Source organism: Crinia signifera, chromosome 1 (assembly GCF_055691185.1).
Source record: "Crinia signifera chromosome 1, ASM5569118v1, whole genome shotgun sequence".
NCBI lineage: Eukaryota > Metazoa > Chordata > Amphibia > Anura > Myobatrachidae > Crinia > Crinia signifera.
In genome coordinates, this window is record NC_139217.1 from 174,501,522 (window position 1) to 174,573,610 (window position 72,089).

Below are 72,089 nucleotides of genomic sequence, written 5' to 3' on the forward strand. Positions count from 1 at the left end.
GACAGGTGTAAAACCCCACCCAAATCTAATTATCTCTGCACAAGTAACACCTGCCTCACCTGCAGTGCACATGGTTTTGTCCATCTAAGAAATATTTTGTCAGAAAGAGTGAACTAGAAAAAGAGCCTCAGTTCCTGCTGGAGCCTACTGAAAAATAGCCCTGAGTATAGGATTTGTGTTTTCCTGTAATAATAGATAACTTTTTAAACCATGTTGAGGGTTTCTTTCTCATCTGAGCTTCTCATGGTCTTGTTTCTGCTAGAAGTACCGGTACTCCTTCACCTCTGTCCCCAACACCTTCTCCTGCCAGCTCTGGGGGATCTCAGCCAGGATCCATTGCCAGCAACAGCGGGAGCCAGAGCTCTTCAGTTACCATCCCCCAGATGATACATCACATAGCATCCTCTTATGTCAATATAACCTCCTACTTCCTCTATGCATATGACATATGGGAACAAGCTGACTTACTGGCAAAGAAAAATAAAGGTATGACATACTTTCCATGTAACGTCTATATCTGCAGCCATTGATGATGACTACCATGTATGGCTGCGTGTGTGTAGCACAAAATTTGTACCACATACACAGCAATTCATGGTAATCATCATCATCATCCATGGCTGCCAGGCTGTGTGTGGTATAGTCATTGATAATGTGACGTCCAGTCAATAATTCGAGTCAGTATTTCAAGATGGGAGTGGTTTAAAATCCCGGCGGTCAGAATTCCGGTGGTCAAAATCCCGACGCCTGAATACTACCGTCGAAATCCTGACAAGGGGGGGACGTGGACACCCACAGAGGGACAAAGTGTTGGGATTCCAACCGCCGGGATTTCAACTGCATCCCTTCAAGATGATATAGTGACAGTCTGTGCACATTTTATTCCCTAGACTAGAGATGGGTATACCATGGCAGGAGCCTATAACCAGGCAAAGAAACTCAGCGCCAGTACAGACTGCGTTCTGCGGAAATAGAGCAGTAACTAGTTGACTCTACTGAAGAAGTGGGCGCACTTGGAGGGTGGGTCTGGGGCATCTTGCAGGGAAGCGTGTCATACACAAGGGCCTGACACACTGCACTGTAACACAGTACTGTAAGACACACAGCCGGGTGTGCATATAGAATCTATATGTAGATTCTATATCCAATGAAAAGAAATTCCTGGTTGTAATGGACGGTCGCGCTGCCTAGACACAGCTGGGCATGTGTATAGATTCATATGCATGCCCGGCTGTGTCTCTGCATCGTGACCGTCTATAACCCCAGGAATTTAATTTTTTACACCATTTGGGGTAATTTACCCCTGTTCCCTGACCACTGGTCTATATACTGTGTGCACCTACTAGAAATATCCTGCATTTTAAAGTGATCACTGGATATCTCTCGTTTAATATATCTAAAATTAAATTTTCCTTTCCCAAGTAAGAATAAAATAGTAAATGCAAACACTTCTACAGCAGTTGTCGCATGTGAATTCTGTACTATAAGTGTACAGTATTCACATGCGACAACTGCTGTAGAAATGTCACATATTAACCTACCAAACAGTTTGTATTTGCTTAAGGGTAGATCTACTCTTGCTTTAAACCAAGTAGCAAATCCTACCATAGTAAAGCTGGGGACTCTTCTAGTTTATCATTGCCTACATAAATATTTACTTTCTCACAGATCTATATAATATATACTCAGACAATGTGTGCATTGGTTTTATATGTACATATTTTATGGTCCCATGTTCTCACGCTGTCTTCTCTCTGCTTCAGATTTCTTTGCAGACCTCAGTGCAATGATTTGCCCCCTGGCTTTGAACAGCACTATGACGGAACTGGTACACTACACCAGGCAAGGTTTACAGTGGCTGAGACTGGAATCAAGTATGACTTAAATTGTGCTGGAGGGCACTTGCCCTCTGAACTCTTTTGCACTTTGAATGCCTGGCAATTTGTAACATGAATTCTAGGAATGAAAGTAAAGGCTCCTGGGATCTGGTATGACTGGAGCGTGCTGGAGATTTCCAAACAGGCATCAGCCTCCACGTGGAGGAGGAGGATTTGGAGAGAGCGATGACTTTCTAAGCTTCTCATGGGAATAAAAAAAAACAGTGCAATGTAGTGTTGAAGTGAGAAGGACTGACACATCAGTGGTCTTTAAACATTTCTTAACAAAACCAGCATGAGAGCAGTGTCTTCTGAGAGGTTATCTACCTGAACCTATCACATTATGGCTTACAGTATGTTATCAGCAGGCCACTACAGAACAACTGGAAATAAACTAGGCTTACTAGACCAGCTGGCTGTGTCCTGTACACACATCTATATAGTTGGAAGAAAAAGTGATTGCCCCGCCCACCTCCGCCTCCTTTGCAATGCTGATTTGCATAGTATATTTTGCTATAAATCTGGGATTTACGTATGACAGGGCAACTCTAAATACAGGACTTTGTGCCTTAATCGATATACTAAGTGTCCTACTGATTCTGTCAGGTCTTATTCTTGAAAATAAAACAAAATACAAAAAAAAATATAAAACTCCTGAGCACAAATCAGCAACATGTTCCCCTTTCTGGTCATAGTGTTCTCTAAGGAATTAGGAACAAAGATGACTTCTGCCTTAATATGAAAGAGATGGTAAACAACATTTTGGGATTGATTGAATACTGCCATCAGTTCTGATGTATAAACTCCTGCAATTACTGCCACGCTTTTACGTCCGAAAAGAAACCTTGATCCTAATTGTGTGATTTAATATTTGTAACATTGCCAAATGAATGATGCATCAACCAAAATGGCCGCCCTTCCATGTTACCACTAGAGCTTATATACAGCAAGGCTCTGATTGGGCCTGTCAGCTTCCCATATAATGCAATAGGATTTTCAGTTGGTCATCAGAATGATAGGTCACAAGTTCTTGCTGCTAAACATTAAAATCCATAGCTACAGTACACAAAGGTAATCTACCTTTATGGCTCCATCCTTTTCTCTTGCTGACCCATAATGGGCAATCTCTAGCTGTGGTCATATGTATTATACAACGATAGCACTTAATAACATGATAACACAAACTCCCCCAGGTGATTGCACTGGGATATGAAAGAAGTAAATGTACTGGCGATTCCTCTCTGGCTTGTGTAGTGTCATAAATAACATAACACAATCTAGCTGTGTAGCATATGTGACTAGTCTATACACGTGGGCTAATGACCTGTGCTCAGATGGAAACCTCACTGTGTCTTTTTAGGCTGAATTTGTTTAGTTTCTAAATTCACTGGAAAATCACACACAGTAGGTTATCATTTGGTAGTGAACATAATAGATGTCATTTGGTGTAGTTGTGTTAAGTGAATACAATCCTACTTTCCAAAGACAGCGAACAGGCGGAATTTGGAAAAGACTATGGATTTATTTTAGACTAGTGGTATGGAAACTAATTGGAAATGAGATAGTTATATACTGCTGCCACATCATTCTGAATGCGGGTGTTTCATTGTAGAGCTTTATTTGCTATGGGGGTCTGCTGTGGGCTGGTGCCTTCTGGTGACTCATTTATGGTTTAATAGTTTTTCTTTTTAATATGTTTATCTAAGACTCGGTACTGTGCTAGATTCCATAAATATACAATTATATTATTTTCCTCTTTTATATTTTCTTTTTCCAAAACAATTACTACTTTCTGTCACCAGCAGGAATTCTACCATGGCTGGTACAGGCTATTATAGATGATGTGTGATAGTAACCTACAGCTATATCTGACATTCAAGTGGTGCCCAATCCACATCCCATTCATAGCTATTTATATATTCCTTTACAAAAGCTACTGTACGATCTAGTCCCACAGTAGGTTTGGCTCATCAGAGAAATTGTATGATTTGCAGTGGCCATTAATAGATGTTCTATACCAAGCATGGCCAACCTTGGCCCTCCAGCTGCTGTTGTGAAACTACACATCCCAGCATGCCTTGCCATATTTTTAGCATTCCCTAATACCAAAAGTGTGGCAAGGCATGATGGGACTTGTAGTTTCACCCCAGATGGAGGGCCAAGGTTGAACATGACTGTTCTGTACGATCACTGCAATATATTTGGGCCTCTATTTGGTTTGGAAATGTCATATATACCTTCATGGAATGTGTAGCATTTACACGGTTCAGCGTTTCATCAGCAGCATCATTCAGAAGTAACTTCTTATGTAGAAGTGATGGTTATAAGCAAGATTACAGTGGAACACACACAATTCTCGAGTGATTTATGAGTGCTTGTCGCGATGAAACTGCAAGTCAGCAAGGCCACTCAAGTCTTCTGCTCCAGTTTCATATTGTAGAATAATTACTTTGAACCATTCCCAACTACAGTCAAGTTTCTCAGGACAAACACTAATTAGGTATTGAATACATAAAGACAGCCAAGGGCATTTCATAGATGTGGTTAAGTACATTCTAAAGAAATAGAGAGAACATTTAGTACTGCGACAACAGTCTTAATGTTTTGTTTTTAGAAGAGTTTTTTGTGTTAAGCAGTTGATTGGTTTTTAGTTGGAGTACATTTTTTTCACAGTATTTTGCAGAAATCTGTCCTTGGGTAAAGTACTGAGGCTGATATATAACATAGGATGTAAGTGATTTAAGACAATGATAGTTGACACTAAAGCAATTCAGAACCCTTTTACCATTAGACAAAGCTGTAAGCATGAGGCTCACAGTAAGAACCGGCATGACCCCAATAATATATTGTGTGTCCTTTGTTAGGTTTGAGCTTAGCTATTGATTTTTTCTTTTATTTGTGCCCAGGATGTGTTTGCTGGTGAAATGTAAATATGGTTGCCTATCGGTGCTGTTATGCAAGTGGCCACTGATTTTAAGTTTGATACAGCAGCAAGTATCATTTCTTATTGTTCTGAGTGTTAAGAGCTGTCATTTTATGCTACTACAGTAATCATACTTGATTAGCATAAATCTATACTTGTACATATTTACCGTTCTAAGTGCCATGTGATTTGCCCATTAGTACTCAATACAGGTCTAGAGCCGCCACAGTACCGTCACATAATGTGCTATTGTGCTGCTCATTTTGTTACAAATGAACTATAGTAGTTCTAAATGAAATATGTTTCCAGTATTGGAAATACAATAGTTAACTATAAAACTATGCAGATTATTGCCATTGCTTAAAAGATTTATCAGTTTTTAGTTTATGCCACAAATACATTGTTAAACTGTATTCGCAATCCCCTGGATACAGTTTCTCAGTGACGTCTATTTGGATATATTCATATTTACTTTTAGGGGGTAACAGGCTGGCCGACTGTTTACAATTAAAGCAAAGGGCTTGGGAAAATATTCTCACTCAGTTACACATGTTACATGCACTCTTAACAATACAATGTATTGTACTATAACATTATAGGAAATTGGTTTTGCTGCATTCTAAAATATAAATGAATACAGAAAACATGTTGGCACAATCATGGGCAAACTATCTGCATCAAATGTATAGTTGTGCCTTGAAAAAGTTTATTTTTCTTCCATCGGAAACAATAGATTTCCTTTTTAAGATTTTCCTTTTTACACATACCCATCGGTTTAATCTTTCCATTTTCTTAATACATCTATTGTTGAGATCAGGTCACTGACTAAAACAAGGGTTCCACCATTACTGTGTGATGCATCATTTGAAAATTATCAGCCCATCTATGACCTTTGCAACCTGCAGGTGGCGTTATTCTGCTGCCAAGATGCTTTGTGGCAGTGACATCTGTAGACTAAAAAAAGGTACTACATGCTATTAATAATGTTACCAACCAGAATATTATATAATAAGCATTACTTTTTGAAAAACTCTGTCAAAACACCACGACTACTGTAGAGCATTACTCCGAGCATCATAGCAAATCTTTTCTCCGATTGTGGGTGTAAGCTGATTCATTTATTTTGTTTTTATTTGTTACTGTATGTAATCCATTTAATTTCTTCACCGTTCATTTCTCCAAAGCTTTTGCTGACCTACAATTCCAATGATGTGGAGGCAGCAGATTATTATGGGACAGATTATAAGACAAGTGATATTCCTGTTATCACTTGTTACAAATGGTGGTCCAACCAATACACTGCTAACTCATATTTTTCAAACACATGAAAGGAACTGATTGGCTGGAGCACCGTTTAACATTCATAATGAGTGATAACCAGTATATCACATGTTCAATCAAAATACAGAATATTGCATATTAAATCTGCCCTAAACATCCATCACTTGCACTATTTTCCAGTTCATCAGTCAAATCTAACTTGATGGCATCTATTCAATGATTGATCTCCTAAAGTAAAACAGCCCACTCACTCCTTTATGTCTGAATAATTTGTGTATTAATATGTGCAATGGGAAGATGTGCAAATGAAACATTAATGGAGGTAATTGGTGTATTTTTAACTACTTCTGGAATAAGTCTGCATTCTGGGGCTTCTGTGAATACTATAGCTGCCTTGTACAGTTCTTTCGGGCAAGAGACTTAAAAGATCTGTGATTTTGTTTATTATGTTATGTTATCTTTTATTTAAAGAAGAAAGTCTATGCGAAATCTCTTTCCAAAGAAGCTGTGCCACTCCTATTTTGTTAATTACGCTGTTGACTATGAGAATAATTTGCTGTAAAGAACAGATTAACTTGAAATGATTTATTCTTTCTTTTTGGCAAAATATGTCTGGAATTAAGCTGTAAATAAAATATCAAATACATTTTTATGAATGGTTTCTTTCTTTCTTTTCCAAATTAACTGAAATTGATTGAGATGTTGAAACACAGCAGTGAATGTGTTAAACAATGTATTGAGCATAGGGATCTGCAATTCTAATGTTATACTCTTATTGGGAATTCTGCTCCTTCCACTATGTAGATGGCATCTTGATTGCCTTCAGTCCCTTTCAGACCACATGCAACAGTCCTTAAATGTAAAACATCATGGACAGGCAGGATAGTCCCAGATACATACTAATCTCAAAACGGTATTTAATACCAGCAGATATTTCCGAACCTTGGAAATAACTGCTATTTTTACATAGAATAGATTGAATTAGCATTCCATATATTCATTTTTCTATAGAATTTTACGATTTTTGGAAAAAAATTAAAAGTCGGAAAACATGTGGATCGGTTAATCCAGGTCTTTTTCTATGGAAACTGATGCTATTTTGCAAATTTAGCTATCTATTCTGCAAATGCAGATTCAGCTTTTGAAAGAGCCGAATCTACAGCGGCGAGTCCCTGATGAAAACGTGCAGGATTGAATAGGTCCTGGCCAATACATTGGAAATATTGGCCAGAATCGAATACCCACCTCAACAGGAAAAAAGGGAGAAGAAACTAGTGAAAGAGGAAGAGCAACAAAAAGCTGCAATATACATCAAGCAGCCCAGACTGTACAAACTTAAAATGTTAAAAGATAACAAAACCACAAATATGCATTGGTTTATATATGCAAAACTAATGATGATGTGATGTGTTACAAGCTAAGGCGTATTCTCCAATACAGTCAAACTTCCTGTGAACTTAATACCATTGGAGGATGTACAATCATTTTATAAATCTCATTAAAGAGCAATGGAGTATGCTGCACTGTATAACGAATGGATAATAAATACTCTATACCTGCCACCCATGGGAGGTTTTGATTTGACCCATGTTTGTCACTTACTCAGTATTGTGTAACCAGCACTATAGGGTCCACTGCACTCAAACACGTAAGCCCCGTACACACGGGGGGAGATATATTGCTCAGCAATATATTGCTAGCAATATATTACTGAGCAATATATTGCCCAGTGTCTCCTTTTCATCAGCGACAAGAGATGGTCACTGATGAAAAGGAACCGCTGCTAGCGGTGCCGCAGAGGTAATTAGCTGGTCGCAGGAGCAAGCTCCTGCGACCAGCGATTGGAAAGGGGCTGAAAACGGGAGCGCACACCCGGCGATTTATCGCCGAGGCACACTCCCAATCACTGGCAATATGGTCGTCAGCGACCATATTTCCAGCGATTTCAACCCCCATCGCCCCCGTGTGTACACAGCATTAGGAGTGTTCAGACTGGATTACTTGAATGTTTACTTCGAATTTCATTACTATTCCCCCAATTTTTGAGGCAACAATTTTTCTTCTACTTCTATAATACATTTTGTATTTTATTTTGCACATAGTAATTTATTCACTTTTAACTTCTGGGAATAATTAACCTGAGATTATAATTGCTTTTACTTTTGCAAGGTTCTTTACAAAGTTAAAGTGTCAGCATTACTGGAGTCTTCAGACCTGCTCAGAACCTTTCTTATGTTTTTGCTTTTTGCAAAATAGGAGAAATACTATTTTTTACTCAATGTTTTTCCTGGTGCTACAAAAAGGGTTTGATGTAATTCACACCAAAATGAAACTTTTTTATAATTTATTTATTTTTTTAAAGTACAATACGTAAAGGATGGAAAAAATAAAGATCTTTATACACTATAATGAAAAAATGTACAGTCATTTAATGAAACCTTCCTGGGGAGGGAATGTAGTTCATAAATCTCTGAAAATAAAGGTGGGGCAAGGTCACCAATTATGTGAAGACTGAGCACAGGGAACAAGGACACTTTTTACTGGGTACGTAGATTCAGAGGGGCCCCTGCCACTATGGGTCCACTAATACAGATGGTTCGCCCTCTCCAAGCCAATTTGATTCTGACTGTATACCCCACATTATTCTATTCCCACTTACATTACACAGGGGGACATGTGGGAAACAACCAAAAACAGGGTGTTTTAAAGCATATACTCAAACTAGCTCACATCTGCTGCCAGGACTACTGGATTGTACATGGCCGGTGGTCTACAAGCAAAACGGGGCCCTGGATGGCTTTGATTCAATAAGCAGCGGTAAATGCTATGCGCCAATAGTAAATGTTATCAACAAATGTTCTCATTTATAATTACTTAAAGAAACTTGGGGGTGATTTATCAACGCTTGGAGAGTGAATAAGTTCCACCAATCAGCTCCTAAGGTTATTTTTCCAATATGGCTGTAAAATAAGTTAGGAATGAATTGATTGGTACTTTTTCTCCTGATTTTGCAGCAGGTTTAAAAATCTTTTGAGAAGACCAGTCGACAAAGATTGAAATTTGGGGTGTGAGCATACACCCTCTACCAATGTCTGACCAACTGGTAGATTGGATTGGATAAGAATGGGAAAAGTGTGTAGCGGTACTGGGGGTCATAGGTACATACATAAAACACATCTGCAGTTTTCATATCCTTTTCCGGTCTATTTATAAAACCTTCTCCTATACTCTTACAAACTTTTTTTTAGTGATTAGTCATGAATATTAAATATGTTTGATGCTAGAATTGATTTAAGTACATTTTAAATCCATCCCCTTCTATGTTCTCATCTGCATCCACACACTGCTGTATTCCTATTTTCTATTGGGTGGTCAAAGCCATGCTGTAGCTTAATTAGTCGGCTGTTTCAACAGCACCATTGTTTGCTTATTTATCTCTATACAGGCAAAACAGGTACCCTGTAGTACAGATTTGACTTTAGGGCAGTGGTTCCCAAAATGTGTGCCGCGGTACGCTGGGGTGGCTTGGGGGACTTTCAGGGGTGCTCTGGATTAGTTTTTCATGACCAATGTAATAGGCAAATTGTGGAAAAAACAGGGGTGTATTATGTACATTTATCAATGAGAAACGTTTGGCTTAGGGGTGTAGTGGAAAAAAATTCTGGTACTTAGATGCCAGGATTCAAAAACATTTAAGAATCACTGCTTTAGGGAAAATAAATCACATGGTGTTAGGTCAGGCAAGTATGGAGGGTGATCTAGCCCTGCAATCTCCCAGCCAAGAGCAGATTTACCAAAAAATAAATAAACAGTTTTTACTACAACTCTGCAGGTAAGAATTAGATGGAAAAAAAACCAAACATCATTTTAGTAGAAATGTTGGGTCACAGTTGCACCTTGTGGCCCCTAGTCTGTCAAAATAACTGGTATGGGTCATTGAGTTGAGATGCATTGCGGTCAACACATGAAATAGGTCGACAAGGTTGGAAAGTTGACACAAGCATTGTGACAGTCAAAAGATTTTTCACTGTTTTTTCTTGTCCTGAATGTCAACATGGTCACCATCAAAGTGTGCTGCATCTCCTCACATGATAGTGGATGGTAGGCATGAAATACCGCCCGATTGCACATGGCTCAATTAAACATGAAAAACTAAAAACAAAATGTCGACCTGTTAACTGCGCCATTGTCTATCTAATGCTTATGTCAACCTATTTCAAGTGTTAACCTAAGACATGTTAACCCAACGCATGTCGACCTATCATGTGTTGACCCAACGACCTTATCCCAAAATAAAACCCTTGATGTCAAAGAGAACAATTTAACATGGTTTTGTATATGCTTTGACGGCTTTCTTTATTCTTGGTGATGTTGGCATTTTCTCAGATCTCTCAATAATACTGGAAGATAGATGTTTCATTAAAGAGAATAACTATCTAAAAAAATGTGGATCCACTTGACTTTGTTCCAAAACGTCTGTACAAATTTGCTTTGGATTTTCTTTCTACTAGGCCGTTAGAAGCCTTGGAACCATTTTAGTGAAAATGCCGCACCTTTCTTGGTTTACCATTTCTGCTATCATTCTGATGTTTTGTTGCTGATCAATTTGAACAATTTTCAGATTTTTTTTCTCCCCCTATCCACATTTGTTTTAGATTTGCAAGGCGTTCAGCTTTGACATCCTCACGACCGTCACTATCATTTTGTCAACCCTATCATGAGATCAACAACAGCATGAGGTCAACGGTCAAAAAGGTTGACGTGAGTTTAAAAAAATATATTGTCCCGAATGTTGACATGGACATTGTACCTGTGCACCACATCTGCTTGCCCTGCTTCAGGCACGGTGCCTCGCTACACTCTATTCTATTCTCCCTCCATGCCCTAGTGGATGGTAGGGCATAAAATAGCACCTGTCATCCCATGCTGGCTCGAAAAAATAAAGTTAACCTTTAACCATGTCAACCTAATTGCTGTCAATCTAGTGACCATATACTGACACTCAACACACACATGTAATACAATCCCTATAAGATTGGGATAGCACAGGGAGAGACTTGTGGGTGTTTGGTTCAATTGAACAAAAACTTTAAATTAACATTTTGCTCTACTTTTTGAGCGAAGCATTTTTACAACACCTGGGAAAAGCACAACTTCAAAGGGGGTGTACACATGGGGAGATTTTGACTAGTCAAAATCTCCTAGAAGGTTAGCCAAAATCTCAGTTTCTCTCTTATGGAGCCCACACACGCACCGATCCCGGCAAACATTGTGGGCTTAACTAGCACACATAGCATCGCATCGTATGCCTTGTGCATGCGATGCTATGCTAGAAAAAGCCAGTACTTTTTGTACTGTACGATGAGGTGCCGGGGGAGCGCGCACCCCATCGCCGGCAACGGTGCGTGTGTGGGCTCCATAACATAGTCAATATTGTCTCGCAAGTTGTTTAGTATAGATAGCAATTATAGTCTATAACAGGCATTCCCAACCATGGTCCTCAAGGCACACCAACAGTGCAGGTTTTAGTGATGTCCAGGCTTCAGCACAGATGGTTTAATCCCAATCACTCAGGTACGAATTAAGTCACCTGAGCTCAAGCCTGGATATCAGGTTAAAAAAAAAAAAAAAAAAAAAGTTAAAAACCCCATGTCGACCTAGACATTGTTGAACTAATGCCCTTTCGACCTATAACCATATCGACCTAGTCCTAGACCCATGTCGACCATCATGCTGTAGACCAAATGATCCCAACCCTATGAAAGGGGTACAAGTCAAAATCTCCAGTGCATTTAGTCAAAATTGCTTAGTCAAATATTGGCCCTTAGCCAATATCTCAAGATGGTCCTTCAACTATTGCGAAAATAAAGGTCAATTGTCATTTGCTCCCAAAAATTTCCAGATTTTCATTTCAACCAGCCAGATTGGAAAGAGAATTTGTGTGTATGGACCTTAATGCACCTTCACTCACTTTTAACCCAGACAGATTAGGTTTATTTTGCACAAGTACAGTCTCGTTAATAGCCACACCTAGTTTTTCTACATTCCTTAAAACCTTTTAACCTACCCATTGAAGTCCTGCACCCGTGCGACTTTCGTTGTGCAGAAAACTCATTAAGAGTTTCAGATTCCTCCCCCAATCTTTTTCTGTATACTGAATGCTGGCTATTGCTGCATTACAAGAGATTTTGCTTTATTCATAAAAGCTATAACTGGAGATGTGTGAGAGATCTGTGATCTTATTATGCTTTCAAAATTAATGTTTCTTGGCATATGAATGCACATTCTTCCCCCACGGTCCTAAATTGCTATTAGAAAAAGGTACAAGTTAAGGTATGTGGATAAACCTGGGCATTTGGGGATGTACATTTAGTAATATTCAATTATCCCTAATCAGTGGAAATGTCTCATCTCAACTTATCTAGCAAAATCCATAAAAACAACCCTATTTTTCAGTCATTTTTTTTTAAGCAAAACCACATGTTTTTCTAAATATATGTTTTCAGGCTTCTAAAATAGATACACATAGCGAGTGGCAAGTGCTCAATTAGTTTAGTAATACCATTCAGGTGCATTTGAGGAGGGGTAATACTGAGTAAGTAACCATACATGGTTTCCCCTACCTCACTGAATGGTATTAGTAACCAGTCTAGAACACTACATAAATAATAGAATTCAGAGATATTGGTTACATATATTTGCGCAAATTTATGTGTAAGCCCCCAAGCCATTGTAACCTGAAAAAACATCAACATAACATTGGGAAAATGTGCATAAAACTTTTTTTGCACCCTTTTAATTTTCATCCCTATTTGAATACTGGCCTAATGGGGCCGGCAAACACACGTAGTGATGTGTGTATATTGAGCATTCTGAGTAACGCTAAATTGCTCAGCACACAGCGCTGCACAGCTTTTTATAGCCTCACGTGGATAGTGATAGGAAAAATAAAAATTAAAAAAAAAACGTGTGCCAGATTGGCTATTTTACCATCTCACAGAACAGATTTCTGGACTCTTGCTGCTTAACAACAAAGTCCTTCCCTGCCTAAATCCTGGGTAAGGGGAGTCTGGTAACCACCCCCTACCACCACATTTTGAGATCCAGATTTCCCTAGAGTGCTTTCTCCAGTCAAGAAGTGGTTGCAGCTGTGGTATTAATGGTAGTTCATTTGTGATAAGTATCCACTTTAATCTCACCTGTGTACTTACTTACATTTAGAACCTTATATTTTGTAATTCATTACAGGAACAGAATTATACTTTGAAACCGAGAATAATGGAGGCTGCAGCATTTGTTTTCTGTCCAGCCCCATTAAGAACCATAACGCCAATCATGCCAAGGTTGGACTCATCACCAAGTTACATACACAAGCAGTATTTACATGTTGTCCAACATCAAAATCTCCTCCCCCTTTCCCTCTGTTAATGGGGTTAAGAAAGCATTCGGTAATAAATTCTGTTTTAACTTTTTGACACAAACAAGCCCTTCTTCCATCTAATTATATATCACCCTGATTAGAGACACTTACATTCCACCTGTTGGATACTTGAAAAATGAAATTTTAATTAGTTAATATAGATTGAGTAGTCTATGAAGTTTTATTATCTTCTAAATCTAAAAGGTGCAATGTCTGTAGGCCAGCGCTAGGACATTACATCTCTAAGCTCTGCCAAATAGAGATTTGGATCCTGCGGTGTGGCTTCAGCCCCATTAGAATGCACCACCTCACAAGCATTGCCCTACATCATGATGGAGGCATGGCCTTCACTGTGGCAGCTGCCCCCAATATCTGGCATGCACTGCTTGCTGCGTGTGTCGAGTTCCCCCAATCTCCCGTCCAGTAATGGGCTACTGCAGTTCGGGAATATAGGCTCTGTGCATGCTGTAAACCAAGTCTTAGGACTGATGCCCTGGGTTATCAATTTACTCTGCTACTTAACCCAGCTCCTACTGGTGTCCAAACCATGAAAACAAAAATAAATGGATAACAGAAACCACAAAAATAAGGTGAAAATGACAATGAAACCTCTATCTGCTTCATCAGGCAGAATCTAAGAAAATGATGCGGTACTGTAACCATGCTAATGTGAATTGTGCACTGCACTGTTATGACCACAGTACTACTGCTGAAGGAAAGTGTAAATCTAGAACATATATAAAAGAACTTTTATTACAAAAAATTGCTGCAGGGATTAGTTGTACATAAAACCAGGTATGAACTATTCTCTGTCTATACCATTTATCAATTGTGCTATAAGCATCATCAGACATCTTTTGGGCAGTGTGTGTCCGAGCATGGCAGTACAACACCAGAACTTTGAACTAAAGACACCTGCCTGCCTCTTGTATTATGGTTCAGTAGTTCTAATGGGTCAGTATTTAACCTCTTGTCGTCTTTATGGCTCATCAGTTTTCCTTATCCTGATGTTAAACATGCCATGTCCTGCCTATTAATAACCAAATTACACACCAAGGTGGAGTTTAAACCACAGCTTTTATTTAACAAAACAAAGGGGAAAAAATGCCCACATAACTAATCACATTGTGCCACCACAATCACCAGCCTCATTATATCAAACATAGTAGCAATTTATTCTAGAAAAAAAAGCCACTTGTTCTAATTATTTGAACTGTGTTACTGTAAGATTTGGAAATGAGCCTCTTCGGTGATGTGAGTGTTTGCGTGGTTACTAGTTTAAGGACTGTACTAAATTTCCATTTTTATAGCACCCACAGAAATTATTGTGTGCCTAGGTCATTGTAGTTGCAAGACCTAAGTTTTGTTTTTCAAGTGTTCGTTCACATTACAGAGACTTACATTATTTTTTTTTTGCCCACAGGTGATTTTTAGATTTGAACAGTTTAATAAATATACTTCTATATATGTACACACACACATTTCAAAAACACTGCATATTATATACAGACGCAAAAATATCTTTTCAGCTTAAAATGTGCAGTTTCTATGCAAAAACCATTTGGCACTTGAACAAAATAAATTAAACTGTTAAACATATGTTTATATTAAAAGGAAAAACCACTGAGTATTGCCAAGTCACAGCCACACATTATCACTAAAGAACAAGTGGTGTTTGAGTGCAACCTTCATTTAAAAATCAATGAAAGTTTGTGACTTACTCCCAAGCATTACTATACAGAATAGACATGACCACTAGATACATCGGACACCTAGGATAAACTTAAATAGAGCCAGTTTTGCTTAGGAGGCGTTGTGGAGAAGTTGTTTTTGAGTCCAATTACTGGTCACATGCAGTCCACGACATTGTTTGATCCCTGGCCGATGTCACGGATCTGGTTACACAGACAAGCGCAGACGGCAACACCGGCTCCTGCCCTGCAATGAGCCACAGACCCAACCAGCTCCCATCTATTTTGTTTGGAGGAAGAAAAGAGGAGGAGATTAGGTTACTCAGACCAAACATTACGGTCATCTGATTTGTACATTTTGCTAAAGAAGGATATGATCCAAGGGAAAGGGTTGTCAAAGAATGGAAAACGTAAAGAAAGCATGGCCAAACTATGGCCCTCCAGCTGTTATAAAACTACATGTCCCATCATGCCTTGCCACAGTTTTGCTATTTGGGAATGCTAAAACTATGGCAAGGCATGCTGGGATGTGTAGTTTCACAACAGCTGGAGAGCCAGGTTCCCCATCCATGAGTTACAGGCTATCTTACAGGAATTACCCATTTCTCCCTGGCTGGTACACTCTCCAGTCTGTAGGACTAGAAGACAATGGTTTTAACCAGCCACAAACTTTAAAAAGAGCCAATGGGATGAAGGAGTTTTAACCATTACTAGCAAGGTAACTAAGCCATACAGTTACCCAAACAGAAAGAACCACTTAAAACTTGGCCTATTTTCAGAGTTGTTTGTTTGAATTGTATCCACGCTTGAGCACAGGTGACTTAATTGGTAACTCATTCAATTTGCTTTAACCACCAATGGCAGTCTTGAAGTATTTCTAGTTTCCCTCATTGTGGTAATCTATAAATCAACAGCACCACATCAATATGTTGCTATAACTGGACATGGCCATCAGACACATAACACTGTACACCTCCCAATACAGCACAGGTACCATACAGGGCCCATGACACGAAAGTGTAGCTCTCAAATTGTGATGCAGCAAAGGTACTTAATTGGGAAGGACGGTTAAATTTATATGTATGTGGTTTGAGGTCAGTCAGCGAGTCTATATAATAACAGTTATTTTATTAAGAAAAAGGTACAGTGAAAGAGTCTACAATGTATTAGATGGTAAAGAAAGAATAGAGCATCAAAAGTAGTCTCGCAGGGGGGTGACAAAAGCTTACAAGTTTCGATGGGCAACGCCTACATTTTTTTCCATCTCAAAAAGGTTTGATGCATCTCCCTCAAATCATTTGGAAATATGGGTGATTGTTTAGTTTAGAGCTGGCTAAACATTCTATGAGATCTACCAACAGGTCACAGTTTCCAGACCACCTAGCAGGTGCACAGGTGTCGTCATTACGGTTACGTTTCTCAGACAACCTAGCAGGTGCACAGGTGTAGTCATTACTGTCACATTGTCCAGACCACCTAGCACCTGCACAGATGTAGTCATTTGTCACATTTTCAAGCATGTGCTGCAATCATTCATAACCATCACATTCTACAGTTCCACAGGTGGCCTGGAAAAACATGAACGGTTTGATCACAAGGACCAGTTTTGCCACCCATGGTTCAGGTTTACCTCTGTCAATGTTGTTACACAGAGAAAATCTTTTTACCTAATCTTAGCCTCTAAAATGTCTTCTCACAATTACCTGTTCATTATTGGGTCATAGGATTCCACAGTATTAAGATATGCGTTACCATTGTGACCACCAACGGCATAAATTTTTCCCATTAGAGTTGCTATGCCAACTCCACCCCTTGGGGTAGTGAGCTCAGCAACATACTCCCACTTGTTGGTACGCGGGTCATATCGTTCTACTGAACTCAGGGGAGAATTGTCATCAAATCCACCTGGAAGAAAAGAAAATAGGAGTAAAACATTAAAATAAAACCTACACAATCTTATACAAAAACCAGTTACAGTTACAATAAAAAGGATTTTCCAGTAAACCACAAATACGCAAAAAAAAGTATATTATATAGTGTCAAGTATATAAATCCTAATCAATGGTTTGGGAGGAGAAAACTACACAGAAAATGCCAAGTCAGTGGCTTGGAAACTCAAGGCTGTGTACGTTACCAAATGACTAATTACTGTAACGCATGCTGGGCTTTACAATGAATATTAGTACAGCTTCAAATTTACAGCTCAAACCTGCCACTGCGTGGCGATAAATATTCATTCGTGAGATTAAAATGTCACATTTCCCAGTGTCTCAAAAAGGCAACAGGATCTGCTCCGGGGAAGATACACTGCATTTAGCATCACTACATACCACACACCACCACACAAACCATTTGAAGAGCCACTTTTCCATTTTTAGATTGGATAAACTAGAAGAATCATTGTAAAAGTTTTATTATTTAACTACCATATTTAGTTATCTTGTTCTCTCTGTTCTTAACATGCTCATCTGTATACACTTTTATTACCCTTCACATTGATTACCTCCCCCTTACTACAATCTCTCTATTAAACCAGTGGCTATCAAAGTGTTTTCAATCACGGCACCCTAGAGTATAGATGCCACCGCAACATTGTTACTGCATATAGCGGCTTATTATAGTGGGACCACAATGTAAATGAAGCGCAGCATGCCGCACTTATTTGCATCGCTGACTGGACAGTGCCACAAAGCTGCTATGCCCCCCACAGTGCAAAATTCCCAGCAGCAGCACTCACCATTGTTGCACCAATGTTTAACCCCCACGCTGCCTGGCACACGCAGTGCGGTATCTCTGCGGGGGAAGCTGACACTGCACGTTGCTGGCAGGGAAGTCACGCTTCCCCCTTCTCTCTCTCTGGTTCACTCCAGGTCGGCTTCCTGCTGCTCGGGTTCTGCAGAGCGCCTCAGTATCCCCCCAGGCGACAGTCTTCCAACGAGGCGAGTTCAGCGGCCTCTCTGCGTGCAGTCAGTCCCGTCTCCTTCCCCCCTCACTTCCCTGTGACTGGGCCGTCCACCAATCAAAGCTTGCGGGCCGGCTTCTGATTGGCTGCCGGCCCAGTCACAAGGATGCACAGTAAGGGGTAGGAGAGATGCGCGCTGCGCGCTCTCCTCCCCTCAGAAGAAATATGGATTCGGCAGTGGGGGGGACAGGAACGGGGTCGGGCGGCGAGCAGCAGTGGAAGCAGGAGCCACACATTACAAGGGTTGGCCGCCCCTGCCATATAAAGTAGTCTTTTTCTTAGATAAGGCTCAAGATTTCATAAATGTTATTACCATTTTCCATTTCAATCTCCTCATTTATTTGCCCCAAGCATTTATGGTATTTTTGGTCACCGAGTCACTGCCCACCAAAATCCTGCAACACTGTACTGTACCAGACCCACATCTCTTGCTAACCCATTGCACCAATATAAAATGTTTTTTATACAAAAAGATGATAAAAGATCTAAAATAAGTAAGAAATGCAGCACATCTACAAGGAACTCCACGCATCTGTCTTAAGGACCATACACACTGGGCGGCCTAGTTGAAAGCCGCTCAAAACAGCCTGTTTGAGCAGCTTTCAGCTCAAAGCCGCCCAGTGTGTATGGCCCGGCAATGAGCGGTGAGCGCTGCTGCGCACTCCCGCAACATCGCCGGGAAAGCCGTTCATCTGCTGGTTATACGTGCTTCGAGCACGGGGCAGCCCCAAAACCGGGTTCTGCGATACTGCGCATGTGCCGGACTCTGGAACCTGATTAAGCCTCCAGGGGCTGCTGCAAAGGTAGCCCATGGAGGCTTGGGCCAGCGCATGCACGGAATGTATGAAGTTACTACGCATGCGCTGGCCCATGCAGGGGACCGGTGGCTGGCAGCAGCGGTGACCACAGCGACGGCAGCGGAGGGGGGGCCCACATCGGGACAGCCTCCCTCCTCCGCAAGGGTAAGAGCCGCCACTGGGAATAACAGAATTTTGTTTTATCATATGACTGAAATCAAAAGCCGATGTAGAATTGATTAAAAATAAAAAAACTAAAATACGAATGGTTCTCATATAGTGAAGAACAGAGGAATATTTACATAAAGAGAGCATTAGTGAATGATGCATGTAGCCTATTTTAAAGGTGTTGCTAATGGGTGGCATGATCTATGCTTTTTTCAAAGGACCATACAAGTCAAGAGCATCATAAGAGTATATGCCGGGACATAAAGCCTGATACACAGGAGTGGGAGCCAAATAGAAGTGTAGGATCCTAGAATAAGTACATTCCTCCTGAGCAGCAGAAGAGCCACATTTGATTTTGTGATATGCTCACTCATATTTAGGACTTCTTTCATTCCTTATGCACATAATGATTTTCATATAACAAAGAAAAAGCGGTTACGGTATAGATGGTGGACAAAGTCTAGGTCGACAGTCACTAGGTGGACATAATGGTAGACAGTGACCAGGTTAACACCAAAGAATGGTCAACATAACCTTGTCGACCTTCTGTCAATGCCGAACTAGGGTAAGGTTGACATGGTCATGGTCGACACGAATAAGATCAACGTGAACTAGGGTAAGGTTGACATGGTCATGGTCGACACGAATAAGATCAACGTGAGTTTCATGTTTTTTGGTGTCTATGTCCACCTATGTCTACATGGACACCAAATAGGTGTACCAGCATCCCCCTCACATGGCTCGCTATGCTTGCCATGCTTTGGGCATGGTGTTTCTCTGTGCTCAGCACACTATAATATACTCAATCTATGCCCACTTCCCACTTGGATAGTAAAGTACGAGAAACCATATTTAAAAAAAAAAAAAAAAAAACATGAAAAATTCATGTTGACAATGTCCATGTCTACCTTAAGCTTGTGTTGACCTTCTGTTAATGTCGACCATTCTTAGGTGCCAACCTAGTCACTGTCGACCATTAGTGGCTATAAACCTAAACCTGGGGTAGGTAGCCAACTCCAGTCCTAGAGAGCTACCAACAGTTAACGTTTTAAAGGTCTCCTCACAAAATCACAAGTGAAGTATTTAGCTCCACCTGTGGATCTTTTAAATGTGTTAGTCAGTAATGAGTACAGCTGTGTACTTGTGAGGCGAGCTGGAAAACATGAACTGTTGGTAGCTCTCGGGGACTGGAGTTGGCTACCCCTGACCTAGACCGTGTCAACCCAGGGACCGGATACCAAGAAAAACACCCACCTACAACATATAAGCAGCCATGCAGTTCACTAACTCCATTCCCTGCCCTCCGCTGGCCCATCTCCTTCACATCTACCCATTTGTCCAGATGCGGGTCGTATCTCTCCACACTGGAGAGGGAAGCTACACCATCATTTCCACCTACAGCATACACATGGTTCTAAAAAACATAAAAAAGAATGTTATTTTGTTTGTGTGCATGTGTCCTATATTATATAGCATTTGTTATGAAATGGAAGTGCCACCATTTGAATAATGTAAATCCCTAATTGTGTCACATGTTGATGTGACTCCTCTGCATAAATTAACCTCCAAGTGCTAAACTTCCATAGAAGGATAATACTGCCCAAGCAGTGGTTGCAGTATGGGTGAAAAGACTTCTAAAAGATTTCTGTAAGGGTCTAGGGTTCTGTAGAATATACCCAAATAAATTATGGAAAACAAATGAAAAACAAGAATACAAGGGAAACAGGAGTGAATAATAAACATCACATACAAGTAGAGACCAAATACATTATTAAACATATCAGAATGATAAATTATGGGGAAATATATATATTACAGCTGAAAAATGACAAATGGAACAAAATTAGTAGGAGCTGCAATGTTCGATGACCACACTGGACCACGTACATTTGAAAAGTACTTTATAACAACATCGGAACTTAAGAAAGGTATACTCTTTTTAGGGAAATGAATATAGATACATTGGGGGTTATTCTAGTTCATTCTTTCTGACAAAATCCTTCTTAGATAGACAAAACCATGTGCACTGTGGGTGGGGCAGATGTAACTTGTGCAGAGAGAATTAGATTTGGGTGGGTTTTTTCTTCAAAGTGAGATCTATATTGCAGTGTAAAATAAAGCAGTCAGTATTTTCCCTGCACAGAAACAAAATAACTCACCCAAATCTAATTCTATCTGCACATGTTACATCTGCCCCCCTGCAGTGCACATGGTTTTGTCCATCTAAGAAGGATTTTGTCAGAAAGAATGAACTAGAATAAACCCCATTGTGTGGATGGTGGGGAAAACTTCTTAAATAAAAAACACACGCCCTTAAATCCTTGGGTTTGCTGGGTGAGTAGAAATTGTACAGACTACTGTAACTTTAAATGTACCGTATGTAAATATCACAAGCACAGAGCCAAAAGGCCTCAGAGAGGTAAGGACCATAGCAATGACCTGTGATACCACCTGAGACCAGTCCTGCATGGCCCTCGCAAACCTACTCAGCAGCGCTACAAATTTGCTCCACAAAGCGCAGAAAGAAAATCCAGGACAAAATCGCTCAAGGCACACAGTTGCTGGCCCAGTTCTCCAAGGCTCAGATTATTATTATTATTATCCGTTTCTTATATAGCGCACATATTCCGCAGCGCTTTACAGAGTATAGTTGAACGTTCACATCAGTCCCTGCCCCAGTGGAGCTTACAATCTACATTCCCTACCACATGTACACGCACACATAGACATTCTAGGGTTAATTTTTGTTGGAAGCCAATTAACCTATCTGTATATTTTTGGATTGTGGGAGGAAACCGGAGTACCCGGAGGAAACCCACGCAAGCACGGGGAGAATATACAAACTCCGCACAGTTAGGGCCATGGTGGGGATCGAGCCCATGACCTCAGTGCTGTGAGGCAGTAATGCTAACCATTACACCATCCGTGCAGATCACCCAAGTCGAAGCCAGTAAGGGGCTGAAAAGCACCCTGGAACCCATACAGATAAGCTGGACAAGAAGCTTTATAAAGTGGTCTTAAATGGATATTTAGAAAGACGCTGAACCTTGCACTGGAAGTGCAGCAAACTTTCCTAAGCAAGTAATCGAGGCATCTATCTTGGAACACTGCTCTCTCTATATCATACAAACCAGCAGAAGAGGGATACATTTCCTATCCAGGGTTTTCCAGGACTCCTCAGTAAGGTCCAAAGAAGCTGCCCTGAGCCAACAGTTTAGGATCCTCAGAGAAATGTTAAAACAATGACAAACTATCAAAACCTGCTGCCTTAAGTCTCATGATGCAGAGCCAGGGAGGATCACACACACACACACACACACACACACACACACACACACACACACACACACACAATAGCTCAGCAACCACCCCCAGAGGAGGAAGGGAAGGAAGCCCATGTGCTAAACAAGAAACAGCTGCAGTTGAGGCCTGAAGCTGGCTATCCATCCAATGGCCATCTAATTCACCAATTCAGATACTGACTGGCCTAGGGCCTACAGCCACACCAGCACTGTCACAGCAGACCCCTCCAAATAAAAACTTAAAAAAAAAAAACATAACCAACTCAAAATATGGGACCCCCCCAAAAACATGCACCACTCCAAAGAACACTTACTAAATACTGGCCTTCTGGGTGGTGCAGAGTGAGGAACTAGTGATTTAAATTTACAGGAAAGTGCAAGATCCAGTCACCCAGCGGCAACCCCATGGGCTAATGTCATACATACCACAAGAGCCACTGATCCAACACCTCCACGAGGAGTTATCATTGGAGCAACAGCTGTCCACTGGTCACATTCCAGATCATATCGCTCCACTTCATTGAAACAAGTGTTGTCGTCCAAACCTCCAATGGCATAGATTGGCCCACCAAGAGAGGATAGTGCAATTCCTCTCCTATTAAAAAGTAAAAAAAAAAAAAATTTTAAAGTTAGTTACATAACTCAGGTTAAAGCAAAAGTAAACAAGCATTGGCAACACTTGGAACAAGGGATAAACCTCAAAATAAATAAATTGTGGTACTAATTTATGTTACATTGCGATCAAAGTAAGCTGCAAGGTAATGTCTGTTGCTTTTAACATTTAAAATTTATTATAATATTGGTTCAAGTAACACATTGTTGAGGGGAAAAAAAAACGAGCAGGGGGATACAAATCTGGTAGCTGTTTTGAATTAGATCCCATACCCAATCATCTGAATGTAGTGGCCGACACCCTGGATCATCTCTGAAATGGGCCCATGGTCAAAAGGACCGAAAGAAGCACCCAGAAAACTGCTTAGGTGGTGGAGTTGCAGAGGAAACCCCCCCCCCCCCCCCAGTCAACCTTTTGATTGTTGACCATATGACTGTCTATGATCAGTCCGGATACCAATGGGGGCATAGAGGTAGTGGGAACCAGGCTTCCGCTCGCTATAGCGCCAGATTTTTTAGATGGTGCCACGGACCACTGCAGGGATCTGAAATGACCAGCCTGCATATTTAATTTATTTACAGTTTTATATAACACACACATATTCTGCAGCGCTTTACAGAGAATATTCACATCAGTCCCTGCCCCAGTGGAGGTTACATTCTATATTCCCTACCACATGTACACGCACATTCTAGGGTTATAGATTGTTAGCTCTTGAGAGCAGGGCCCTCCTACCTTTTAACTGTATGTAAATACCCTGTTTGTATCACCGTCTCCTTTTGTAAAGCGCAACGGAATATGCTGCGCTATATAAGAAACTGTTAATAAATAAACAAATAATACATTTGTTGGGAGCCAATTAGCCTACCAGTATATGTTTGGATTGTGGGAGGAACTTGGAGTACCTGAAGGAAACCAATGCAAGTTCGGGGAGAATATACAAGCTCCGCACAGTTAGAGTCATGGTGGAAAACGAACCCATGACCTCAGCGCTGTGAGGCAGTAACGCTAACATGTGCGCCGTCCATACTGCCCCATATATGTGCCCGGCATCCTGGTAGTTGTGTGCCGGCAGTACTCACCCCTCTGCCGTATGCTGTCGGATGCAGTTGGGCTATGGGTCAGTGACATGGCCGCATGCAGCGGCACTCGGAACCCCGGAGAAAGTGGTCTTCCAGCCAGAGACTCCAGTGTAGCTGCGTTCAGGGGGTGTGGTATAGGGTTCCGACAGTCATTAGCCCGATGTCGGGATCCCGACTGGCTGGACTCAGACAGCATGGCGAACGCAACAAAGTCCCTTGCGGGCTCGCTGCGCTCACCACGCTACGCTCTCTATGGGGGTCGTTCTCGTGCATCGTTCTAGTGTGTAAGCCCATTTTCGACATTCTAAAATGCATGCACAGAATCAAACCCCGATTCCAAGTCAGGATTATTAGCTGAATTTTGGGTACTTGTTTCCTAGCACGGCGCCCATCGCATACCATACTTAGTGGTGTGCGATGCAATGCGATATTCATGTTAAATTAACAGGAGTGCTTATACAATGAAATATCGCATAGCATTGCATGCCAGCAAATGGCATGTGATGCGATTTTTAATTGTACAAGCACCCTGATGGGGGCTTACAATGTTAAATGCACCCCCATTGTCAACGCCAACCCAAAGCGTGGCGAGCGCAGCTAGCCCGCGAGGGGCGGCGGTACTCTTCCTCCAACCTTTTCATACCCCCACTACCCACGTCGGCGTGGAGTTGATTTTACATAGTGTGGCGAGCACAGCAAGCCACCGAGCCTGAAGCGTGGCGAGCGCAGCGGAATACATGTAAAGTAATCCGTGGCCGCTCGCTGCACTCTCCACACTATCTAAAATCAACTCCACGCCGAAGTGGATAGTGGGGGTATGAAAAGGTCAGAGGACGCGTACCGCCGCCCCTCGCGGACTCGCCTCGCTTCGGGGTGGCGTTGCCAATGGGGTTGCATTTAACATTGAAAACACCCATCAGGGTGCTTGTACAATTAAAAATCAAATTGCATGCCGCTATATTGCATGCGATGCGATGGTATAAGATGTACTACGATCAAAATATTGGGTGTGTGACAATATGTAATGAGCATTAAGGGGTTACGGCGTACCTTTAAAATATATGTTGCAGGAATGCGGTAACACACTGCAGGCATGCAGGAACACACTTTTTGGTTAAAAGCAAATTGATGGTGCCGTGGGGCGCAGACTAGCAGGGTATGGACAAAATATCTGTCAAAAATATTTTGTGTAACAATAGGTGTGTGTGTGGGAGGGCTGCCTTTTTTGTCAGTGCCAGACCCCACAATTTCTGATGGCAGCCCTGCCCTCACATGCAGCCGAAGGGGAGAGAAATCATTTAATGGTCGACTACCACTGAATGATATTATACCCTTTCCGATCTGAACAGAACTGTCTGAACTGACTTTTATTTCCGCTGATCGATAAAAAAAGGGGGACAGGTGCTAACATCATGTGACGTCAGCCTTCTGTCCCGAGTAGGCCACACCACACCTGTGCTCCTAGGGAAACACCAATAAAAGGCTGGGTGTTCCCCTGCACCAACCCCCTGTCTGCTCCTGGGATTTGCACCTGCGCATCAACACGCATGCATAAACCCTAAGGGGTGGGATACGAGCGTGTCTAAATTGGCCCCAAAGAGATATTTCAAGATGGACTAGTCAGGGACTTACAAAGTGTGAACAGATTTTGCAAATGTGAACAAAGCATGAGAACAATTTTGTGACCTAACAACTTTGGCACTTAGAAGTATAAATAGGGCCTTTGTTTAGGAGTTGTACACATAGTGTGCCTGGTGCAGGCATAGAATCTCTATAATGAAGGCTTCCTTGTGAATCCTTTAACGCATGTGCAAACATAAGCTGACAGTCTTGGTGTTTTTGCTTATTATAGATTTTTCATTTAAGCAGTCCATCTAGGTAATATTATAATAATAATTTATAAGGCTAGTGGTTAGATACAAGATATATAGTTCATGTTCCAAACTACTGTACTTTGCTTGGATAATACAGTTCAAGCCCCATACAGTGGCACAGGGTGTTGAAATTTAAGGTCTATTCACACGGGGCATTGTTGCCCAGCGTGTATGGATAACTATTATGGGGAAATCAATGGGCTGAAAAACACTCAGTGCATACACTGAGAGGTGGATGGCTTTCCACAGTGGAACGCTATGGAAAGCTGTACTACTCCCTCGCTCATCTGCTGATGATACCAGCAGATGAGCTGGCGTGCCAGCGGTACCTGCCCCATACACACTGGGGCAGCAAACAAGTAAACTGAGTGGCTTTCAGTTGAAAGTCATCCATTGTGTATGGGCCTTTAGTTTAAACAGCAACTATGTTGATGGTTCCAATGTGACCACTACAAATGTCTGCCAGTAAAGGGCAGATTCAGTTACATGTGAGCTGCCATTAGGGTGTCCAATCCCGGGATCCGCGGGATCCCGGGATTTGGCCCCCAAAACACCAGGATTTCAATCCCGGGATTGGAGTTTCCAATCCCGGGATTTCGGGATTAGACTGCGCATGCGCAGTCTAATGCCGGGCAGCGTCTGAGCGGGTGCTCAGCAGCTGCCCGGCTTCTCCCGTCCCGGGCAGTGCGGCTCTGCGCAGCGTGACGACGTCAGAGGTCACGCTGCTCAGGCCGCACAGGCTGTCTGCCTCCATCCTGTCCCGGATCAGCCCGCCCAGCCGTCCTGTCCCCGGACCAGCCCGCCCAGCAGCGGACCTGCCGGCACACCGGGCCACCAGCGGACCAGCCCGGTCTCCATCACCCCATCTCGCCCACCCACCCGGCCGGACCACGCATCTGTAAGTAAATATGCGGGGCGGCCGAGGTGGGTTTTTAATAGTAGGGAAGCCAATCCCGGGATCGGGCATTTTTCAATCCCGAATTCCGGGATTGAAAAAATGCCCCGGGATTGGCTTCCCTAGCTGCCATTGAGGTAGGCTGATTGATTTCACAGCTCCATGTGCTGAATTTACCTTCAGAAGTTAGCACACTGATTTAGCGCCTCAGTCAGGGAGACCTTGCCCGGTATTGCAATATGACAGCACCCATGCAACATCCATCACAAAGAAAGATCTACTGAATTAATCTCAAGCAATATATGAAGATTTAGTCATATAAATCATTTTGTTATGACTTACCGTTTTGTATTCATTGAGGCCTTCATCATCCATTTGTTTGTTAGTGGATCAAATAACTCCATGGTACCCAAGTGTTCATTTCCATCGTGACCTCCAACAGCATACACCTTTCCTGAAAATTGACAAGTATTCAGTCATATACACCATACATAGCGCACCCAGAGGACTCCATTGTATTTTGTTAAAAGGATTGAATATTTAAATCAGTGGGAACTATTATTGTGCAGTGGGTGATTTGTACCGGGATCTTGAGGACTAAGGGACCCACTGCTGCCTAAACCAGCAATGAGTTTTCCCCTGGCCCTACCGAAGACCATTTTGAGCAATGCTGAATGAATGGCCCAGTTCATGGAGCAGGGTGGGCCCCACTGTGGTAACTGGTCCTTTCCTTACAAAGGCAGGGATTACCTTGTGTTCTGGACTGATAAGAGTCCTGCCACCTATCAGTAATGATCACAGTCACATACGACCTCTAATTAACAGACAGCTGTGCATTTTTTTTCTGATTCACTTCTGCCTGTGAATTAAAGTCAGCTTACAACCGGTGTAATTGGCACGGTCAGGATATGTGGGCGTACCGTAGCTGCATCATCTCTCCTACAGCACAAGAAGCATTCACCTCTCCCCATCTATATTTAAATAAATAATCATAATATACATGCACCCCATCTTTATAGCAGGTCGCCATATCTGTACCTAGTCACCCTGCTGGCTGCTATAAAGACGGGGGAAAGAGTCTACAGTCAGCCGGCAGGGTGACTATGGACAGATATGGCAAACTGCTATTAAGACGGGGTACGCGACTACAGTCAGTTTGCCATATCTGTCCATAGTCACCCTGCCGGCTAACTGTAGACACGTAGCCCGTCTTAATAGACTGCTGTTCTCTGCACAGCCAGTATGTAAAAAATTAAATAACTTTTGTTTAGGTTTTGTACTCATGCCTCTTTGTTTTGGTATGCCCTTAACCCAGCCCATTATGAGAATTTTGTTTATATACATCGTGTCAATAGCCCAAATTGAGAGAGTGTATACGGTGGCACAACCTTTTTCTTGCGACTGTTTGGTTGGGAGTACATCGGACGTCGCAAGTAAAATTGTACAGGTGTGTATGCGTGTATCGGCAGGTGTTTGTGGACAATCAGTCGCGTCTATGGTCGGTCGAACGGTCGCCAGAAAACAGGGATTGTATATATGTGTTCCCAGCTTTACATTGTCACCCTCTTCCTCTCCCTGTCACCCACTGCCGTGTTGCAGATTATGAACTTGGGTTAACAAATTAAAAGCTCCTACCGATTAGAATTATATAAGAGGCCGAAATAATAATAAATCACTGCAATACCGCAATTAACAGTCCATCTATGAACTATCTTGCAGGTACAGATTCAGATTGCAGTGTTCGTAACATCATACTCTAAGTCCCTGTGAGTTGCATCAAAGGCTCCTATGGAAATCCAGTTCTTGGAGCTGGAGAGGTGCAGCAATAGTTTGCCTCCATAGGCATATAGGTCATTTTCTTATGCTGGTCCATTATGACAGTTTCCCAAACTCTACCATTACAGTCCAGGCTTAAAGGATATCTGCTTTATTTGGTAAATTCAATTGACTGGAGGTACTTAATAATATTACCTCTGCTCAAAGATGGCCATCATTTAAACTGAATTGTAATGGTGGAGTTTGAGAAACACTGCATCATGGTGTGCTGGGGAATCTGTTTCTAGTCTAGATGACCCCCCCCCCCTATTGGTAACAGGGACTGCTATCTGCATCGCTAATTAACCTTTTGCAGGAGGTTTCTGTGAATTTTCCTACATTAGGCTGTTAGTACATAGCAACAATTCATGGAACTAATCGAGAAGGCTGTACATCATTTTATGAAATAAAAGCTAAAGGATATATAGATTATAGGGTAAAAAAAAACATTTGATCTTACAGCTGGTTTCTGTCTAAACAGTGATCGTGACCCTTACATAAGAGGTGTTGCATATAAAAACAAAAATCATGACATCAGTTTGCGTTCAAACTCCTATTCATGCTCAAAGGAAAATGTTAGAATTAGAACATTTCTGTACTGACCTCCCACCGAGATTACACCCACGTGTCTTCTACGGCTGCTCATTTCTGGGCCAAAGAACCAGCTGTTTCTACTGACAGAGTAGCATTCAATGCTGCGAAATGGGTCCCCTGAGCCACCACGTCCGCCAACACAGAACAGCACACCTGACAGGGAGGACAGATATTCAGGGTCACAAAAATCAAAACTGCAGCAAACAGACAATCATTTGTTCTGAGGGGAGGATAAAGTGTATTACTGCATCTCAGATTGATACTGCTTTTCATTTGCATGGTTAGGAAACAAAAACAAAAAAAATTTGAATATTTCAAATGACCATAATAATATTACCAAAGTATTTTGTGTGTTTTACACGGTGTACCAATGATTTCAGGGAGTCAATGGGATACATTTACTAAACTTCAGGTTTGGAATCCTGACAAGATTTTGGCTTGCCAGAGAAATTGCATCCTAAAGATTTTCTAGCCTCAAATTAGCCAAAACATCACATCGAATGACTATAAAGTGTTTTTTATTCCCATATAAACTGAGTGCCAACGTTGCTGTGAGCGATCAACATCCTCTAAAAATGCCAGCATCGCTCACAGGGACTGTTTTTAGAATAAATAAATGCAAATACACCCAAGTCAAGTAATTGAAGTTTAGTTATATATTGCACGGAGGTCATGGGTTCCATCCCACCAGGGCCCTAACTGTGCAGAGTTCGTATATTCTCCATGTACTTGCGTGTGTTTCTCCGGTTTCCTTCCACAATCCAAAAATATGCTGGTAGGTTAATGGTCTCCCATCAAAATGAACCCTAGAATGTCTGTGTGTGCGTGTTACTGTACATGTGGTAGGGAATATAGAGTGTAAGCACCACTGGGGCAGGGACTAATGTGATTGCTCAAATATTCTCTGTAAAGCGCTGCAGAATATGTGTGCGCTATACAAATAAAACAGTTTCAGACACACCGCAATCAGGCCAAATAAATGAGCAGCACTAAGCTGAACCAGAAAGGTCTACATTTTCTATCTATTTTTATACAACACTTGCATATGTGCAAGCTTGCAAACCTTGGAAGGATTGCAGCAGGATATGGCATTTAGCAAAGGCAACACAACCTTTAATAAATTGCTTTAGAACCCACTGTCAATCTGCTATAATTTCCACCACTGTCGCTGGCTCTATTTAGTTGGTTGTTTTGCCACCAGCTGTTTATGTCACTGGTTAAAATTTGCTGCAATTAATTTGTAATCACGTGTCAATGGCACAAACCCCAATGTATGTGCTTCTGCCCACTGTTTCATCATATATAGTGTTCCCCGACATTCCACAGACATCAACTTAGACACTGTTGTTCATGAAACATTAACAAGTGGAGCAGCCTTTGTCACCGCAGGTCTTATCAAATGCTCTCCAAAATCAGCCTTCTTTCAAAAAGGTCCCAGATCTCCTCTTACAGAACTAATAGTTATTTATAATAATGACTAGCTCGGAACTACATTTTCCTACATAAATCTGACCATGCTCTGATCATATTTAGCCATAGCATTTGCTTTCAATATGCTTTATACGTTCCTTACCCTGAGACCTGTATTTTCCACTACCTTTAGCATATACGCTCAGGCCTGAAAGATGGTCTGCACCCCGCTCTCACTGTAAGCAGTGTTCTATCACAGACTGAACCCTGTGGGCTACAAATAGGTACTGTAATCCTACAGAAGTGTGCTATGGGCAGATGTATGAAATCCAGTTCACAAAAAACATGAATTTATTTATTCATGGTGTAAGAAGGCTGCTGAATAAGAATATTGTCTGCATTTCTAAAAGCTGATGAGGCATATTTTTGGGTTGTGCTGAAAAGATCTATTTTGTTTAAGGTCACTGACATTGCCATAAAAGAGAAAAAATATCCCCACAAACAATAATAAGTCTGTTTCCTAAAACTACTTAGCTAATCAGTTTAATCAGCATCAATGCATTTATTGTGTAGCCCAGCTCAGAATTTTTTACCACTGGCACATGTAACGGGTTTACATGTCACAGATTACAGGCACTGTAGATTTTAGGACCATCATTTATAGACATGCTCAGTATCCATACCTCAGTAGCTGCCATTCATGGTTAAGGTTGAAAATAGTTATAAAAAAAAAAAAGAAAAAAAAAAAAAAGGGGATTAAAGCTGGCCAAACATCAGGACAACCAGCATCAGATCAGAGACGTCTAGTTAATTTCCCAGCAGCTTTCCAGACACATGCTAGATCTTAGGGCCCACCATACATTAGGCCGACTTGTCCTTAGGACAAGTCGGCCAGACTTACCCGTCAGCTCCCCGGGAGAGCTTGATAAGATTTGGCACTTCAGATTATCACATGTAAACCCAGGGAAGTTGCAGGAGAGCAGGGTCTGGGGGAGCTGCAGGCAGGGTAGCGGTAGGAGAGGTAGCTGGCAGGGTCCATGGTAGAGGCAGAGCAGTCCCCGCGGCCAGTATCGGGAGAATAGATAAAAATCCTATTCAAAAGACTGGGCAGCTGCTGTTTGGCTGAGCGCTCAACCAAACAGCAGCTGTCCAGTCTTTTGTATAGGATTTTTCTTCTATTCTCCCACCGCCTGCAGCACCCTCGGACAGGAGCATGCTCTCCGCTCCCAGCTCCCCTGGACCTTGCTCCCTACCGCACTGACGGCTGCACATAAGATTTATTGTCCGACCTCCGAATCTGATCCGATGCACACAGGACCGCGCATCGGATAAGAACGGAGGTGATCCACTACGCAATTTCACCCGATTTCTCGGCCCGATCCTCCAGAGTTGGGTGAAGTCGGGCCTAAATCACGTAGTGTATGGGGGCCTTCAGGTTTGTAATTTCACATAAGATCTATTGTAACTCCCAGCATACCGGTTGTTAGCAGCATCTTTAGATCTTATGTTGGCCATACACTTGTGTGATCAGAAGCTATGCAACATGATGCCCAAGCACCCAGTCGCATGCCAAAGACATTTCAAAACACTGGGGCGGCCCTCTGATTGGCTGAGTTCTCAGCCAGAGGCCTCGCATTCAGAGGGCCGACCAATCTTTTCAAATGTTTTATTTTTTTTCAAATTCAGCCACCCGCCGCTGACAACCACTGCACGCCAGCCCTCCTGCACCTCGCTCCGCTACACCAGTACCAGCCCTCCTCCCGCCGATAGCATTGCAAGCGATCGGATGTGGTTAAATACTACATGCGATTCGATAAATATTATGTGCAGCACATAATATCGATTGACGTGACAGTCGACCGGCAGACCCACACATCGCATCAGGTGACACATTCAATGTGCATACAATCATATGATATATCACACTGATGTTGTCAAAATCAAATGATTGTATGCAATATCCCCCTAGTGTATGGGCACCATTACGTGCAGCACATGGAGGATCCACCTAACAACTCGCGCATCGTACCAACACACCTCACAATTTCCATTAAAAATCATACACAATCAAAAATTGTGTGTTTGGGCCTGAAATCATTCTGATGTATGGCCAGCTTTAGATTTGCTTGTGACACAAAACATTTACCCCCCTCCTCCACTCCAAAAATAAATGAAAGAAATTAATTGCAGGAAATAGTGAAAGCCCATTCCACCAATAAATCCTGATTACCGGCTGTCTGTTTCCGTGGTGTAGTGCGGATGGTGTACACAAAGTCCGGGACAGCCCGGCTGCTCAGATGCAGGTGGTAGTTCCTAGCTTCATCCAGCAGATCTCTGCACTTCAAGTTCTGTTTGATGAGGTCTTCTTTGGCCACAACAGACATGAGGAATTCAATGGGTAACAAAGGCAGACGAACCTGAGAAGTGGGGATTTGGTCTTTTTAAAAAAGGAAAAACCCAGGCAATTAAGAAAGCAACCAAAAAACTAAAATCAAATAAAAAGGACTACTATTATACATTATGGCCGCCTTTTCTGCATAAACACAAGTCATGGAAAAATTCTACTCCTATTTACCTGAGACAGTATTTCATGGAGCCATACTTCATGGTGCTGAGGGTTGGCACGGAGCCACTTTATGGATGCATTGTAGACCTGCCTCTCACTCTCAATGTGTAGGTCCCCAGAAGAAAGCAATTTATGAAGGTGCTGAGGGGACATGGTGACAAAATCCTCACAATCCACTACCTCCGGGAAATGGTCACAGGCATAGCGATCAGCCATGTCCATTAAGTCCACACGATTGTGGCTCTCCGCAAAAGCCCGAACTGCCAAGCAGTTAGAGGGGTGAAAATGTAGTTTCATGTATTCACAACACGCCTTGGCAACTAACTCCACCTGGAGTATGCATGCAGCATACAAAAGCGGTTGGACGTTATCAACTGTGAGGGTCACTTGGGATGAATATGCAAACTTCACTAGGTCTTCAATGGCATCACCATCAAAGTCACGTATCTCAATCAATGTTTGTTTTGCTTCAGCCATATCAGAGAGGAACATTGCACGGAAATATGGTATCACGCAGGCCAACACAAGTTTGTGACATGGAATCAGCTTAGAACCAACCTGTGTAAGTAATGCGAGAACATGGGTTAGAAGATTCATGCCATTATAGCAGAATAGTTTATAAAAAAATTTAAACAGCACATTTTTAGCACTTAAATAATGAATGTTCTGCACGCACTTGTCATCCATTAGTGTCCGGTTGCACTCACTGTTTGGTCTGACTACATCCAATCAGAAACCATTGACCCTAATCAAAAGAATGTGCAGTATATTTGGAAACTTTGCAAAGAAGCTGTATTAAAGAACTATAAAATACATCTGCAGCAAAGTTATTATATAGGCAGGGGCTGGCTGGCAACTTTTCACCTGGGGGGCAAGTCCCGAGCACTGGCCCATAAGTAACAGCGCATTGTTAAATGGGGTTTGGTATAACACACCGACAGTCGAGATTCAGACAGTTATTAGCCCGACATCGGGAATCCCAACTGGCCGGACTCGGACAGCGGGGGGAGCACGATGAAGCCCCTTGCGGGCACAGTGGCGCGCTGCGCTTGCAACCTATTTTATTCTCCCTCTTTTGGGGTCGTGGACCCAAAGAGGGAGAATACCCGCTGCCCGTGTGTTGGCTTTTAAGAAGTCGGGATTCTGACATCGGGGTAAAGACTGACGGAATCCCGACTGCCAGTGAGTCCTCTGGCACCCGTTAAATTTAGGTTTTTCGTTGGGCTGGAAAAAAAAAAAAAACTGCTCTCTCTGTATTTTAACAACAACAGGAGGACACCAACGGCTGCTCCTCCTGCATAACAGGAGGACACCAACGGCTGCTCCTCCTGCATAACAGGAGGACACCAACGGCTGCTCCTCCTGCATAACAGGAGGACACCAACGGCTGCTCCTCCTGCATAACAGGACGACACCAACGGCTGCTCCTCCTGCATAACAGGACGACACCAACGGCTGTTCCCAATGCATAAAAAACAGGAGGACACTGCAGGCTTCTCCACCTGCATAACAGGACACCACAAGCTGCTCCCCCTGCATAATAACAGGACTGAGGAGTCTGGACACCAAAGGCTTCTCCCGGAGAAGCCTGTGGTGTCCTGACTCCTCAGTCCTGTTCTCCCCCTGTAAAGATGCTATTACTGTACCTGAGGCAGTGAGGCTGATCTAGCCACCGCCGGATGTACACCGAGGCTGAAGGGAAGGGGGAACGATACACACGCACAGGCCGGCCGCCGGAAGTAGGATGCCTTGTGATATCGGCAGAGGCAGGATTCCTGGCGTCTGCTCTGGCCCCTCGTCCCGCCTACATGCCACCCACAGCCCTGCCCAATGCCCTCTGTAGCTGCCTCCTGCACTGTCTACACATGTCCTCAGTGCAGAAGGATGGCGGCCAGGTTCTTAGAGCCGTGGCCAGCACTGCTGACAGCAGGAGGGTTAGCCAATAGTTACCCATAGGAACACCAGGCAGCCCGCACTGGCCCGCAGCACTAATTGGCAAAGCAGCCTGGGGGGCACATGGCACCCTGCCCAGCCCGCCTCTGTAGCAAAGATATGCTTAGAATGGATGAATGTTGCTTGACACCCTTGAATGTCATACAATTGCACAGTGCATGCTTCCATAGAGGCATAAGCCAAAAGTCATAACTTAGAAATGGTTAACTGAAAATTAGCTGTAACATCTTTACATATCTACTCAGACTTGTCGATCACTAAAGTAAGATGACAATTTAAAAAGTAATTCACAATTGACAAAGAAGGGACAAAATACCCTAACTAGTGTACCAATGATTAAAAAGTCACATTTACACCCCTTACAGTAATTACCCATGCCTGAACAACAATTAAACACTGCGCTTCTATTCAGGGTGCATATGGATCTGAATTATCCTCCAACACCGTTGAATATAATAATAAAAAAAAAAACGTTTTTATTAAATAAAAATAATAATATATTCTTAATGTAAATTTCAGGTTGCCACTTACCTTTAAAAAACAATACTTTAGTACAGTACTTCATAAACAGCAGATACAAATTGATTAAAACAACTGACATCATGTATTGGGTTTAATCCTGTATGACCCCCAATAAATCAATTAGCACTAAGCTGCTTTTAAAAACTTTTGTATACCCCCAACAAAACGTTTAGAGCTGCACCTTTATATAACTTATGTCTGTATGGTAAATAGGCTTGGATGGAATGGTGACACTGACACTTCTTAACAGATAATGATTCAGATTCTATCCATCTCAGTAAACCGGCATAATTAGTGTGGTATAAAATATACAGTTACTCCCCATATCTCAAAAGGATTTTTCTCCGTTACCACTGGAGGCTGTAGTGCAGTGGTCTCCAACCTTTTTTGGGTCGGGAGCTACTCGCAACAAAATAAACCGCCCGAAGAGCTACTAAAGTAAAAAATGTTAAAAAATCTGCATAATATAAAAAAAAACACACTGCAATGCCCCAGACATAATATGGCACACACTGCAATGTCCAATATGTCACAAACATACCTCCCAACACTGTAGATAGAGGAGAAGAGACATCTGCGCGTGCCGAAGGCACGCGCCAAAAATTAGAGGGTTCAGCTACTACCGTGGAACTCCTGCGAGGCTACATCCCCCATTTTTTCCGCTATGGGGGCATGGTCAGCTCTCTAAGAGCTGTAGCCACATGGGGTGCGGCCATGGAAAATGGGGGTGTGATACACATATGCCCTCAACAGTGCAGTCCGTGATACCCATTATAAATATGCCCCGCACCGTGATGCTCCATTATACATATGCCACACACACAATGCCCATTATACATATGCCCAACAACGTGATACTCCGTTATACAAATGCCCCACACCGTGATGCTCCATTATACATATGCCACACACCGTGATGCTCCATTATACATATGCCCCACACCGTGATGCTCCATTATACATATGCCACACACAGAGATGCTCCATTATACATATGCCACACAGTGATGCTCCATTATACATATGCCACACACCGTGATGCTCCATTATACATATGCCACACCGTGATGCTCCATTAATCATATGCCACACACCGTGATGCTCCATTATACATATGCCACACCGTGATGCTCCATTATACATATGCCCCACACCGTGATGCTCCATTATACATATGCCCCACACCGTGATGCTCCATTATACATATGCCACACACCGTGATGCTCCATTATACATATGCCACACACCGTGATGCTCCATTATACATATGCCACACCGTGATGCTCCATTAATCATATGCCCCACACCGTGATGCTCCATTATACATATGCCACACCGTGATGCTCCATTATACATATGCCACACCGTGATGCTCCATTATACATATGCCACACCGTGATGCTCCATTATACATATGCCACACCGTGATGCTCCATTAATCATATGCCCCACACCGTGATGCTCCATTATACATATGCCACACCGTGATGCTCCATTATACATATGCCCCACCGTGATGCTCATTATAAATATGCCCCACACCGTGATGCTCCATTATACATATGCCCCACCGTGATGCTCCATTATACATATGCCACACCGTGATGCTCCATTATACATATGCCACACACCGTGATGCTCCATTATACATATGCCACACACCGTGATGCCCATTATACATATGCCACACACCGTGATGCCCATTATACATATGCCACACATCGTGATGCCCATTATACATATGCCCCACCGTGATGCTCCATTATACATATGCCACACACCGTGATGCTCCATTATACATATGCCACACCGTGATGCTCCATTATACATATGCCACACCGTGATGCTCCATTATACATATGCCACACCGTGATGCTCCATTAATCATATGCCCCACACCGTGATGCACCATTATACATATGCCACACACCGTGATGCTCCATTATACATATGCCACACCGTGATGCTCCATTATACATATGCCCCACACCGTGATGCCCATTATACATATGCCACACACCGTGATGCTCCATTATACATATGCCACACACCGTGATACTCCATTATACATATGCCACACCGTGATGCTCCATTAATCATATGCCACACCGTGATGCCCATTATACATATGCCCCACCGTGATGCTCCATTATACATATGCCCCACCGTGATGCTCCATTATACATATGCCACACCGTGATGCTCCATTATACATATGCCCCACTGTGATGCTCCATTAATCATATGCCCCACCATGATGCTCCATTATACATATGCCATACCGTGATGCTCATTACACATATGCCACACAAATGATGCCCATTACACATATGCCCCACACCTTGATGCTCATTAATTAATAATCATCAAGGTATCTGGGGCATATGCCACACACATGATGCCCATTATACAAATGACCCACAGCGTGAAGCTCATTATTAATGAGCATCAAGTGTGTGGCATCATGTGTGTGGCATATGCCCCACACACCTTGATGATTATTAATTAATGAGTATCAAGGTGTGGGGCATATGTTAAATGGGCATTATTTGTGTGGCATATGTTTAATGACTCATTAAACATATGTCATACACATGATGCCCATTAAGCAGTAAACAGTTGCGCACACACAGTTTAAAAAAAAAAAATTACCTAACAGAGTTAAGCAGAGGCTGTGGGGGCGTCGATAAGTGCGGCATGTTGGGGACGTCAGGAGAGGAAGCGCTACGCGGCAGGAGGTCACTGCCGCCGCCAGGTCCAGAAATGCGGCATTAACTTACTTTCTGACCTCCTGCCGCCAAGCAAGGACCCGCTGCGCGGCAGGAGGTCACTGCCGCCGCCGCCAGGTACAGAGACGCGGCATTAACTCACTTCCTGACCTCCTGCCGCCAAGCAAGGACTCGCTGCGCGGCAGGAGGTCATTGAGCTACTCTAAAACACCCGGCGAGCTACCCGTCGCTCGCGAGCGACGGGTTGGCGAACGCTGCTGTAGTGTGAGCACCTGTGTCTTTAGTTGTCAGGGAGAAGGGAGGGCCAGCAGTAGGGTAGCAGTAGGGCGCCCCATGAATTTTTAAAAGTAAGAAAAATGATGTGTCCCCATGCTACATTTTTTTGAATTGTTAAGTATATATTGCATACAAATTATGAAGAATCTGAGATATTTATGTGGCCCACCATGCCCCTGAGGATTTAGCAAGGATATCACCTGATTTTCGATCAGAGCCGGGTTGATGAGATGGAACACCAAGTAGTTTCAAATCTCTTTGATTCCCAACCACAACAGTAAGGCGTTCTTCATTGACATTTTGGTTCAACAGAGAAGACCTACGTTTTGAGTCCTCTTTAGAAGAGTTGCTAATGAAACAAGTTTCGGGCTCTTGAGTATATCATGAGGCTTCATGCTGTTCCCTTTCTTTGTTATGTTCTTAAATCAATGTAAGACACGCATTCATGGCACACATACAAAAGTTGGCTTTGTTTTGTGAAAGTTAGTGGTTTTGTATAATACAATAGTATTTTAGTACCAAGATACAGACAATTTTTGGGTGTGGAGGTGGACAACCAAAGTCAAATCAAACATCAAAAACATTTTGGACAGTTGTTTCTATTTTAGGGAGATGGATGGTATTGTAATTTGGGTCAAGTTACCAACTTTCAAACTACAAAAGCCCTGGCGCTTATTCTCAAAACAATATATAATCAAGTCAGCTGCTGCGGGTATCTTGTGAGTTAACCTGGACTCATGAAACAACAAGAAAAAAACAAAAAGGATTTTTGATACTCTGCACTGCTGAGAATACATTTTTATATATAGGTCTGCTGATTAAGAATGATTCCGGACACACAGTTCAAATTTTATAACATGAATACAATATACACATACATAATAAACAGATAAAGGATATATCTAAAAATGTAACCGGTTAATACGAAATAGCACTTTGGGATATCTCCAGATCTCTATTAGTTAGTTGAAGCGGGGTAATATATTTTAGGATTAGCAGCAGTTCAGTATATGGCAAATGGTATCCTCTGAATGCAGGGTTAAGAAGCCAATGTGGGTAGAATAGCCAGTCCATGTTTATTCTGACAGGGATTGTTGACAATATCAAGCATTCCAAATGTCTGGGCGTTTGTTGCACCCTAGCCAGCAGCCGCATCTCTGGCTGGCGGGGTTTGGAAAGCAGCGCTCTCCGTCCTACAACTCGACTGCTCAGCCTGGTGGTGAACAGTGAAGTGCTGAAACCGATGTGGCGGGAGTAAGCGCTGCCACATCTCTCACCCGCAGCTCAATGCAGAGTGTTGTTGCATCTCTCACTTACTGCTACAGATTGGCTGCCACTTGTCAGCTGGACAGCGGTCTCCTGGAATGGCTTGTTAGCCAGAACGTCACTGCTGTGTATGCTGTAGTCCCCAAAACCAGACTAGAACCAATAGTTTGCTCACACTGGAGCTCTGAAAAAGATCCAGTCTGTGCGAAACGCATTAGTGGAAACCTGTGGCTTACCATGAGATTAGGCATCATTTGCATCCTAAGTGGACAAGCACCAACTTCCATAGTTTGAACTGACTGGCACTGTCTTAATGAAACGTGAGTTATAAAGGAGGAGCAATCCACCTTCTCCTGGGTTCAACGCCATATCTAATGTATCCATAAGTAAAACTAAAATATCGGCACTCAGCATACAAGAAGAACAAAAACAATTGAAGTGTGTTCCTCTATACTTTCTTTTGGAGATAGATAGATAGATAGATAGATAGATAGATAGATAGATAGATAGATAGATAGATAGATAGATAGATAGATAGATACAGGGGTCGATGTTTGAAGCAGTGATAACAGAGAAGTGATAAAGTGTGTGATGATAGTCTATTAAAAAAAAAAAAAAATCTATCTAACTACTCCTGACCTCTATGAGGTTAAGTACCACCAGTAACCACTAGAGGCCCCCTAACAGAACAAATTACTAAATTGTAAGCAGGAACATTGATCTGGGACAAACTTGGAGGGAGAGAAGTTGGAGAATTTGAGAAGCCCTCATTGTGACAGGCTTTTAACTAGTCCATCATATCTATTGGAAATGGAAATGGAAGAGGAAGGTGCTTAAGCTTTTATATCTTACTCATGCGAGAACAGAAACATTGATTTTTTTTAGAAGAAATGTGGTACTGCTTTAGGCCCAGAGTAAAAGAGGTTTTGTTATACATTTACCAGTTCACTTAGCAATGTTCAGTCATAACTAAACTTGGAATAAGAAAAACTCCTAACAGAAATATATGTACTTACAACAGGTACAAAAAAAAAAAAAAAAGGAGAGGAGCAGCATACAAGAAATATTTTCTTACAAATCAGTACCACCACAAGAAAAATATATGGCAATTTAAAGAGTACTGAAAAATTATTTTTAGGAAACATTCTTTAAAAACAAATTTTTACCAGGGAGTAAGACCTAATTAAGCATGAAGCAGCACACGTCTCTATAGCAGTATCCAGGGTAATAGTCTGCTAAGGGCGATATTTGCATGCAATTGAGGTCAGCCTCCACTTAGGAGCCTCTTATTGAACCCCCACCAACAGACCCCGCTCCTAGCTACTACATGGGCAAGGGGGCTGCTATTCTTCCCATTTGTCTACTTTAAAAAAATACCGTCTATGATCAGAGAATACGGTAACATCTCAGGAGTCATGAGAAGCCATAAGTCTGTAGGTGCTAGAATGGGAGAGTCTGCATGATTTTATTGCTTTCCATTCATGGCGTTTATAAAAAACATATCCATGTTTATTCTGACAGGGATCGTTGACAATATCAAGCTCCATCTCCACACAGGTCTGAGCAAAAGGCACTATAAAAGGAGAGGGTGGGAAAGGAACACTTTTTGTTAAGCCTAGGGCTGGATTATATGTGGGGCGATAGGGGCGGCAGTGTCAAGGCCCCCCACACTTAGAGGCATCTAGTCGTTAAGTGTAGCTTCTCCTCTGTCACATAGCAGCTCCTTATCTACCCTGCTGCTGATGCCATTATAAGCGGAGTGTCTGTGGTGTCACTCATAACTGCTTGACTTCTCTTGTCCGCCTCTCCCTGCCATAGAGCAGATACAGCAGTCTGCCATGCCGATTCTCTCCCTCACCGTGGGAGTCAGAGGGATCATATGCAGCGGGCAAAGGAAGCAACCGGTTCTTCGGGATTACAGAGAGGGTGACCTTTCCCTGGGTGTCATCCCCTTCTAGCTGGGGGGCTGCTGTGCGGCGCAGCAAGATGAGCAGACACTGTCAGGGGTCTGTGCTGCTGCTGGTAACCTGATGTCTGCACCCAGAGCTCAGCTGAGTGCATGATTAAAGTTCCCCTCTCCTGCTGGCAATGCTGCCATGTACTTGTCATTAATTCCTGCTTGCTGCTGCCGAGCGAGCGAGAAGATAAAATGGGAATTGGGGGGTAAGCGAGAGGTCCACTTTTATGGATAGTGTCCCCCACAAGCTTGGGGCCCCCACAGTCCTTAATGCTGCTCTGGTTAAGCCCCTTTTACTTATTTGAACCCCTGCAGTGCATAGAACAAATTCCACTAATCCTAAATAGAGAGGCATTTACAAAAGTAAAGCCTCTATTTACAGATCAATGTAATAACTCAAAAACGGACAGAAAGAAAACAGTCAACACAAACCAAAGAAATTTAGGACAAAAATAAATACTATTTACTAGATCAAACCAGTTGAAGCATTTTGAAAAGAGTGTGATGGAGAGATTAGTATGACAAAATATTTCCTCTAATAACAAGTGACCTAAACTGAATGACTGCAGCCTGAAAGAACTAGGCACATTATAGCCCCTATGACAGGTGATTAGCTGCTCAATAAACCCCCTTTTACACCCAAATCCCTGGCCGGACCCTGGTCTTTGAACAGTGGAGTGGAGTTTCCAGGGTTGGACCCAGCTTCATACCCCATTTACACAGCACTGTGACCCAGGTCTGCGCCATTTACACTGAACCTGGGTCAGTCCTGCTTTTCCCTATGGATGACATTAAGGACTGATAAACTGCCATCCAACCTTCCCTCAATGATTTAAAATAAAAATTAAAAGACATGACAAGTTACCATTGAAAAATGTTGGTTTGTTTATTTTGTAAAATATTTTAAAAAAAGTTTTATTCAGTGCTCAAGCACACATAGCGGTATAAAAGTGCAGCATCACCCATGTGCCCTCCCCAGCCCCTTCCCCTGCAGCAGCAGACCGAATCTCCCATGTGCTCCCCCCAGCCCCCCCTCCCCCCCAAAAAAAATATTATAAATGATACTGTATCCAATTATGATTTCTGTGTGCCTGTATCCTTTCTGGCTGCTGTCTTTTGCCACTGCAGCGCACTGTGGAAAGGCGTCCAGCACTTCTGGTATCCTTTCAGCACTACCCAGATGTCCCAACCTGGGTTGGGACAATTTACACCGCCCACGACCCAGGTCCAACCAGTGTTAAACCCTGGTCAGGACCTGGGTAGCAGACCAGTGTTACTGGACCTGGGTTGGCCCCTTTTACACCAAGGCTGACCTGGGTCCAACCTGGGTTATGCCTTGGTGTAAAAAATGACAGACCTGGTTAATCCTACACAACTCAAAAAAGACACAGGAATGCAGTGCTAAAAAGGTCTAAACGATTGGATTTCCTTCACAATAACTTATTAAAATGGATATTGAAGAAATAGCTACCATTCACTTTTAGAGGTTTTGACCTAGGAGGCCATAAAGAATGAATGGACTCCAGAGCTTCTGCCTTTTCTGGATTTTCTTGTAATCCAGTGTAAAATAACCTTGTTGGAAGACGCTTCAGAAAGGTCAGTATGTAGCCGTGTGACAAGAAGCCCCTGGCCCAAGCATACTTGGTGGTCCCTTCTCAAACCTCGGCAAACAGAAGCTGGCCCCCCACGCTGCAACCCCTCATTATTGAGGCTGCCCTGTCGGGTGGTAGGCTTGGCTGCTGGTTTAGAAGGAAGCTTAGATCCCTTTGAAGAGCCACCCTGTCATCTAGATAACGCCTGACCTCAAGCTTTTTCTGGAGGACAAAAAGGAATCAAAGCTGAGCCTAGCTCCAGATGGAGCAGCCAACGGGAGGAAGGCTGCGTTGTATCTAGCACAATTGCCTACGCTTGGCCAACCTATCCTTGTCCAGAAATTGCTGGACAGAAGCAGAAATCTATGCCTGAGCAAACTACTAAATCAATGGAGGCGCCACCATAAGTAGCTGAATCAGCAGAGCTTAGAGGAAGGACAATCAGAGGTGTGGTAAAAGGCGCACAACTCGAAGGTAAAGGCACAGGAGCAGTAAGGTTCTCAACCAATTGAGATATTACTTGTGTCATTGTGGAAGCCCAAGACAGTTTCTTGAGAGGAAGATGCGGATGAAGAAGCATCCACCGAAACAGATGAAAAATGCAAAACAGAGGCCATCGTTATCCGGATATTGGTAAGAGTGTTCACACAGACTATGAGTGAACAGCACAGAAGCACCCATCTCAGAAGCTTTGCTCTTGGACATTTCAAAGTAAGCAAAATAGACCCCCCCCCCCCCATCTATGTAACTGACCACTCATAACTACGGGATCCCCCCCTCCCCCCAAAAAAAAAATGGTGCCTGACCCTGCTGGAACCAAAGTTAAAACTGCTTGTTGGAGAGGGATCCTGAGCATGCTATGAAAGAACTAACTGTTTGGTGACCACCGGACCCTGTACCCACTGCTCCCTGTGTCACCTAGTGGACAGACGAAGAAAAGAAGCAGCTGTAATTGGAGAGACAATTATCCACAGAGGGACTAATGGGCCTACACATAGGCCAATTTCAGGGCATTTTAAGGCATAGTTGAATGAAAGCGGACTGTAATTGAGGCCAGTTTGCCAGTATGCATTGTTCTAGTTATCTCTGCAATCCATTATCAGTACATATTTGTGCCAAGCCGATCCTTGCTGCATCAGGTCCACCTGTAAACAGGCATAATTACACAAAACATACAACTCTGCGTGGCCCACAGTTCCTTTGCCACACCTGTAGTGACTGAGCTTGGCATCATGCTTTACAGACATGAGGTATAGGGAGGGATGTCATCGCAACTCAAATGACTAAAGCTTAATCTTTTTTGACCTACATCAGAGTCCCTTTAATGTCCTAATTATGTAAATGGAGCTTTAGCTGGATAATTGAGTCAGAAGTTACCAATTTACTTTTTCACAGAAGTGGAATTTCAGGTTAACCCAGCACTACTGTACGCACAGTATTTCACCTTCATGGTTCATCTGAAACTTTGCATGTTTCTAAAAGTAATTTTAGATTTCACTGTAATAGGTGAACAACTTTAAAACATAAGTAAATTTGCTATAACAAGGATTTCAATTAGAGCCAAATGAAAATAAATGTTTAGAAGTGAAACGTACACTCCCAAAAACTGCACCTTTCCGTTTCTTGGTTTGTTAAAAAAAAAAAAAAAAAAAAAGAATATTTTTTGAACAGCTACATGTACCCAGTATTATATTTTTTTGTTGGGATTTTCTTTAGCGAGGACCATTAAATACATTTCAGTTGAAAGCCTATCATAAGAAAATACAGACAACACACATCATTTGAAAAAAAAAATAACACTTCTACACTGCCAGTATTGGTAGACTGAAGGGTAAAAATACTAGGATGTATGTTTTAATGAAGATGGGAGGTTGCCCATAGCAACCAATTTCTAGAGTATCTAGAGATGTTGGGGACATATCATTATCAGGTCATTTTCTTCATGTTAGAAACCATAGAAATCAACAGAAAACCCTTGAAACTCCAAAGGGTGTGATTCAATCCTACCATCAACATGCATTCATAATAGATGACAGTAGTCAAATATTGCTACCGGTAGTTTTTAAATTTAGAGATGTAAAGAAAAAAGTTAGAGATGTAATTAGTTGCAAAGTGCTTTCGTCTGATGGGAGGCCCTTCATAGCCATCAAGGTAGAATGAGGTTATATTCACTTATACCCCTTTTAGACATACTATCCGGGAATTACCCTGCATTTTGACTGTTGGGTAATTTTCCCGGGTGCACCCTGCACCCTTTCACACTTACAGCAGCAAATTACCGGGCAAAGCAGTTCTACCCAGTAATTTGCTGAAACACACAGGTTTTTCTTATGTCTGAAAGGGTCAACCCGGGTCTTAAATCCCAGGTCCTCAACCCAGGTAAAAAGAAGGGTCGGAGACCTGGGTTTTAACACCCGGGTTGACCCTTTCAGACATACCAAAAACCTGGGATTTTGCTGTATGTCTGAAACGGGCAAAAAAACAAAAATAGCACAGAAACATTAGCTGAATTCCATGTTTGTTACTCCACCCACTGCAGACAAGGATTGTTTGAACAACCTGGTAGCAAGATTTAGGATTTTGCTTAACTGAGGAAGACTGGTTGTTCATTGGTCTATGTGTGGCTATGGTTACTATTAATATTGAATAAGAGCAACAGATTTACTCTCACTGGTGTTTGGTCCCTATATTCCAAATACTCCCTATCATCAGACTGGTTTGGTGGGACATTTTAGGGATTGCCAGTAAATCTCAGAATTTTGGGAAGAGTATTACACCACATAAAGACCCATTTGATGTGCTGCTTGGCAAACTGTCACATGGGGTCTCCAGACCACAAAAATCTTTTAGGCATGATTGTAATGCGGCTAAGATTAAGATCACCATAAACCAAAGATTGTAATGCGGCTAAGATTAAGATCACCATAAACCAAAGGCGAGCAACAAAGCTTATTAGGGGAATGGAGAATTTAAGCTACGTGGAGAGATTAAGCAATTTGGGACTATTTACATTAGAAAAGAGACGTTTAAGGGGGGACATGCTCAACATGTACAAGTATATCAAGGGCCAATATAAGGAACTGTCACACACCCTATTTTCTACTAGAAAGGAATCTAGGACGCGAGGACATGAGTATAGATTAGAAGAAAAAAGATTTCATTCAGCTAGTAGAAAGAATTTCTTTACGGTCAGAACAGTCAAACTCTGGAACGCTCTTCCCAGAGAGGTGGTAACGGCTGGCTCATTAAATGCGTTCAAGGAAAAGTTGGACAAACATTTACTGGAGAAAAACATCCATGGGTACAAATAAGAAATATAATTTGTCTGTAAAATACCAGAACCTACCAAATCAGCAATGGATATCTATATCAGGTTGAACTAGATGGACGCAAGTCTTTTTTCAGCCTTACCTACTATGTTACTATGTTATGTTACTATCATAATAGACTATGGTATACTGCTTCCATAACATATATTACAGCCCAATTCATGGAACAGTCACAGTAAACCATGAGGTTTAGGAAACCAAACCCTTGTCTGGCTTTGTGATAGCTCTTCTCAGAGGAGCGGGGAGCACGCTGCAATAAGCCAAGAGCCTCGCTGTTTTGGCAGCCATACACACTGTTTCCACTTCGCTGTAAAAACCCAGCAAGGTGGAAACGGCGTGTGCAGGGGCGTCAGTTGAATATTGACCCTCGAGCTGTGACTTTAACAATGTAGATTGAACTATATTAATTGGGACTTTGGACCTTATTGTGGTCCAGACGCAGATGGTGTGAATTTTGCAGGTGTTGAGTGTGGACCTAACACTGCCCGCAGTGCAGGGCCGGGCCGCACCCCACCCCACCCCACGTTCCCTCGCACGACTGCGAATGGATGATTTGCATAATCATCCATTTGCAGCCTTGGGTGCGGGGGAGAAATCATTCGGTCATAGACCATCAAATTATTTCTCCAGCACTCACAGATCCGAGACACCTCTGTGGTGTCTCTAATCTGCAAGTGCCCTATGCAGGAAGCAGGCGGACAGCTGACATCCGCTGCCCACCCCCACGTCACCGGGCGATTTGGGAAGGCCCAGCGTTTTCATGGAACACCCATGTAACACTGGGTTTTGCCATGGGCGCTGCCCCATGCCCCCGCTGCTAGGTATGAGCAGAACGGCGAACATGTAGTGCCCGCTTACACCCTGCATCTGCGCGGAAATGCGTCTTCCCAAAACATTGGTCCCTCGTGTGAATGTTCGGGGGACCGATCTACTCATGACCCCCTTTGTATCTATTATTTTTATGGGTCACCTGCTAGGTTATTATTTACAGTTTCTTATATGTTCAGTCAAAATTGTAACCTGTCCTGTCCCAGCTGTCATAAAGAGAATACAAAATAAAAAATTACCTTTAGAGTGACATCACATAGCTCACCCACTTCATAGAACCGTAGAAGTGAGCTGTGGAAATCCTTCCATGCCTCATCAGCTTCAAAGACAAATGAGCCATCACTATCAGCGTCACTTGCAATTGACGTCTCTTGATGTAACTTCCTTTTACCTTTTGCTTGCTGTGGTTTGGTTTGTCCAGGGAGCATAGATTGCGATGCCATCAGGAGCATGAACAGATGTCAGCAGAGCCCAGTACTTCATATTAATGTGCAGTGACAATAGCTGCCGCCATCTTGACCTGTAAACAGAAAATGCACAACTCATTGTAAAAAGGTCACATAATATATGAATAGCACTAAAATTATTTGTTTTTGCATATTGGTACAAATCCTTAAAATGACCCTTGTACTCTCCCCTTAATACAATATGCCCATTTGCGGGATTATCTCAAATCCCTAGATTTTAGTATTAACAGACTGGCATAACCTGCTTATGTAACGGAGACTAAAACAACGTCACTGTAGTAAACAGTAGGTTACTTATACCCCTTTTACACCAAAAACCCTGGTCCGACCCTGGTCTTTGAACGCTGGAGTTTCCAGGGTCTGACCCTGCTTTATACTGCATTTACACAGCACTTCGACCTGGGTCGGACCAGGGTCTGCACCATTTACACTGGACCTGGGTCAGCCCTGCCTTGTCATTACAAATGGCCTGCAGCACCACATCACCCCCTGCACATCATCACCCCCCCCCCTGCAGCATCACATCAATCCCCCCCTGCACATCATCACCCCCCCTAGCAGCAGCAGCACCCCCCCCCCCACCTGTACATTATCACCCCCCTGCAACATCAAATCACACCCCCCCCCCCCCTGCACATCATCACCCCCCTGAAGCAGCATCAAATCACACACCCCCTGAAGCAGCATCACCCCCTGCACCTTATGACCCCCCTGCAGCATCAAATCACAGGCTGCTGAGGGGGGAGACGGAGGGGATGCTCCCCGCTGCTGTAACTCCCCCCTGCAGCCGCAGGGCCGGGAGTGGAGGCAGCGGGAATCAGCAGTGCAGGTGGGCAGGGGACATCATCACCTGTAGAATCATATCATCACCCCCCCAGCGCGGGGTCCAGCCTCCAGGCAGCGGGGTCCGGCAGTGCAGGCGGGGGATCCATTCAGCGTATACCAAGTTGCCGGCGGGGTCCCCCCAGTGTATGGGAACTAGTAGCGGCAGTTCCCAGCCGCCGCAGGGACGCTCGCTGGTTACTTCCCATACGCTGGAGGGACCCCGCCGGCAACTTCGTATACGCTGAATGGATCCCCCGCCTGTACTGCCGGACCCCGCTGCCTGGAGGCTGGACCCCGCGCTGGGGGGGTGATGATATGATTCTACAGGTGATGATGTCCCCTGCCCACCTGCACTGCTGATTCCCGCTGCCTCCACTCCCGGCCCCGCGGCTGCAGGGGGGAGTTACAGCAGCGGGGAGCATCCCCTCCATCTCCCCCCCTCAGCAGCCTGACAGTTCACCCCAGGCCCTTAGCAGCCGCAGACACCCCTCTCCTCCTGCAGCAGCTGGGGACAGCTTCCCCAGTGCTGCATGCCGTGCACGGACCCGCTGCGGGTGCCTGGACCCGCAGCGGGAACATTTACACCGGCCTCTACACGGGTCCTAACCGTGTTCTACCCAGGTCAGGACCTGGGTAGAGGACCCGTGTAAATGGACACGGCTTGACCCCATTTACACCGCCGAAGGTCCGGGTCTGACACGCCACTGACCCGGATTTTTCAGCGGTGTAAAAGGGGTATAACTGGACTTCATATCCTCTTCACAGAAGCCATATACATTAATTGCTGTATACAAATTTGTATTCCTTACTTATACCAGAAAATCCATTTCAATTATATAGTGTTCATTCTAGCACCTGCCATCTGTGAAAAAGCCCATGCAGTTCCTGTTCCCTGCTGTGGTGTTTCTAGCACGGGTCTGGTTTGCAAATCAGTGCTGATATACAGACCACACTGCTGGAAGCACTACAGCTTACAGCGACACCCCAGGCAGAGAAGAGGAACTGCATGGGTATTCAAAGATGGCGGGTGCTAGAATGAACACTAATTATAGAACACCAAAAAAAATCTTATTTACTGACACTTACATACCCCAATAATACAGCAGCAACACACTTATTTAAACGTGCATCTACTAGACAAAATCGGAAGAACAATTTGCCAAAAATCGCACAGTTTACACTGCTTGTGATTCCAAAGCGCAGCCCCTTGAGGTCAGTAAGAGATTATAGACTGTGCAGGCAAGGCAATTTTGACTATGTTGAATACAGCTTATTTGGTCATAGACCATAGGCAAAATCGCAGTCAAATTCGGCTATAACCAAGATCGCACCATGCGTATGCACCTTTACAGTTGTAGTGTTATATAGAAAATAAAGCAGTCCATGTGTCTGACTAGGCAGGGAAAACAGGTTTACTTGCTTGCTATTTAACACAATTAGCCAGTAACTATGGAAACCCTCAGTAATGAGCTGGATGTTGAAATGTGAATCGTGAGTTCCCTCCTATAGTTTAGCTTGTGAACAGATAGTAGTGAATTTCCAATGCTGTTCATATACTCATTGTGTTCCATGTATTTGGAAGCATTCAGTTGACATAACTTTGCAAGAACATATTTTCTGAGCTGGCCTTTCTAAGCACAATCTTTGTAATAAAATATGCTGCTTTATGAATGGCATAAGAATAGCTTTAGAATAGATTACAAAGACAATCCACAAACTACTGTACAGAGGAGATTCAATTACTCAGGCGCTAGTCAGCACTGAAGATATTTTAAATAAAACAGTGGTAGGTTTCCTCTATGCAAAAGGAAATCAGTCTTTAAAATGTATTAAATGTTCTAAGCAGTAGGCCAGACTGATACCAAAAAGCAATAACTTAAGCTCAACTTAGCAGATGAAAATACAATGGTCAATATCAAATTAGCTCTGGAAAATTCCTGCAGCTAATAGAGAGTCACCCGGTACTATCCAACGAGTCCCGATAACCTGGCACTTTATCGCAGATTTTTCTTCGCATAGTCGCCAATAAGCAAAATGTGTATCCGCAATAAGACATTGGTCCAGGAAGTTATCATGGTTCACATGTGTTATGGCCCAAAGACGTGCCCTAATTGGATAGTCTAATAATGACGGTTGGTCATATATCACAATATCACCCCATATTTGGGGGGCAAAAAAGAATCGGGGCTATTTGTATACCCCCAAGTTCTATCTTACCTATTTCTGGAAAAGTTGCCTGACTTTATTTTATACATGTGTGAGGATTGTAGTGCATATTTCAAAGACTATTCTATTTCCAAACCTGTTTAGGGAATTAATAATCCACTTCACTGTGGATATTTTACTTCTGCTATGTACGAAGTGTACTCATAGGGATAGTGGTAGCGATAACCACTGTCCCTGTAAGTGTGAAGGAGTTTTTCATATTGGTGAAACTCCTCTGGGGACGCATGTGCACAGTACCAGTTTCAAAAAGCAATCGCCATCCCAGATTGTCCAACATATTGGACAATGTGCAATGGATCGGACCTGCGACTGCTAATGTATGCGACAATTGGTCTTTTGTGCAGCCGTTTTGACAATAATACAACTCTTCCACTGCAGCCGATAAATGCTAGGGAGATAACAATTGGTGGTGTATTGGTATTTTCAGATTTGAAGACCAAAATTTTTTTTAAAAAAAGTTAAAAATCGCAAATCACTGGTAAATAGTTGTAGAGTTTGGGTGCAGATTGCAAGATTGGGATTTGTTCAATCATCTTCCAAATTGAAAAAAAAAAAAATCCCGCTGATGTACTGTATGGTGGCCTTAAGCCTCCATAGGCTTAAAAGGAGTTTTTCAACATCTGATGGTATAAACTAATGAGGCCAAACTCCGAAAAGCTTTGCTGCAATCTGCAGCACTACTTAGCTGTCAGCATGAGATTTCCTTTCTGTGTAATATTCTGCAACAGGTAATTAGCACATGGCAACAATACATACAATTAAGAAACAGCTGTTTCTACATAAGGATATAAAAAAAACAAAAAGTTGCTTAGTAGAGAACAATAAATAGTCTTAATTTTAATGCTCAGGGATTCAACACTTGCACGCAAAAATAAACCCTGCATCACACAAACACATGCAGGCATCAACTGATGAACATTGCTGTGAGCGATCCTCAAAATAGCCGCTAAAATCTACATTGTCGCTCACAGCTACTGTTCTTTTAGTATAAATAGACACAAATACGGCCAAGATAATTGATTGAAGTTTAGTTAAATATTGCACCAAAAAACAATCACAGTTGTGGTGAGCGGTGCTGCCATTTTTGAAGATGGCTCACAGCAACGTTGGCGCTAAAAGGTTTAATAAAAAGGTTTGCTTGGCAAATTTCACACCTATTTTGACAAATTTCCTTCACAAAAAGGGTTTAAAAAGGTGTGGTTTTAAATGGTAGGGTTGTTTTAGAGAAAAAGGTCAGGAGTAGATTGGTAGGTACTTTGTCACTACATACCAACTGCTAAATGCAGGAGATTTCACTGCAAAGGATAATTTGAAATGAAGACTGTGGTCTGTTTTTTAGGTGGATAACACCAAAAAGTGGAGCTTTTTGGGGTCTGGCACAAACTGCTACACACCTACGGAGGTGCCTGTGTAAACTGACACTGCAGTATTTCTAAAATGTTAAAGACTGCTCTGATATACCAGAGATGTAACTCACAGACCGCCCTAAATCGCTACAACTGAATCCGTGAGATACAGACAGTACATAAAAAAGGGAAATTTTGTAAAGTAAAAAAAAAATAATCATGATCACAGCATTGCTGTGATTAATTTTTATTTTTTTTAACCTGAAAAAAATTTGCCCAGCCAGGTGGCATCAAGCAGTAGTTCGGTGGGGGTCTTCGCAAATACATATTAGATACTGTCCAATAACTTTGTGGCTGCAAATTTTGAACAGCTCCCAGACACTATCCACACTTGCCAGCTACACAGAATGCACCCTGGTAACAACCACCAGTGAGTGGACGCAGGAGGACCCCCCTCTTTGATGTTTACAGGCGACTGCTCCCCCCATAGAGTCCCCTTACTTTTTTTCATGGGATCTCTGCCCTCCAGCCTGACAGCAGGTGGGTCACTCGGTGTGTACAGTCACTGTGCCATAAGGGGAGAGTGCATAGGCCACTTCAAATTGAAAGCAAAAAAATAAATAAAAATCAGGACACCTGATTCTTTGAAGGTGTGCTGCATGTTGTGAGGGGTTATGATGATCAGAAATGCTATAGATGCATACTATGTGCTGTTAACAGCACTGCATGTACTGTGCCTTAATAGGAAAAGAACCAATGCAAAATAAATACACTTTATTTACCAAGGAGAAGCCTCGAATCAGCCTCATCTTGTTGTTAGCTACAACATAAACAACAACAACCAGCCACAGATCACACTAGCATTATAGTGTAACCCTAGAACAACAATAAATGATTGATTTAAAGCCCACAGAAGCAGAGCCCCTGGAGCAGCGTTACACCATGCTACCTGCAGGACATAAGCCACAGGCACATTACTAACTTACTGGGACTGGGAAATGCAGAGGTATGAATGAGAGCAGCGCGCTGCCATAGACACACACGCACCCCATCCTCTGTATAAACAGTGCGTGAGGCAGAGAGCGGGGAGAGCAGCGGCACGTACACACCCATGGGTCCGGGGAGAAGGAGACTCCGCACAACATCTGTATGACACACAGCATCATACACATACTGTACACAGTATATTATCCCGCACCTACCTCACTGTTATCCTCGCAGCTGCTTCTGCCTTCTTCTACTTATTAGCCCGCCTCCTTCCCGTGCTCAGTGTCAGTGAGCAGGGGCCTGCGAGCCACGCCCCCTGAACGAGTGCCGGGCGTCCATCTTTGTTGTGGGCACTGACCAGTTTACTCCAGGGCAGGCCATAAAATAAATACATGTACAACAAATCATACAGTAGTAGGACTCGGAGGGATATTATCATTTGAACTTGAAACTAAGTAATCCTAAATCTGCCGTCTATCCTGTAAATTACTTAATTTTTGCTGTGCTCACGTGCTCTATTTTATTAGGAACTCATAAATATTGGGCCAGATTCTCTAAGTGATAAACAACCAGCCAATCAGCTCCTACCTGCCATGTCACAGACTGTGTTTGAAAAATGTCAGGCAGGAGCTGATTGGCTGGCTTTTTATCACTCTCTATTTTATCACTTTTGAAGCTTAGAGAATCTGGCCCTAAATCTGAATTGAAGCTGAGTATTTTGAATCATACTTGCCTACCTGACCCTCTCCATGAGGGAGAAAATGCTCTGTTCCTGGACTTTCCTGGTAATGTATGTTTGCCATCACCTGTGGTGAAACGCCTTTCTTATCAATTACCTAGCTTACCACAGGTGATGGCAATCATACATTACCAGGGAATTCCAGGAACAGAGCATTTTCTCCCTCATGGAGAGGGTCAGGTAGGCAACCATGTTTTGAATATATAACATTCATCATGTATACGTCCATATTTCACCATTCAGAGAAGGGTAAGGTCTAGATTTTAGTTGGAGAAAGGACCTGTGATGTCACAAGCATGTCAGCAAACCTGCCTACCCTCCCGGTAATGGCCGTGAGGGTCCCAAAAATTGCATACCTCCCAACATGACCCATGCCAAGAGGGAAAAAATGCTCTGCTTCTGGACTTTCCACTTAATGTATGATTGCCATCAACTTTTTTTGAACAGGTTAACTAATAAGAAAGGTGCTTCATCACAGGTGATGGCAATCCTAAATTAAGAGAAAAGTCCAGAAGCAGAGCATTGTGTCCTTTCTGGACAGGGTCATGTTGGGAGGTATGACATTGGGTCCTTCTCCCGGCCCCCTGGAAGGAGGGCAAGCCTCCTGTATTTAGCGGGGCTCCCGCATCAGCCCCTGCACCCCTCCCTCTGCAAATCGTGAAAAAAAAAACTTAAAAATGTTGTGCTGTGAACAAAACAAATCAGGGCAGGCTAAACTTTTTAAATGGAAGTGAGGATGTGCAGTGTGATAAGCTGCAATCGAAGGGAACGGGTAGGGGCATTGGATCTATATTAAGTCCCCTCTCTTCTTCCCCATTGGGGCTGGGCAGGGCCGGCGCCACCACTAGGCAGCCGGGTGAGGACAGCGGTGCTCGCACCGTCCGCAAACCCCCGTTACACTCCAGCTGGTGCTTCACGAAACGTGACACTTGATCCCCGAAACGTCGGAGTTTGCATTTGTTCAATAAATGCCTTTTTGATACCTTTTCAAGACCCTGGAGTGCCCCAGTTTGCTTTGCTTTCTATAAGTTCAAATATTGTCCGGAGGGCACCGAGGCGGATGAGTATTGGGAGAGTGCCAGGCCGCAACGCCGCGTATATATATCTATATATATAGATTCTGCTAGTCTCTCTGAAGCGATCAGAAGTCCCAGTGGAGATTCATTTGTTCTTAATTTTTGGATGAGGGATCGTCATCCATTTTTAGGTAAAAACTTTTAAATCCAGAGGAGGCTAACAGGAATACACAAACCAGTTATATCATAGGTATTTCTAACTCCGACTCATAAGAGGATAACAGGCATTCTCAGACCTGTTGCATTATAGGTAACCTTCTTAATTGAGAAGGTCGACAGGGATTCAAAGACCTGTTATTATATAGGTCACATTAATTGTCTCACTTCAAATATCTCAACTGAATTTTGATATTTGTACTCCTACTATAGGTTTATGGATTATCATGTCCTCACATTAGATTAATCTGGAAAACATCTCTATATAGAAGAAAGGAATCACAAGACCGTTATTCCCCTGATGAAGTCTCTATGAGACGAAACGCGTTGGGCTTTTCTACAAGCGTTTTTTACCTGACTATCCTGTGAAGAAAATTAAACTAAAGTATTGGAAAAACATCTCCTGGTTTACTTCACTGGATGTGGATATTGCAAGTTTGCTATTGAACTTTGTTATAGGTGCCATACCACTATTGGGTAAAAACATTGGGCTTAGTGGTGAGGCTGCCAAGCATATAATTGCGACACACTGTTTACATAATTTGTGAAATAGGCTTCAGCGCGAGTTGGAATATTGGGGATACGTCAGATATATATACATATATAGATATATATATATATATATAATCCAAGTATCCCAGCATATGTTTGCGAGGAATTTGTAACCACTGTAACCATGAACGCTTACAGAAGGTTTGCTTTTCTTTGCTGTGGCGTCTCCCGGTGTCAGGCTCCTTGATAAAGGTCTGACTTAGACCGAAACGTCGGGGCAGGATGAATGACTAAAAACCATTGGAATAAATACTTCAGTTTTCAATTTTATCATTGATTGACTGTCTGTTAATTCTTTGGAGAGTGTTCAAATTCCTCGCAAACATATGCTGGGATACTTGGATTATTTATGAGATTCTATGGCTGACATATCTACCTCTTTTTGAATACCCCTAATATTGTCTATTCTGAGTGCGAGTGCGGTCTATCGGGGTATATATATATAAATATATATGGTACTTTTTTCCTAGCACGGCGCCCATCGCATACCGTATTTAGTGGTGTGCGATGTGATGCAATCTTCCCGTTAAATTAACAGGAGTGCTTGTACAATGAAATATAGCATAGCATTGCATGCAGTAAATGGCATGCGATGCGATGCGATTTTTAATTGTACAAGCACCCTGATGGGTGCTTACAATATTTAATGCACCCCCATTGTCAACGCCACCCCCACTATCAACGCCAACCCGCAGCATGGCGTGCACAGCGAGCCTGCGATGGGCGGCGGTATGCATCCTCCAACCTTTTCATACCCCCACTATCTACGTCGGCGTCGCAGTGAGTCACCGAGCCCGAAGCGTGGCGAGCACCGAGAGGGGACTCGGAATACGAGCCCAAAGCGTGGCGAGTGCAGCGAGCCCCGTGCGGGGGCACGGAATACATGTAAAGTAATCCGTGTGCGCTCGCCACGCTTCGGGCTCGGTGGCTCGATACGCTCACCACACTATCTAAAATCAACTCCACGCCGACGTGGATAGTGGGGGTATGAAAAGGTCGGAGGACGCGTACCGACGTGGCCCCTCGGGGGCTCGCTGCGCTCGCCACGCTTCAGGTTGGTATTGGTAGTGGGGGTGGCATTAGTGGGGGTGCATTTAACATTGTAAGCACCCATTAGGGGCTATGATCAGAGCTACAATTCAAAAAAGCCCTTGCTAATTCAAGAGCTGAACTGCTGCATCCAAAAAGTCCTGATACAAAAAATATGAATAAATTCATTTGGGTAAATTCCTTTACAAATGAAACTCCCAATAGGGTTAAACAGACAAAAAAATTGTGACCAAACGTCAAATCAGATCCTAATTTAAAACTTGAAAAGACCTCATTGATGCCGGCCTATAGCAGAGGTCGGAACATAAATGATTACCTAGTAAAGACCGACATCACAAACCTAGGTAGAAAGACCCAAACTCCATTCTTAGGTCAAGGCAAAAAGGGTTGCATCAAAATTCCCAATTGTACCACATGTAGCTTTATGCAGGTGGGTACATCTTTTCCCCATCCTCATTCAGGGATCAGACTACCCATTAAATTCCATCTGTCATGCACATCCAAATTCGTGGTGTACACCATCTTTTGTCCCTGCTCTTTGGTCTATGTGGGCAAAACAGAGCAGCCCTTTAAAGAAAGGATGGCAAATCACTGCTCCACTATTTGAGCTGCCATCAAGAAGGGTACAAGCGACCAACCTTTAGCCCGTCACTTCGCCTTTGCGAAACATCCCCCAACAACGGTCAGGTACACGATCATTGACCATGTCCCCTCTCTATCCAGAGGTGGGGATCGGGGTAAGAAATTGCTTCAGTTAGAGGCCAGGTGGATCTTCAAATTAGATACACTGGCCCCAAAGGGCTTAAATGAACAACTGAGCCTGCATTGTTATTTGTAAAAAGTGTTATTCAATGTGCTATTGTCTTGTGTGTATGTATTTCTACTCTTTGGACCCCATTTGACCGCCTATGTGTACATTATCACCGTCTTCGGCATTAGTTGCTGTAGTGTCGAATGGTACAAGTCTCCACTGAGTGTTTTTTTTTTTTTAACATTTACATATATTATTCTATATTCATATGCACGGTCACTTTAAAAATGTATCTCGCTATTTCTTCACTATTATTGTTTTATTGTGAAGTTCAATCAGGAGTTTGTTGCATTGACAGCGGGGTAGTTTTAAAGTTATTAGCACATACATGGTTTTCCTTGTCTCACTATGACCAGGAGTTCAGCACTAAAGTTTATTTTATTCATGCTTTTACCTTTTCTTTCACCTATTCAACATAACTTTATTTATCCATACAGACTATCACACTGTTGATCAGTTACCACGACAACAGTCTCCCTATCAGTGACGTCATACCAAACCGCCAGTGAGGGGCGGAGGGAAATGGCCGCTGTCTATGCACAAACTAATGGTTTTGCTCTATTTATAGAGGTGAGTGTACATGGTTGGGTTATGTAAGCTGTTTTGATAAAAGCCAAAGTAAAGGCTGAAAGGTCAACAAGCTATCTGGCTACGTATTGTTTCTCTATCCCTAAGACCCGAGTGCCGCGTCCTTTCTGTGTATATACATTGAGTCCAGCCGTGGCCAGGTATATTTTTATATATATATATATATATATATATACAGGGGGCCCAGCACTCAGTACATCAAACTAACTCACCTTAACATTCAAATAATCAATTAAATAAATAATAGGGTTTTAATTCATGAATTGTGCAGGGTGACAGAGAATATTTGAACATTCACATCAGTCCCTGCCCCAGTGGAGCTTACAATTTATATTCCCTACCACATGTCCATGCATACAAATTCATTCTAGGGTTAAGTTTGTAAGGAGCCAAATAACCTACCAGTATATTTTTGGAATGTGGGAGGAAAGCCACGCAAGTACAGGGAGAATATACAAACTCTGCACAGTTAGGGCCATGGTGGGAATCGAACCCATGACCTCAGCACAATGAGGAAGTAATGTTAACCATTACAAGTTACGAGAGAGAGAGAGAAATATATGCAAGACGCAATGTATGTTGCTATTAGCTCAGGTGAGATATTATAAATTCTCCCAGTATAATCTTTTACATAAAATTAGCAATATGTAAGGAAGGGATAGGGGTCCAAAATGCCAAACACTCAAATCGATTTTATATTAGAAAACAAACAATTTTATTGTTGACAATGTCCTATATGTGTTGCACCTAAAAATAATAAAATTTTACTTTGAACTATTTTGATCAAAATATGTCTACACGTAACAGGGTTTCGGTTTTGTACTACGCTCTCCTCTCTTTTTCTGGGTCTTCTGGTTTAGTTGGTCTCTGCCAAAAATGGGTGATAGATCTGGGTGAGATTGATGATGAGGATTGGGGTGATATTCTGGGTTCTTCTAAAGTTGCCACCTCCTATGCCAGATTTCAGCAGATCCAATTATATATCCTGCATAGGGTTTATTGGACTCTGTGCAGACTATACCGCATTGGTGGCTCGTCATCTGATAAATGCCATAAATGCTCTGCACCAGCTGCTGATTTCTGCCATTTGCTCTGGCAGTGCCCCCAGATTTCTTCCTTCTGGGAAGCAATAACAAATGATATTAGAGATACTGGAATACAGCTTCCATTGTTGAACCCTCATATTTGTCTATTTGGGTTGGAGATCTGGGAGACTCTCTCCTCCTTTCAATGTCTATATGTTAATAATCTCTTTACATACCTCGAAACTGGATGGCTCGAGAACCCCGACATTTCCTGCTTGGGTGGCATTGGTTGATTCTACTCTCTCACATGAAAATGCCCAGCAAAATATGAGAAGGTTTGGGGATTATGGAATGCATCTAGACACTCTCTAACACAACAATTCTTAAATTGGAGACTGGTTTTATTAACACCCTCCAGCCTGCCAACATATTAAATGTTCTCTTGTACCTTTGTGATGCATATTATACCTGGCACACTGTGAATTGTGTTTTGTTGCTTCGGATAAGTTCTATGTATGTTTCATAAAAAACAATAAAAATACATGAATTAAAAATAAAAAACTTTTATTTTGATAGCTTAAAATTGCAAAACATATATATAAAAAAAATAGGGACACAGAAAAGACATCTCTTATTTAGGCAGATCTGTCAATCTGCTGTGTTTATAACGCTGGGCGGTGGACACCCACATTGTCCCCCGCGAGCACCCGGCAGCACAGCATCCATGCCCGCACTTCGGACCATTTCAGCATAACCTACCCGCACCCCCCGCCAGCATCTCTGCCTGCACAACCACACACACACACCCCCACAAGCTCCCGGCAGCATCCATGCCCGCACCCTATCTGCTACAGCAATTATTTCTGATTAAAAAGTAAACATTTACATGATAACAGACATAAAAAAACTCTGTGCAATAGTTATTATCCATGGCCCCAGTCCCCCCGCGAGTAGAATTGTAATTACCATTAAAATGCCTATCAATATATATATATATATATCTTACATATTTGCCGACATCTGCACCTCCCCCCCCCCTCTCTCCTGGCAGTGTCCCTAGCACCTCCTTAATAGGGATGGCCATCGACCATTGATGATTTGAAATCATTGATGTTTTATAGCCGATGTTGAATACTTTTGACATCAATGTGGGAGAACCAGACGATTTCCCTACATCGATGGCAAAGGAGAACCGATGCTTCTTTTTTTTTCAAGGTGCCACTGCCAGGACACAGAGCTCCTACACCCAGAAGAACCAGGGAATTATAAATGCCTCGGGTGTGCTACCTGTAATTATTTGCTTACCCAAAATTATATTGTGCATCCGCATCTAGGCCACCAAATTAAGCTTAAACAAGTGCTTACTTGCACTAGTAAATCTGTAGTGTACTGCATCATCTGCCCTTGTAGTATGTACTACATAGGGAAAACAATATGTCAATTTAGGGAGCGGATGGTGCAGCACAGGAGTGCCATTAAGCTTGCCCTTGAGGGTAAGGTGGTAGATCAAACTGTGGAGAAGCACTTTTTGGCATGTAAGCACAACCTCTCTAGTCGATGGCACCGTACGGTCTAAATAAATATTTGAATTATAACTGCTTTTTCTATTTTTTTATAATGTTTGTAACATTGTATTTAATTACTGTGTCTACATTCTATTGTTTTGCATGGATATTTTGTTGTTTAATTGATGCATCCTCTCATTCAACACGCAGTTCACTGGGAATGAAGCGAGTGCCACCGATCTACCTGCGGCACTCACAAGGCTGGTTAATTGCAGAAAAGATGGCTTTAATCCATTGGATTAAAGCCGTCTTTTCTGCAATTAACCAGCCTTGTGAGTGCCGCAGTTATTGTTCCTCTACCTTGAACTTTGAAGTTTACAGAGGGTACCCAAGCAATTTACAAGCAGCAGTATATAATTGATGAGTGCTGGGACCAACACAAGCATATATATATATATATATATATATATATATATATATATATATATATATACATATATATATATATATTTATATATATAGAGCAGGAAATGGTGCGGCACTCTGGATCAATGATCAAATAAATTCAGACAACAAGGTACTGATTGACAACGTTTCAGTTGTATTAGTATTATACTAGTATGACTTGAAAAAAGTTGGCTAATATAACTGAAACGTTGTCAATCAGTACCTTGTTGTTTGAATTTATTTGATCATTGATACGGAGTGCTGCACCATTTTCTGCTCTATTGCATATACCTGTGAGGGCACCAGACACAGCTATTCATCGGTCACTGGGAGTGCCGGACCTTGGACATTTTTATATATATATATATATATATATATATATATATATAGAGAGAGAGAGAGAGAGAGAGAGAGAGAGAGAGAGAGAGAGAGAGAGAGAGAGAGAGAGAGAGAGATTTAAGAGGACGCTATGAGATAGTTTTGATTTTGTATTATAACAATATTTAATAAAATACACACTTCATATGAAGTGGCATAACAAATTACATAAAAAATGATATAAAACACATACAGATGTACAGTTTTGGCTGTATATACAAGCTTCAAGATACTTGGCACTTGATATCTACTTTAATAAATAGTTTTGAGAGAGTTTTCTTATTTTTTTTAAAGCAGCAATCAACTACATGACAAAATCAATCTGGTTTTGCCAGGGGCGTAGCTAAGGGTTCATGGGCCCTGGTGCGAAAGGTAAGCTTGGGGCCCCCCTACATACAACAAAATTAAAACCTCGGTCTGTTTATATTTGAGAAAAACAAAACATAAAAAGCAGTAATTATTTCTGCAATGTATTGCATGTATTGTGGAATAAATCAGTGTGTCTACACATTAATAAAAATAAATGTGCGTGAAAAAGAGGAATTAGGATAACTAAATCCCCCTCCTTCTCCTCAGCTCTATGCTCCATGCCACCTCCCTCAAACTTTCCCTGTCCCTGGCTCTCCGCTCCAACTCTCTGTCCCCCCTTCAGCTGTTTAAGCAGTACTTATAGTTTCCTTGCGCTGTCGTCCGGGAGTCCAGGCACCATGATGGGGCTTCCGCTGCTTCTCTTGTATTTCCACCTCCATGTGCCGGCGACAGGGCGGGGGCTGAACAGCGCGAAGCACCAGAGCCCAAAGAGCTCCTTAGCCTCTTTGTTCCTGCAGCTTCCCAGCAGCGCAGCGAGAGAGGTGGGTGGGCGGCATATGCCTGATAAGTGCGTGGATGCACTGAATTCCTGCGCCGCTGTGTACCACAAATGTGACCGTCTGGTAAGGGGAGGGGAATTTCTTTACCTTTTCTTGATGTTGGAGGCCTTCTCTCTCCGCAGGTTCTTGGCCGCGCCGGCTGGGAAGACCACACCTCTGCAAGAAACTAGAGTGAGGCGCTCGGTCTGATACAACTGTAATATTTTATTTAGTGCAAGGAAATACCAATACGTAATATGCGCTTACCAACATGGAGCACATTCAATAACTTACTTATCTAGGAAACAATTTCCCCAAAACAACCTCCAGTATACTGGGAGTAGACAAACTGACCCCGCTAACCGTCAAACTGGGCTCGAGCGGGAGACAGTGGTTCCACTTCAATTATGCAATAAATCAACAGTATATGCCAATGCCTGCTATCTAACTTTATGCGTACTTAACATCGCATATAGAGCATACAAGTAATAAGTAATAGTGGAAGAAGGGGGGTAGGGAGTCCGCAAGGCAAGATTGGGTGCCCCTGCCAAATAAAGGGTTGCTTGGGCGGTAGAGCGTGCACCCGGATGGGGGTTGGGCTTGGGATCCCTTCCCCAATGTCTTTTAGTCGCAGGACTAACGTGCGTTGGTGGCAGGGAGTGAATGTGGGAGCCAGCCTGGGGACACCAGCGCAGCGAGTACCTGTTAACTGCAACCCGTTGCAGGCTCCTGCCCGTCCCGACTTGAGCTCCGTCTGTCTGTCTGGCTGGCGTGTATCTTCTCCCGCTGTTACAGGAGGGCACCCTAGTGTGGGCGCTGCTATCGCAGCGTTGCCGCACTCAGCCGCGCCGCTCCTGTCTGTGCTTCTCCAGGCCGGGGATCTTCTCCTCCTGTCCTGGCTCGCGGGCGTCTTCAGCTCCTGCCCGGGTCACTCGCTCCCCGCCGGTCACGGGCGGCAGCGTCCGCGTCCTCTTCCCGGCGTCTGCTCTCCCTTCCCACACGCCGCTCACCACGCGCTCTTCCCGGCTCTTTACTCCTCCTCCTCCTCATCCGGCCGGCCTCTCATTTGCTCCTCAGGCTGTCAGTCAGCTTGTCCCCGTTCTTTGGCGCGCTCTCCACTTTTAACCCCTTGACTCCCGGGGTCCTTTGGAGTCCTCCTCCCCTGACGCACAGGTGGGGTAATTATACGGGGCACTCCTAGCTGGGGTGCCACACAAACCATGGAGGAAACAGGACGGCCGGACAGTGGCGGGGGTTGGGCCCCCCTGGCTCAGGGGCCCGGTCGCATCTGCGACCGCTGCGACCCCTGTAGCTACGCCACTGGGTTTTGCCATGTAATTGATTTTTGCTTTAAAAAAAAAAGGGAAAACTCTCCCAAAATCTCTCACTTTCTGAAACTCTCACCCTATTACATTTGGCCCGGGGGGGGGGGGTAACATTTGACTATGGCCTTTATTCAGATCTGATCGCAGTACAAATTTGTTCTCAAAATTGGCAAAACCATGTGCACTGCAGGTGGGGCAGATGTAACATGTGCAGAGAGAGTTAAATTTGGGTGGGGTGTGTTGAAACTGAAATCTAAATTGCACTGTAAAAATAATGCAGCCAGTATTTACCCTGCAAAGAAGAAAATACACAAATCGGTACTTATGTATTATCTGGGCTCCCATGTTAAATGCACCCCATTTTTTCATACCCCTACTATCCAACTACGCATGGAGTTGATTTTATATAGTGTGGCGAGCGCAGCGAGCCACCGTGCCCGAAGCGTGGCGAGTGCAGCGAGCCCCGCGAGGGGACGCGGTCTCATAAGAAAAACGGGAGCCCAGATATTACATAAGTACCCACAAATCTAACTCTCTCTATACATGTTATATCTGCCCCACCTGCAGTGCATATGGGCCCTTATTCTGATCGGTGCGTACTTTCCCGAATTCTTACGGTGCGGTCCGCACGCCACGCTGTGCGGTGGCGTACGGCCAACGTCCGTAGAAACGCCCACGTGTCCTCCGCATTCGGACGGACTCACTCTTTAAGAACAGGGCGTGTGTACGGACGACATACAAACCGTGCGTGTGCGGTGGAAACGTACAAATTCTGCACGGTCTTCCCACACAAGCACGGTCTTACCGCGTCAGAACGTACGGGAAGCTGTCCGTACGCACCGATGCGGAGTATTTACGCTCAATCCCAAACTTTTTTACTGAGTACACACAGCGATCACATGACCCACTTAGGCAATTAGGCAACCTCATTAAAAAGGGATTGTTATCTATTTCAATCAATTAAATGCTCATCTATACTGACCCACATTCCTACTACATTCATTACACACATTAACCCAGCATGTGACCCTAACCTACATCTATATACACTATTGACATTTGGCTTATTTAAAAGATTTTAAACAAGTTACACATATACTTTTGCATGTTAGAAAAAAACACTGACAACTTTGAACTTTAAATAACTATTTATTAATCTAACGAAGAAATGTGTGCAAAAATATTTTTCAACAAAATTAATTGGGCCCATCTATGAGCCGGTCTATTTCGGCCATAATCTGCCGCATGTGGGCTCTAATTCTTCGGAGGCCCCCCCGGAGACCCTCCTCTGCTTGGGCAGGCTCATCTGTGGACGAAATACAAATGGAAAAATTAATAATGATATTCATGCATACATTTAACATATTCATACCTACATTTTAAACATGCACCGTGACAGGTGTGTGTGTATATGTATATATATATATATATATATATATATATATATATATATATATATAGAGAGAGAGAGAGAGAGAGAGAGAGAGACACATATATAACTATATATATGACACATACACCTATACATACATGCATACATACTACATGGAAAGCCAGATTTTTGCCCTATACCCTTTACTCTGTAGAACACCTCACAGTCAAAGTTCAGTGTCTGTTATATGATGGAGCCTGGCTGGGGAGTTACACAACTCTCAGGAATGCACAGTACATTGGTGCAATCAAGCATGGCTTGCCTGCTGATGGTCTGCTCCAGAAATCATTGTCATAATGCCAGTTAGGGGAAGCTGCAGCACTAACCCACTCCCATGCTCAAAAGCATTACTAAGACCAAATCAACACACAATTATGGTGCAAAACATACATGCAGACCGCAGGGGGTGGTTAGCTAGAGGAGGGCCCAGGGGCACTGACCACTTGTTACTCCAGTCTAAGCCACTCCTGTCCATACTCCATTTATGCCATACTGAATCTAGTTTACAAAGATCAATCACCAGTAAACTCTACTCACCTATATGAGGCTACAGATTGTATGCTTGCAGCAGAGACATGTAACCCTTACATGAGCAAGTCATCACTTTCTTCCAGGATACAGATTAACTACACAGGTTCAGTGGCGCTTAAAATCGACATGAAAGCCATCCGCACAACCTGTGTCATTAATATGTGTCCAGGATGAAAGGGATGGTTTGGCCACCCTATCTAACCCCTAAGTGTGTCTGTTGCTACCCAGTTTGTTTTATTACTTTTTATTATTGAAACAAACAATTGAATCACCAGTGCTACAAAGCAAATAGAAGATGACAAAAGGAATAATGAATCTTTATCGATACATACCAATTTCTGGTGCCTGCACCACCTCACAGGCCTCCTCTTCTCCTGTGGACTCCACATGTGCAGGGGCGGGCTGGGCCGGGGGGCAGGGTGCCATGTGCCCCCCAGGCCGCTTACCCAGCCACCTGCTGCGGGCCGCGCGGTGCACTTCCTCCAGCTCTCCTGCGCTGGCCGCGTCTTCCAGAACACGGCCGCGGCCACAGGAAAATGGCCGCCGGCCCCCTGCACTGAGGACATATCCTTAGTGCAGGAGGCCGGCGGCCATTTTCCTGTAGCCGCGGCCGTGTTCTGGATTCTGGAAGCAGCGGCCAGCGCAGGAGAGCTGGAGAAGGTGCGCGGCCTGCACCGGACTGGGGCTGCAGGGTGTGGGCAGGAGGGGCATGAACTGCGCTCTCCCCCGCCCCCCCTCCCCCAGCAGCAGCATCAGCAGCAGCAGCAGATATAGTTGAAACAGCAACAATGGTGAGTTGCAAATTCTGGCACTGGGGTATATGTGTTTCTGGCACTGTGGGGGCATGTGTATATTTGGCACTGTGGGGGAATATCTGGCATTGTGGGGGCATATGTGTATCTGGCACTGTGGGGGCATATATGGCACTGTGGGGGCATATGTGTATCTGGCACTGTGGGGGCATATATGGCACTGTGGGGGCATATGTGTCTCTGGCACTGTGGGAGAATATCTGGCACTGTGGGGGCATATCTGGCACTGTGGGGGCATATCTGGCACTGTGGGGGCATATGTGTCTCTGGCACTGTGGGGGCATATGTGTCTCTGGCACTGTGGGGCATATCTGGTACTGTGGGGGCATATGTGTCTCTGGCACTGTGGGGGCATATCTGGCACTGTGGGGGCATATGTGTCTCTGGCACTGTGGGGGCATATGTGTATTTGGCACTGTGGCGGAATATCTGGCACTGTGGGGGCATGTGTATATTTGGCACTGGGGGCATATATGGCACTGTGGGGGCATATGTGTCTCTGGCACTGTGGGAGAATATCTGGCACTGTGGGGGCATATCTGGCACTGTGGGGGAATATGTGTCTCTGGCACTGTGGGGGCATATGTGTATTTGGCACTGTGGCGGAATATCTGGCACTGTGGGGGCAAATCTGGCACTGTGGACATCACATTGTGCAGTGCAATGGGCATCATGTTATGGGGCGTAATGGGCATTACAGTGTGGGGATCATTGGGTAATTGCCATCACATTATAGAGTGTAATGGGCATCAAGGTGTGCGGCATAATGTGTAATTAGCATCACAATGTGCAATCTGCAGGTACACAATACAATCATGGAATAGGCCACGCCCCCTTATGTTAGGCCACAAGTCTAATTTTTCGGCGCGCCTCCGGCGCGCGCAAGCGTTCCGTCTTCCAGAAAGTGTGTGTGTGTGTGTGGGGGGGGGCTATGGGCCAGTGCTCTGGACTTGCCCCCTAGGCTAAAAGTTGCCAGCCAGCCCCTGCACATGTGGCACCTCCTCCTCTTCTGCCACCTCGTCCTCCACTGCCACCACCTCCGCTGCCCAGACCTCCTCCTCCACTTCCTCCCTTTCCTCTTCCACCACTTCCTCCCTTTCCTCTTCCTCCGCCACCCCTTCTTCATTGCCAATCTCCTCCGCCATGACTGCCTCCGCATCCTCCTGGGCCTGGGAGGCCTCTGTGTCTTCTCAGACCTGTCTTGCTCGTTCCCGTGCTGTGTGGTAATTTGTATTAAGCCTTATCAACCTATAAATGCAAAGGTTATAAGTACTGATAATTGTACAGCCAAACAGCTCCTTAGTGGCCTTTACAAAACACAGCCTGTAACATGGCAGGTATGCTGTGACATTTGGGCCATTGTAAGCATCACAAACATGGCCATTTAATGTATAAACACTCACATCTCGCTATGCTGGCCCTGATTTGCTGGAGCAAATCCGGCTGGCGTCGTCTCAAGTCGGACCACCGCCGCTCCAGCTGTGCGATGGTCCGCCGCACCTGCGTACGTGCGAATATGCGGCGGCGGGCCACCGCATAAGCATTCCGCTTCTGGCGGTTGGTTACAAATGGGCCAGCCCGCCCCAGCCTGGTCTCCATAACGGAGACCAGTGCCCTCAGCTCCGCTGGAGAGAATGGGGCTGCTCTCCCATAGGCCGCCATCTTAGCAATGGCACAAATCAAACAATCATGTGCTGTCATTGGTTGATCAGAGTGATATTTGGTATTAACTTTATTGTTCATTTTTACACTAACAGCGTGTATGCGCCCGAACAGACGGCTAACCCATTGCATCGCACACCCATCCTAAACAGACAGTGTAAAATAAGATGGAAACACATTATATATAATCTATAACATTCACCAAACATGGGTATAAGCAACAGGTGAAATAGTCTGCATCACTAGACACTTACACCTAACTCAACAAGGTACTAAACAGCTATTTTAGAATGAAAGCTATGCAGCAGAAACATAGCAAATAGTGGCAGACCTTTTCCCAAAATTAGGCCATGCTGGGATGTGTACACTTACCTTCTACTGGCCCATACTACAGAGGTGGAATGAAAAGTAGCTAGCATCCAGCATGTATTTGGAGTGCTTTCACATGTGATTTGGATGCTAGCACTGATTACTTGTGCCTAAGTGGTGGACTGGATTTACATATGGAATGGGTAGTGTCAGTTGTACTACATACCAAACAAGTGCACAGTACAGATGTACATTCAAATATACATTTCATGTGTGACCTCAGTTTTAGTTGGTCATTGGTGTTCCAATCTGCATTTAGCTACTAAATCAGACTTACTCAGTTTGCCAGGTTTTTGAGAAAAATTTATCCACACCAAGGGGCGTGCCGTATGCGCCGCACGGTTGACGCTGCCGTACGGAACGTGGCCGTACGGAACGCAGGTTGCAGCTGATTAACGCCAATTACAGAAATAGTATTTAAAGTTGTCCTAGAAAGGCAAACAGTTGTTGCAAACATGGCTGGCTCAGAGTCAGAGGAAGAACAGGTGGTGCAGAACCTCTTGGCCCGCATGGAGTCCAACACCACCTATATCCCCCTCAACCCAGAGCAGCCAGATGGGCCATCAACATCAGGCCAATCAGCAGCTGGCCCATCCTCAGCATCAGCAGAATCATTGGGAACACAGCAGGTGGCTTCCCAACAGAGTAGCCAGGCCAGCACTTCAAGTACAGCAACCGGTGGCCGTGGCAGTGCCAGTGGCAGTGGCGGTGCCAGTGGTCGTGCCCGTGGCCGCAATCGGGCAACAGAGGAACCAACCACCAGAAACATGGCATATGAACCGCAGGAGCTTGACATCCTGGTGACCCGGGCACGGGATTTGATAGAGTGCCCACCGGTAAAGTTGACACACACAAGGAGATGGAAGATCTGGGAGTAGATAACGGCGGAGATTAATGCGGTGGCTCCACAAGTTCGTGAGGCGGAGCACGTTAAGAAGAGGCAAGTACATGTGTGTTACATTGGAGCAGTACAAGTCCAGTAATGTTTACATTCAATATTAGATGGAGTTGGTCAATGGGTGGTCACGTTGCTTGGAGGCACAGACATGTTTGCCATGTCATTGAATTGATAGTTATTGGAGGGTGACTGCGATTGTATCTTCTAAGGGTTGTGTTTCAAAATGAATATAATCTAAGTTTGGTGTCAGGAGGCACATGTTGTATTATGTTTCATATTGCAATGGGTGGTACAGCAAACATGAGGAGTGACATGTATTAATATGTACACTTTGATTGCAGGTGGCACGACTTCAAAGGGAACCTCAAAAAGAAATTGACCCAGCGGTGGGAACACAGCCACACCTCTGGGGCTGGCCCCATGCCATCAAAGCTGCAGCTCACCCCCCTGGAAGAGATGGCACAGTGCTGCATTGCAGTGGAGGAGGTCCGGGGGGTGAGCACCATAGACAGCGAGTCCCCAGCGGAAGTGATGGCTTCTACGCTTGAAGGTAATTATTTGCCAGGCCATAAGTAGATGTTTTGAATTTTGCATGGAATGTGTGGTAATTGGTATTTTCTCCTTCAACAGCATCCCCACCGCTTGGTCAAGAATCTCTTGAGGAGGTTGTGGAGTCTGTGCCACCTGGCCCCAGTAGCAGGCCCGTGCAGCAGCAGCCGGCAATGTCCGCGGCTGAATTGGCCACGTGGGGGCATGTGCTTGAAAGTATTGTGCAGCAGGGAGACTCGGCATCAGAGCGGGTGCGTAGGGCCGAGGAGGTGCTTCAGGGTTTGACCACCAGCCAGCAGAGTATTGCTGCGAGCCTGCAGGCTATGAGTGCCAGCCAGCAATCTATTGCTGCTAGCCTGCAGGTGCTGGCTGATCAAGCCCTGCGGCAAAATGAACTCCTCCTCCACCATAATGAACTTATGGTGGAGCTAGTTACCACCAATAGGGTCCTAATGTCACCCGTTTCTGGTGCATTACCACCATCATCACTCCCTGCTGCCAGAGGGGGAAGAAGATCCACCCCCTCCCCAGCATGTGCTCCACGTGACCCACCATCTGACTGTGGCCGTGGGCGAGGCCGAAGAGCTGCTGCACGTGGCAAGGAGCCTGCCAGGGGCAAACGTGCCCGCAAATGAACTTGTGTCCCCATTAATCTCCACCGTTATGTCTTCCCAAATCTTCCATTGAGCTGTGTGTGTCAGCATCCTGTGTCAAATTCCGTGCCGAGGGTCACCACATTTGCCCGCGGTTCACATGTCATGTTTGGTTCCCCTGTTGCCCTGTTTCGGCTAGCATTACTGTGTGCTGTACTTGAAGTGTTGGTGCTCTACTTTTGTTGTGAAGCCACCTGATGTGTTCCTAATGATTCTGCTGTGGCTATTTATTATATATTATTTACTTTTAGTCCTGTTATGGTACCATTTATGTTGTGATGGTTTGGAAATTATTTTCTAAGTTTCTTTAATAAATGTTATTTTGGCCCCCCAAATGTCTGTATTAATTGATACATGCAGAAGTGACATGTGTATTAGTATTATTAATATTAAGTTGTGTTCATTATTTGCAGTGTAAAAGTGTGTGACAAGTGCAGCATGTAATGTTCCCTTTAAGCTGCAATGGTTCCAATTGCAGCAGTGAGAAGCGTGTAATTAACAAGTAATGAGTAAAGAAGGTGATTGTATTGTGTTCAGCTGACATTGGTTGAGGTGCGTCCGTCCTGATTAGGCGTTCCGATTGCCTAGCGCATGACCGAGTGGTGTCCGCTAAGCAATACTAGCCTTTTGGACACCGCACATTTCTTCCCTTTTTGTTCGCGTGCATTCGGCGTGCTGTCCGAATGCACGCCTACCAACATATGTGTACTCTCCCGTGTCCGCCCATGTTTCCGCCTAGTTTAGCCCACTTTGAAACTACGCCCCTGTGTCATTCCGCATGACGCCCATAACACGCCCATATTGCCCGAGTGATTGCGGTGCACATTTCTGTACGGTATTAGTGAGAACAAGTACGTAGACCATGCGTGGCACATGCGCGTGGCGTTCCCCACGCATGCGCAGACGGCTAAAAAACGCGATCCGAAAGAATTCGAGAAAGTACGCACCGATCAGAATAAGGGCCATGTTTTTGTCCATTTTGAGAATAAATATGTACTGCGATCAGATCTGAATAAGGGCCTATGTGTAGTGCATCTTTAAGTTAAATGACTGCATTTTATTATTTTGGGGATATGGGTATAAAACTGTGTAACATTATGACTGCAATTA

General features: G+C 43.6%; 2 protein-coding genes across 7 annotated transcripts in view; one reads left to right on the forward strand and one right to left on the reverse strand.

The window, feature by feature from the left end:
* The window catches only part of AFF1 (ALF transcription elongation factor 1), a 126,948-nt gene extending 120,221 nt beyond the window's left edge, over positions 1-6,727 (forward strand). For 2 of the 3 annotated variants that reach the window (XM_083177691.1, XM_083177700.1), the window contains exons 20-21: positions 263-486; positions 1,764-6,727. In XM_083177691.1, coding sequence (XP_083033817.1) covers positions 263-486; positions 1,764-1,885 — 346 coding nt within the window. In that variant the 3' untranslated portion in view covers positions 1,886-6,727. Of the gene's footprint in view, positions 1-262; positions 487-1,763 lie in introns of those variants that run through there. The other variant, XM_083177708.1, reaches the window with a different exon arrangement.
* A 7,832-nt stretch (positions 6,728-14,559) lies between these two features.
* KLHL8 (kelch like family member 8) lies at positions 14,560-53,917 on the reverse strand. Of its 4 annotated transcripts, none has more exons than XM_083177624.1 (10): positions 53,789-53,917; positions 47,962-48,242; positions 33,280-33,828; positions 32,935-33,121; positions 29,304-29,447; positions 27,228-27,339; positions 22,848-23,016; positions 20,374-20,533; positions 16,896-17,097; positions 14,560-15,472 (listed from the first exon to the last, which is right to left on the reverse strand). In XM_083177624.1, exons 2-10 carry the CDS (start codon positions 48,172-48,174, stop codon positions 15,349-15,351), a joined length of 1,860 nt encoding a protein of 619 aa, XP_083033750.1. In that variant the 5' UTR covers positions 48,175-48,242; positions 53,789-53,917; the 3' UTR covers positions 14,560-15,348. The 4 variants fall into 4 exon arrangements, with proteins under 4 accessions (XP_083033750.1, XP_083033765.1, XP_083033758.1 ...); XM_083177639.1 differs by lacking the exon at positions 53,789-53,917 and adding an exon at positions 53,696-53,716; XM_083177632.1 differs by lacking the exon at positions 53,789-53,917 and adding an exon at positions 53,573-53,662.
* Between the last annotated feature and the right edge of the window lie 18,172 nt (positions 53,918-72,089).

What these genes read in the sequence shown, in the direction of transcription:
- KLHL8 (XM_083177624.1), bottom strand. Translation starts at nt 48,174, where the DNA reads ATGCTCCTGATGGCATCGCAATCTATGCTCCCTGGACAAACCAAACCA. An exon ending in TCCATGAAATACTGTCTCAG is followed by an intron (nt 33,122 to 33,279) that starts GTAAATAGGAGT and finishes CCCACTTCTCAG; the next exon opens with GTTCGTCTGCCTTTGTTACC. An exon ending in TGGCTGCTTATATGTTGTAG is followed by an intron (nt 17,098 to 20,373) that starts GTGGGTGTTTTT and finishes CTTTTCTTCCAG; the next exon opens with GTGGATTTGATGACAATTCT.